Below are 72089 nucleotides of genomic sequence, written 5' to 3' on the forward strand. Positions count from 1 at the left end.
GGTAATTAAGATTATATTTAATCTCTTTAATATCGAAAGTCTCCCCTAAGCTAAATATAAGCGTCTTGAGATATCATTCACACACACACACACACACACACACACACACACACACACACACACACACACACACACACACACACACACACACACACGCTAAGTGCACCAAAATAGCTGTCATCAATACATTTCCTGTCACTTTCAAACTCTGTACTGTGAATATGGACGATAAGGGAGCAGGAGGTTCCGTAATACCTCTTCGTTAGCGATTTATTCTACATGTTACACCTTAGCATTCTTTTATATACTAATGATTTTAAGGTCGACGGAATTTGCATCAGTAAGGTTTATCTATCTATCTATCTTTCTATCCATCTATCGCCAGACGCCTTTGTCCTGTAAGGGATAGCCACAAGGAAATCGCCTCCACGTCGTCCTGCCCTCTGCCACTTGACTGCCTTCCCTCTAACTAACACACCCCCTCTCCCATATATCTCCATCCCATCCCTTCATTTCATTCATGGTCTTTCTCTCCTCCTCTCTTCTCTCGTCCACCTCATTCACATACACTCTCATTGTCGGTCTCGGTAACGCACAACAGGACGTTCAGGTATAATGTGCAAATTAAATCGCTAGGAAAGAGGCGTAACGAAATCCCCAAACCGTCTTAGAATACGACCCAAAGTCTGAATATGCATTGTGACAGAACTCGTTGTGTGTACTTTCATAGGCTTGGATCCCAATATTTAACTTTCCTACAGGCCACGTACCATGCAAAAGGTTTTTTAGCTTGGAATTCCACGTAATACAGGTAACAATGGGCTGACAAAGGGGAGGGCAGGCAGGCACAACGGGCGAAAGTGCAATGTGCTTGTAACGGAGGCCTCATCAGCACGAGTATATTATTCTGCTTAGGAGAGAGACGCGGTAGTGAAAGGCCAGAAATTAACTCCTTTTAACTACTTTACTACGAGGGCTGCATCTTAGTTGAAGAACATCATCTGGGACTAACAGGAGTAAAAAGGATAAAGACAGAGTAAAATGGATAAAGATATCATGGTAGCGAAGATGAGGAGTCAGGTGTGCTTACTCTGAGGGAGAATGTTATGCAGAAGCGGAGGAATGAACAAGGTCGGGTAAAATCACTGACGCAAACAAATTTTACTCCCTTCAGGAAAATGACGTCTTTTTTTATTTATTTTTAGTTTTTATTATTTTTCAAGCTGGGGGAGTGTTAAATAGGGCTTTCATGATCCCCTTTATTCGCAGGATCTCCCATGTTGAACAGAATCGTCTAGTAGTATCGAGAGTCTTATAAAGAAAAACATCACATCATTCAAAGAGTTATTGCGACAGGTAGACGGGAAGGATATAATAAAATACATCATTCTGTAGAGGGAGTGAGAAGGAAAAGACTGCATTTTATAATTATATCTGCTGAAAACAGAATCCTTCATTGTCCTACTCTGACTCGTACGTGTCTACATCTATAAGGACAACGACGTACGGTACTTAAAAGACAACTAAACGTGAACTCCAAACAACATATTACAGTACAAACAGATCCGATCATAAACACACACACACACACACACATACACACACACCTGCCATTCACTTGGTCTCACGGGAACCTCCACAATCTCTTGAACCAACCGAGCATCGCATTAATAAGAGAGAGATTTTAAAGAGAGAGCAGGTAAGCTTAGAGAGCGGCGAGAAGGCAGTTATAAAGTAGACAGTCAAGGGTAAAGTAGGGTGAGGTGAGGATGATGTACAGGAGAAGGGGTTGCTGTCGACTTACATGGGGAAAATGTTGGAGGAATAGGAGACAGGGTGATTAGATGGGAAAGCCAGATTTTGGATGCAGGAGGCAGGTGATGAGGGAATAAAAGACAGTACAGACAGGTGTAGAAGAGAATGGAAGACGGAAAGGAAAAGATGCTGGAAAGATGAGATGGTGGGAGCAGCAGGTTTGGGAGAGAAGGGGTAAGTAAGGAGGCACTGAACGATGGAAAGGACGAGTTAGAAGAAGCGAGGACAGGGAGAGACAGGTGACAGACGGGAAGGGAAAGTATTGGAGGGAATATGTTAATAGAGGACAACGAAAAATAGGATTCTGAAAGCAGTAGGCTTTGGCGGGAAGGAGATGATGAAGGGAATGGGAAAGGAGGGTACAGGGAATGAGGGAAAGAAGGGGCTTGGAGAGATGAAATTACAAGAGGACTAGGGAAAGTTGGATTCGGGATGCAGCAGGTTCGGGAGGGAAAATGATGGTGGTGGTGAAGGAAATGAGGAACGGGAGGTACAGGAGGAAGAGAGGAGGGGAAGAGCTTGAGAGAATAGAGAGGAAGAGGAGAACGGCTGGTGGGAGATACAAGAGTAAAAGAGAAGGGGAAGTGATGGACAGAAGGGAGAGGAAGAGGAGCATGGTCGGTACACACTGGGAGTCTGGAAGTAACAGGTTTTGGAGACAAAGGGCAGGTTTTAGTGTGAAGGGGTAAAGATGAAACAGTGGGAGACGTAGGTGTTCCAGAACTTGGCGAGAAGGAACCGTGGGAATTACTATCAAGGTATAAAAGGCAGACAATTCTTCCCTGCTGACTGTGACAATGTAAGATGTTACACGGCATGAAAGCTGTATAATATGGGATACCGATAGATTTTAATATAAAGAATACGAGAGTAAAGTATAAAGAAGGATACTCTCTGCTGTACGGGTAGAAATGAGAAATGTTCGTAATTCTGAAGCTGACAGAGTACTGTCGACGAATGTTTGTTCGTGTGCAAGTGCTGGAGGGAGGAGATACCAAGAGAGGAAAAATGTTTGTGAGATGGGATGCATGAATGAGATGGAAGAATGAAGTGAAGGGTAAAAAGCTGCATGAAAATCGTGAAGACAGCTGTGTATAATTAAGTGACAGTGGTAGGTGCTCGGACACACACACACACACACACACACACACACACATGAATGAAGCAGGGCGGGGCGGGGTGGGCAGAACGGGGCAGTAGGTCAAGAAAAGGCTACATACATCTTCCCCAGCCCTTCTCAACCCATCCCAACAAGTTTTTATGTGAGCGCGGGAAAGTGGTGATAGTTACGATCAGCGATGGGAGGGATTACACTCACCACACGTGTCTTACGTCGGGAGTTACAACACACACCGAGATCATCCAGCATTATTTAAGCTCGTGGAGAAATTTTTACATGTGAATTATTCAAATATTCATCTCGAAAACAAGTACAAATTAATTATCTTATTAACCAAAATCAACCAGACAGGTAGACAGATAGACATACAGACAGATAGATTGCACTTAAAGCCGGAAAATAGTCAGAACTTACACTAGTAAAAATCAATGTACTTGTGTAAAACTAATTTTACCTAGATAGAACCAGTTGCACCAAAGTATAGTGGGGAAAATCTGGTGTCAAAAAATAATAATAATAATAATTCACGTTTTAGGTGAACTTTTTAGCCAAAACTAGTTTCAAGATGACAAAATTAAATTTAGGGAATTGCCACAATGAATACAGGTAGGACACTGTATTAAACACTATAATGTTCGAATCATACCTCAAGCCTCGCGGAAAAAACATTTGACAAAAAATAAATAAATAAAACTATACATTAAACACCAACCTAATGTTTGAACACACTTCTGCCATGCACACACTCTTCCCGGTTCAGCAGGGTGATCAGGCGAATTGGAGGTGGATATTTTCTTATCACTGGGTTCTGGGTATAATATTATCCACTTAATAGTTCACCATCACCGAACAAAGGGAACAAGCCGCCTCACACATCACTTTTTCACTGATGTGTTTGGTGGGTAACTACCAGGAGCACCTATTTCTCACAAACAAGACAATTATTGAAGTTAGTTTTGACTGAAATCTTTAGCTAAAACTAAGTGTAAAAAAATTCAGTCTTGAAGCTCGAGTTTTCTCCAGCCTCTATTGGTGCTACTAGTTCTGCCTGGTTAATATTAATTGCAAGGTAAAACTGATGTAACTTCCAGTTTTAACTTCATCCTCTAACTCATTATATAGGTACTTAATCCAGTACAAAAAAAAAAATAAAAAAAAAATAAAAAAATAAAGGAAAATTACGGCATGTCGTATTGGGATTTTATATAAAACTACAGATGCAATACGTTTTATTACATTTAAATAACTAAATACTGGTTTTGACTTCCCTTAAAACATATGTATTCTTTTGCACATGATAATAACTGTATATGCAAACAGACTTCACTTGGGACAGGTACTTCACAGTATCGAATTACTGGTGCACCATCGATCCATATTACAATACGACTGCATGAAATTTGGCAAAAATATGTTTCCAATATTGCCGGAGCAACACAGTACTTAAGCTGGCGAATGGAGTAGTAACCAGACAACCTCCTTTCACAGTTAATGATCCTGGCGTTCATCAGCCTTGCAGCTGCTCAGTTCAGCCAAAGGCCTTACGGACAGGGACAGTTTAACCAAGGCCGATTCAACCAAAGGCAGAGCAGTCAGGTCCAGTTTACCCCAGGACGAAACCTACAAAGCCAATTCAGGCAAGACACATTCAACCAACGCCAGTTCAACCAAGACCAGCATAACCAAGGTCAATTCAGTCAAGATCAGTTCCGTCAAGATCAGTTCAATCAAGGCCAATTCAGTCAAGGAAGGTTCGGTCAAGGGCAGAGGATTCAGGGTCAGGTGAGGAGCCAGAGTCTCCTGCAGACGAGACAGCCGGTGGTGGAAATCCTGTACGACGAGCGAAATGCACCAGACGCCACAGGGGCATACAGCTTCAGGTATGGCAACCACAGTGTACTAATAAGCACATCAACACGAACAAAGACACAGGCAGACAGGGAAATAAATCGACAGAGATTAAAACTATCAACAACGACAGTTAATCCTTTAACTTCTACCGTACATGAAGTTATATTTGGACATTGCACGATACTGACCTCAGTATGTTAGCGATTTTTTGCGGAAGCAAAGTTCAGATAAATATGATATCGTACTAAGAAGTAGCTTAGATACAGTGTGTGGCCATACATTATTAAGAAGCAATCAACTTCATACTAGATATTTTTCAAATTATTCATGACCAAGTGTCTGAAACTTCGTGTATGTAAGAAGTAAACAATCACAAACCATTTCTGCTAAAACAGTTTCACATAACGTAACAAAAATGGACACTGACAAAAATTTTTATTTTATGCTTTAATAGAAAAAATACTGTTACTGACTCCTCAGTATCTACACTTCTTATGTAGGGTATGGCCACATGTCTTCTATACTGGCCTTTTTTTCGCATTTCACTCACAATTAACTGTGTTGTCGCAGGTTCGAATCCGCTGACGGCACCAGGCGGGAGGAATCAGCCACACCGACAGGCCCTGAAACATTCGAAGTTCGAGGCTCCTACACGTGAGTCGCCATTTGTTTGTGTGTGTGTGTGTTTGTTTTCTTAAGAGATATGAATACAGGAAGGAAAAACAAAGAAATTTAGAGAAAAAAAAAAATCAGTCCATTCACCTTAGCCTAGCGGAGATTCTCAAGTTTACTTCACGTAGCTCAGTGGTAGAATAAGAGCTGCAGCATACAAAATCTTACAGTCCTGCCCCGCCACCAGGTACACATCCCCCGACGGTACGCCAGTTGATGTGACGTACACGGCTGACGAGAACGGTTTCCGTGCCGAAAGTCCCATCCTGCCTCCCATCCCACCACACGCCCAAGCCCAAATCAGAGCCGCTGAGGAGGCCTTTGCAAGGTGAGACACAGATGGTAGATGTGTGTGTGTGTGTGTGTGTGTGTGTGATTTTGGTTTGAAGTTCTCGAGATCTTACTACGACGGTAGCGCTTAACCTCTTCACTACGATCTTACTTTTTTTTTTTTCTTTGCCACCAGACAATTTTCTCTGGCTTAGGCGAGTGCATCAGTAGTAAAGGAATAATGAAGGCCATATCTAACCATTACTGCTCGAGGAAATGCCCCAAAGTAACTAAAATCGCATAAACATGAAAACAAAAATCTACTATTATTTAAAAAGACATCGTCGGTTTCCAGGGATCTAAATATGAATACAATGAGAAAAAATATATACACGTCACCGAGGAATGAAATAGGTTCTAACACTCCATTATAATAACGTAAAATTTTCTTTTAAGACAGCAACGATATTTAAGTCGTTGGAGAGAATAATAATTTACCGTCATTGTCGCTGGTCTCTGCGACAGTTTAATAATTTTCCGTATTAGGTATTGGTCTTTGCGACAGTTTAATAAATTACTGTATATTTCAACAACAGGCAGAGACAGGGGCAGCTGCAACAGAGCTACCAGGGACAACAGAGATTCCAGCAACAACAGCAGGGTTTCCAGGGACAACAGCAGACCTTCCAGCGGCAGCAAACCTTCCAACCACAACAGAGTTTCCGTCAACAACAGAATTTCCAGAGACAACAGAGCTTCCAGAGACAACAGGGCTTCCAGGGACAACAGGGCTTCCAGGGACAACAGAGCCTCCAGAGACAACAGGACTTCCAGAGACAACAGAATTTCCGAGGACAACAGGGCTTCCAGGGTCAGTTCCAGCCTCAAAACTACCAAACTACAGGAAGGTTCTAGCAGCTGAACTTCGCCAAGGACAATCGCCACTACTAAACTTGTAATCTTTTGAAATTTATAAGTGCTCCTAATCAAACAACATACAAAACTGATGCGTACAAAACAATAACACTAACAAATAATGGTTTGTGAAGTAATTATTCATTTTTCCCCATAACAAAAGCTTAATTTTTATCAGTGTATCTTCTGCTTGCTTAAAGACATTATAGTAATAAGTTCTGCTATTTTTTTATCCTTATTTTTTTTTCTGCTGCTGGAACTGCCCATGGATGTCAAACTTGCCTAGAATAAACGTCAGTAAGTCGGTAGCTTATATATCTCAACCTGTCTAGTGTACTAGTTACTGACTACTTAGACTATACGAAATAAATAGTGTCTTCGCTTCATCGTTCGTGTTGCGCCGGTGCATGTTAGGGTACTTTATCATTAGCCTACATTCCTTGTCATACCGTTTTCAATTTAAGTGGACTTGCCTATTATTAACCTCTTGAGCCCACGGACGTCTTTCCAAAAATGAGTAAGTTTGGTGTTGGCCAGAGTAAAGTAAGAAATCCCATACATCGCTTCTTATAATTTCAATAGAAAATGTGCACTGATCGATTCATATAACAGACTATCTCGTTAGAAAAGACAGAGTTCTGAGATATGGGTTATGTCATGGTGCCTTTGTAGCTGTTCGAGAATGGTGCACTGAGGGAGCAACGTCACCTATCAAGTCTCTGAGCTTAAGGCGATCTAAAGACGTGCGCTGGTATGGTATCTACAATTAAGCCTTAAATCATACTCAATCTATCCTTATGACCAGATACAAGAATATATTATCACACTACAAGGACCGAGAATTAGAACGTGTAGTTAAAAATAATCAGGCTGGGCTTCAAATTTCTCTACCAACTACGAATTTATAAATACAGAAATGTTACAAAAAATATAAGCTACTGCCAGAAGAGTTGGTCATGATCGCCGCTAATCCCGAAAGTACACGACTAGCCTATCACGAATATCACGGAGAGGAACAGCAGGTCAAAATCCAAATGGTACGCTTCTCCAAGGTGGGATAATCTTAAAGAATTATAGATGGTAATAAAAATATAAAACACAGTAGGACTGACTGACTATCTCACCCACTAGCGCTCTCACTCTCCCCTCTAAACAAACACTTTCATACATACTCATACTGCCAACCAAACTTTATCCCTCTTCTCCATTATAGGCCTACTATCTATGTTCCCCACTTCCACAGCCTTCATTTCAGATTTCCCATTTCAGATTCTCTCTCTCTCTCTCTCTCTCTCTCTCTCTCTCTCTCTCTCTCTCTCTCTCTCTCTCTCTCTCTCGCCCAGATTTGCTCCTAAATGTCAGTCTTGTCAGTCCATATTAAACACACACACACACACACACACACACACACACACACATCAGTAACATTATTAAGGTGTCATATTAAAAAATCGCTACGAAAGAAGTGCTACATGTTTTACATGAAACGCTCTGAAAGAATAACTATGGTTTAGGGGGAACGACGCTGAATCCGCAAAAACTCTCCGTTCTCACTAACACTGAAATCATTCCCATTCTCTTTGGTATGAGCCAAATAGAGGGGGAACATACGGGGAATGAAAGGGAGAGCCCTGGGGAGTATATATAAATATTTCTAAGCTCAAGTTGTGAAAAAGATTGACTGTATATACATTTTTCTACATTTGTACTGCTTCTACACACTGCACAGCAAAATCAGAGTGAATAATACAGTGAAAAAATACGAAAAAGTTATGTGATCTGTGGTAATTGATAGGGAGACTTTTTTTCATGTAAGCTGGCCAGGATCCTGTATTTGCTACCCCTGAACATATCTAAGTGGGAAAGGAGAAGAATGGGAGGACACGAAAGACTATGAAGAGGAAGAAAATACACTGATATTAATAAACACGTGAAAAACTGAGAGCGAGAGCGAAAGACAGACAGACAGACAAACACAGAGAGAGAGAGAGAGAGAGAGAGAATACGCAAGGATGTGAGGGGAATAATATTGAGATTACTTAACACGTGAAGAGACTAGTAAAGAGAGAGAGAGAGAGAGAGAGAGAGAGAGAGAGAGAGAATACGAAAGGATGTAAGGAGAATACTATTGAGATTACTTAACACGTGAAGAGACTATGAGAGAGAGAGAGAGAGAGAGAGAGAGAGAGAGAGAGAGAGAGAGAGAGAGAATACGAAAGGATGTGAGAGGAATATATTGATATTACTTAACACGTGAAGAGAGAGAGAGAGAGAGAGAGAGAGAGAGAGATTTACGGTACATAGGCTAGATATGAACTGTTGCAGTACTGAACTGTGTAGAGAATCTCACGCCACAGCTAAATATAATCATTGCAACGGAAAATTTATCGTAAGGTATTTGTGACACAACTGTACGTAATGAAACTAGGAAAATATTACTCGTCAAAGTAGGTGAAATTATTGGTGCACATAATTACAAAGCTAGTATAAAGTGGTTACGCGAAGGCTACGTAATTTCCATTTGTGACAACCAATTTTTTTCTGTGTAGACTGCAATTATAAGTATTGAATAAGATTATTGTTCAGCCAGTCTTACTATAATGGGTGCTAGCAATGGAATATATGAACCTAAGCAAACACAGACCTACGCTATCAAAAAGTCGCGTCTTACCTTAGTAGGCTAATGTGCGTGATGAAGGGCGGCAACAGCTGGCAAGAAGCTGGCAAGTGCTCTCTTTCGTCAAGGTTTCAAATGAAAACTATTCTATTGCAGTTCTTTTGCGTCATTTCAGCTTCATTACACAAATTGTTCACTGTCCGATTGTTACAAATTCTTAGTTTTCTTAAATGTACCAATGTTTGCATTGTCAGGCAGTGTGGTACGGTAAGAACATTCTGGAACATTGAGTGCAGCGAAACATTTCATTGTCAATAAATTTCACTTTACGATTACACTTTTCACGTTCAGCTGTTTTATTAATTTAACTAGGCGACGAAAATGTCATTCAAGCCATTTCGGTCTTCTATAATACCGGATAGTCTCCAATAATATGTCCGAGAATACCACACTTTGACTCGGTAACTCCAAATTGGCGCCTTGCAAAACAATAGATGTCTAGAATCGTATTTATGTAGTACTGCAACTAGATAAATCGAAGCTCATTTCAGGATGTTTATACATGCAAGAAAGGATTCAGTACTGCTCAACGATGCGCTTTTGTTTATGAACGCGAAATGAGAACATTGATTCAATCGTCTATAATGTCTAGGTGTAATGTCATGGGAAATGTGGCGTAATTTATTCATACGTATAATTGGCCACAGCACTTTTGAAAGCCCAACTTAATGTTATTTCATTACGTGCTTTGTTTTATACCTTATAATATACCTAACCCTACTGTGTAGCCTAATATTGGATTGCTAAGAGAACCCAGCGGACAAGAACATTGCCTAATACTTTCTAGATAAAAATATTTCTAATATTACACCATATCTATAACAGGAATGGTTGGTTACCTCCTTCCGAGTGCACCTCTTCAATATAATTAATCGAAAGAATGGTCATAAAACCTGTGGCGCCGCTAAAATGTGAAAGTACCAAAACAACGACGCAGTGTCCTAACAAGCTGCACAAACAATAACGAACGATACTGCTGATCGCAAAGAAAGCATAAATCGTCTGAATATTACAGGTAACACATTAATTTTTCTTATTCAATAAATACACCACAATACTACAACGCCAACACTGTACTCACCGATCACAGGAGGGAAACTTTGCATCACGGAACACAAGCATCCGCGGCTGATCATCTCTCGTCAGCACACACACTTGTTTCAACACAGACTCCATTCCCAAGTTCTTCATCGAGTTCTGGGATAATTGTTTGACGAGGTATCACTCAGCAACGGTTACAGCAATACATTTGAGGGAGATTCGGGAAGATAACGAGCACATGCGCAAAAACACTTCAAACGCGTCGAGATCACGCTCAGGATGCTGTACTCTCAACTTCAGGACTGTCGCTCGCAACCCAGTTTCGTAATTTTCGAAGTGACTGTACTTGATTGATGTTCATTTCTTATTTCCAAACGAATCTACAGTAATGTATCATAGTATCTTGCCTATAATTGGTCCCATCTGAGGTTTGCGTTTCGGAAATTTCACGCTTATAGAAAATTAGGACAAATTATCCCATTTCCAAGATACTTTGCAGCAGCAGCCTGGTGACCGTAGCTCCCAGGTTCATCTGGAAGTGAACCCGGCTTCCGAAGCCTTGGAACCGATAGCATTTTCTCGTATTAACCCCGTAGGAAAATGATTAAATGACGAGGTCTAACTTAAACAAATTGAACACCGTCAAAACAAAATTTCCTAGTGTTGTGAGTTTACTAACAGGATGGAGTAGGAATGCTGGGGAAAGGGTAGGGATGCTGGGGGAGGGGTAAGCATGATGGAGAAGGGGTAGGAATGCTGGAGAAGGGGTAAAAATGATGGGCAAAGGGTAGGGATGATGGGAGAAGGGTAAGGATGGTGGAGGAGTAGATATGCTGGGGAAGAGGTAGAAATGCTGGGGAAGGGGTAGAGGGATGCTGGGGAAGGGGTAGGAATGCTGGAGAAGAAGTAAGAATGATGGGCAAGGGGTAGGGATGCTGGGAGAAGGATAGGGATGCTGAGGTAGGGGGTGGGTTGCTAGGAGAGAGATAGTGATGCTGGAGGCAGAGTAGAAAGCTGGGGGAGGTCAACGGATGCTACGGCTAATAGAGAAGTAGGGATTCTGAGAGAGGGAAGGGAACACATGTATTGGGGAAAGGGTTGGGATGCTTGGTGAGAGGTGGGGATGCTTGGGGAGAGGTAAGGATGCTGGGGAAGGGTTAAGGATGGTGTGAGCAGGGTATGGATGCTGGGGGAAGGTTGACGATAGTATGGGAGGGTATTGATGGTGTGAAAGGGGTAAGGATGCTGGGAGAAGGGTAGAGATGCTGGAAGACAATATTGTTCAATCTGAGAAAGGCTTCTTGTATTAAAAGGGTTAATGAGGGATTATTTAGAGGTGTCCATGGAAAGGTGTTGGGCTGTTCTCTGATTAATTTAACCCCTTCACCTGACCATTTGCTTATAATCCGATTATCTCTACTAAAACTTTATCTTCATTCTCTTAAGGATATTTATGATATGCACGATCAACAAAAAACACCCGATGATTATAATATAACGCTCATCCAGTCTTTTGGGACTGTGGAATTATACAAGAAGAAAGCTTTTCTTTCTATACCATTTATATAATGCAAAGAGCTAAGCTAAATACAGTAGTACCCCGATATACGATACCCTTAGATGCAATACCTCATTTTAGCAATGGGGGTACAAATACCACCATACCACGTTAGACGATGGCCGCACCCCAATTTAACAATGGGCCTTCCGACATCATGTCCACAGGCGATAGGCTGAAATTTTGAACCACGCTTGTTCCGACACCCAGCTGAGCCTGCCCGCCTCCCAGGATGCACAGAAACGCTTGCACAGGACCCACAGCCAACACTCACCCCATGCTCACCCATATTGTTCTTCTCGCACCAGCCATCTCAGAGAGAGGAACTCTCTTACACCCGCCCACCACACATCGTGTTGCATCACCAATGTTACACAAGCCGCTATCGTAGTGCATCATAACTGAGAAAAAAGCAGTGCCGTGAGTAGAGCAGTGATACAAATCGTGTGTGGAGTGCGATTTTGTGTTTTTTGGCCTAAATAAGTGTAATCATGTCTGGTAAGGGTGCTGCACGTGGTGGGGCTAGTGCTGGTGCTAGTGGAAGCCCTAGTCGGGGTAGTAAGCAGCCTGCTAGTGTTGGTGCTGGTGATGTTCCCATGAAGTGTGTGCGTAAAACTGTCTCTCTAGAAGTAAAGCTAGATATTCTTAAGCGTCATGAAAAAGGGGAAGGTGCATGTGCTATCACCTCAGTTCTCCACCTGACCCATCCACAGGGCCCTACACCTTAAATGGAACAATACAGAATAAGATTAGCCTTTTTTACAAAAGATGAAAGGAGGATGGAATAACAAATTAAGTGGAAAAAAAAAAACGTACACCGGGCTACAGATGTCCTCCATTCATAAAAAATCGGTAACAGTTGGACTTGAGTTGCTGTGGGTTGAAGTTTGAGGGAAAACTAATCCGGGAAAATGAGTTCCAAAGAGAAGCAGTTACAGTATTTTCAAATGATTTGTTGTGATTTGTTCTTACCTTCTACAAATTGAAGTTTAAGACCTAGGATAACTGTTCCTGTAATAAAAGCAACCTTGGATGCCAAACTAAAAGGAAAATTCAATATGAACCATGGCAGAAGGAATGAAAAGCAATTAACTTATTTGAAAATTGTAATTTTATATAAAAAGATTTGTACATTTCAATATTACAGTGAATCATAAATAGCACGAGGACAATATTATGCTACCATCACAAATACAGTAAAGTATCTACAAATTTATATCCTTACTAATGAAAAAGAAGGATGTCATTTACTAATATTTAGTGTACACTATGATTGTTGACCACTAAAAGAGTCAATAACTTAATCAATACAATCTCAGTTGACTAAATTTCTTTATGACTACATGGAAGATATGCTGCCAGATATTTTACTGTGAAATCTTTCAATTTCAAATATTAGTAAAACTGACTCTTTTTAATAAGTACAGTTGAATGTTAAAAAGAATTAAGCATATTACACAGACATTTTAAAAATAATTATTACAGTAAGCCCTTTTATTTCAGATTCCTAATATTCCATCCTTCATAATTGTAGCCTTTGGACACAATAAAAAATAACTATGAACTCTATGTTATAAGCATATACAGGTGCCCATACAGGCGGTCACTGTTATAAGTTGGAGACATGTTCCTTTATATCACAGCTTCTTCCAAATGGCTGGTATCATCATCATCATCATCATCATAATGTCATCCCACCTTTTTTTTTTTTTCCACCCATAGGTGGAGGAGGTTGGGGCCAGAAAGCAAGGACACAGGGGAAAAAAACATGACAGAGGGAGAATTAATACAACTGGAAGTACACTACAGTACAAATTCCCATACCTTAAAATTCAATTTTCAAAAACCTCCACTTTTCCAAATCTTTTTCGTGCTATGGAGGGAGGTTAACATCACGTGTCCTTACATATTCAATGCATATCTGAAGACAAAATTCTTTTGTAGGCATGTTTAAATATACAAATGATAAGTTACTAATGTATGATCATTCATTTAATTTACTATTCACTGTGTTCTAGACTGTTTATTACTGTATATGATTTTCTCATAGTTATTATTATGGTTCCACTTTCCAAAATATTCCACATTCCATAAAACCTTTGGAACTAAGCATTTCAGATTTGAGAGTCTGTAGTGTTTAATGTAAATTGGAGGAAACTTTCATATTAGCTCTAAGCTGCAGGGAACAATGGAATATTGTTTGGTAATTTTCTGTAAATTATTTGACAAAAAAAAAAAAAAGAAAAAAAAAAAAGATCTTCGATGATGACTTTCTGTACTGGCAAGGATTGTGATCAGAACTGTCTCTTAAACAATGGCAAGCTGAAGTAATAGCTCCTGGTGCTTGCTTGTTTCAGCCACATTTATCCATGTCGATTTTTTTTCTAAGCATGAAGGAGAATTTGATTTACATGCAATATTCATTCCTCTTCTTTTTGTGATAATCATAAGTAACTACCCACTCCTAATACAGGTCACCCATGTTAAAGGATCAGTCATTATACGAGTGTTCACTTTAATGAGCTTAACATTTTAGCACCTATTTGATATATGATCACCATTTTCTTACATACAATTTGCTACAATCCCCTACGAAGCACCATTTTTCAATATACAATTGCCAATTTTCCTTACATGATTGCAATGAACCCTATAATTGATACATGACTGATCATGATCCAATTGGTTTTCCATGAACATAACCCAATCACATAGTAAGACTGACCTGCATCTGGCAGTAGTTCCTTTGCTGATTATACAAAATAAAACTAAACAAAATATCTGCCTTTTATGCTCCCTGAAAGTCATTACTACACTTAAGAATAAGGCATTTTCTTTTTGACCTTTATTTGCACATAGTGGTTTATCAGTGTGAAATATCCCTCTTGGCACAGTTATAGGTCAAGGAGAGGAGTGATGCAACTCGAGTACCTTTGTAAAATTACTTCAAAACCTTCCCTAATGCTTGACTGTTGTGATGGCTTTGAACAAAGAGTCATATTCTAAGTGGCTCTAAGGATTTTGTAACATTTATTCTTTAGCAATTTTTTCTGGACATTTATCCTTCAATATCCCCTTGTATATTATTGATGCAAACTTCCATGCTAATTCTTAAAATGATGCTGTTGCTGCTGCAACCCAGGCTCATCTGAATGTAAATTTGGCAAACTGCAGTCTGGAGCTGCCTTCTCCTGCAGTATGACATCTCCCTTGCAGACAACAGGAAAGGAGATGAGGGACACTTGTCTAACTGGGAAGTAGAGCCACCCAGTAATATCAGTGTCACAATGGGATAATATACATCACCAGCATCATTAAAACAATATAAATAACATACAGAAGAATGCTAAATTGGAGTATGCAAAATATATCGCTGAAGAGGACAAGCTATGAAGTTTCCTACTCCATCTAGACATTAGCCTAACGTGGCAAGCAAGAAAAGAAAAGTACATTCATGAATTCATTCGTCTGTTGCCTCTTCTTTTACCATCAACATCCTATTCTTTTGCTGGTGGATGTACTGCAGATACAGCTGAAATAATGTTACATAGCTACTAGCTGCAGTGTGACAGGAATAGGTAGGGCTGCACTGGACAGAACAGCAGCACTGACTGACTGCAGTAGCACTGCACCAAGTTCCAGTGTACTCATATATTTATTCATTTATTCAGATACCACCTCAATTATTTCCTATTTACACCTGAAAAGTAGGCTCCATGATTGAGGTGTACTTTTTTTTCATGGGTATGGGCAGGATTTTTTAAAGAATGTTTCCTGACTCACTCTCACCGTTTTAGTGTGCAATGAAAGGGCAAATGGAAAAAAGATAAGTGATCTTTCTCCACCATGATGTAGGAATGTGCACATCTGGATTTGTAAAAGCCTGAATTCACTTGAAAACTTCAATGACATTAAGTACTGCATAAGCAATTGAAACCTAAAAACATACTATGTAAAATGAGCTATAAAATAACTGGACATGTATGAATGAAAAGATGCATACAGTGTACCTCAATGACAGTTACAGTATTAGTGTTTATTAGCATTTAAATTCAGTCATTCATTAGGGAACATTAACCCTCAGAGGTTTTATATGAGTTTCTTGCATATGAACAACTCCTTTCTTTGAGATTATTCATCCATCCATCCATCATCCAATCCTACGCTGCCCATGAGCAGCATAGGAGCCTGGGGCTAGGCAAGTTGGTCCTGACATTTAAGATGAGAGTGACCAGACTCACTCATCCCTGAGTGGCATTATGTGAGCAATAAACCCCAACTACCCCTTGGATATAAGCCTGCCCAGGCTTGATCTGACTGGAGCACCTTAATTACCCACTAAACCACCAGGAGCCATAATTTGGTTATATGGTTACCACCCATCATAGTAAATGGTTTCCTGGTGTACCGGAAACCATTTGGCTTGTCACTCAGTGTAGTCACCCATAAACAGAAGGAAGAGAAAAGACTGAAGAAAAGAAAGACCGAAGATGAAGGAAGGAAGAGAGGAAAGGGCAGTCACCTGAGAGCAGCACTACATTGAGTGAGTGGATGGTGAGTGCCCCCACCTACCACTAAATAAATAAAAACAAAGAAATATTAAAACATGAAATCCTTTCATATTCACTATGTTTTTTTGCACCCAGAAGAGCAGCACACTAATGGTCTGTGTGGAGGATGGTGGACAGAATGACAGGAGGATGCAGTGATGGAAGTAATGTTAAAAAAATATTCTGAAAGAGATAAGCAAAACCATCAGGTGCCCAGCCCTTGAATTCTGAAAGGATAATATCTGGACAAGTTTACATAGTTCCTTCCCAAACCAGAATGAAAAGTATGAGCAACATAAAGTACTCAAAATAAAAATTTTCATTAATACAGCAGAGTGAAGCAATAATGATATACTTTGTGTATTTTACTTAGTTTACATACAATTATTATAAATTTTTATAACTATGGTTTTATTATCTTATGTCCCATGCTGTTCATGGTGACAAGTTTACCTTATCAAATGAGAATTACAGTATCATAAACACATACAATACAGTGACGCAGCTTGTGGGCTTTAGTATACAGTACATACAAATACTATAAATTTTCAAAACTACAGTGTTATTATCTTCATATGTGCCATGCTGTTCAAGGTGACAAGTCTGTCCCATCAAATGAAAATCACAGTATCATAAACACATATTGTACTTTGTACACTATGATCCCATCAGTTTTATACTTTTTTATAATAATTAATAATTATTCACACAAGATTTTTCCTCATCAGGTATCATGTAAATAAACGTACCACTCCATGCCTGCATGTAATTTTCTTCTAAGCAGTCAAATATTCACCATTCTTTGTATTTCATCAACAGTACAGCACTTCACGCTTTACTGGTCAACGTCAAAAATGGAAACATTGGCTGTCTAGGGGATGCAATTTTCTCCTGAATACCAAACTGAAAATGATTCTACTATTCCAGTAATTCCAGTCCATTAATGACCTACCATCCTCATCAGAAATAAAATAAAAGGGCTTACAGTATAAGAATTTTAAGAGTTAGCTTCAGTGCCATACAATATTAGTTCTTGAGATCAAAGAACCAAAGGCCATACCTTTGAAACTCAGTGTGGGACATTTGCCAACCCTGAATCCATTAGTATCTGAGAAGTCTGCTGCTTCTTGCCTCCATTTAGCAGGCTCCAGATCCAAAAAGTAACAGTTTTATTCCAGTGTTTTGGGGTCAGTTCATTGTGAGGTTATGTACACAGTGATATCCTACATAATATAGCTTGTGATGTTTCAAGTTTTCTCTTTTATCATTCGGATGTACATATGAAAACAATAATGACAAGGAAAAGACAAGCGAGCAATGTACTGTATTCTCATTAATGCAGGTTTCCCAGCATGGGGGTAGAATCATAGCGCATTTTACAAGAACTTCTGTCTGAAGTCATACTGTTTTATAAGACAAGTACACTAACACTTTTTAAATAAACGTATAGTACTTTAAGCTGGGTTTAAAAAGTATGGACCCCAAGTCTTGCTCCAAGATTGCTGTGGGTGTGATCACATACAACAATTTTACAAGTGCTGTCTGAGAACCAAGCTGTCTCCTCCCCCTTCGTTGATACAATTACCAGCTTATCTTTAACATTCCTTTTTTACCATATCGATTTGTGATCTGCTCTCCTTTTCCTCCACTTGTATATCACCTACTCTCACTCTGATCTTCCAGCCCATCTCATTTTCTTACCTCTGTTGCTTCCCTGTCCTTCTATGTAACAATTATCGGTCTCTCTTTTATTTTACCATCTGTCTCTCATATGCCTACCTACTTTCTTTATCTTTCCATTTTTCTACATCATCAGAGCTTATTGTCACCATCTCTCCTAACCAGTTCTTCAATTTACGCTCTCATTCCTGTGACTCTCCTCTAGATGTAACTCATTTCTTTGCTTTTCGCACTTCCTATCTCACTGTTTCCTGTGTCATCATCTCTTTCCATCACTCCTTGCCATTTTATCAGTACATGCACCTACCTATCTGTCCTTTACTTTGTTTTCCTTCTTACTATTTCTTTTCCTACTTCATTCCCCTCTATCACCATCTCTCTTTACATCCCTCCTTACCAGTTCATCAATAAGTGTGCCTGCCTACCTGTCTTTAATTGCCTTCCCACCTGCCCATAGGTATGCCTGCCTGTCTAGCCTGGAGGTGCTTGCTGGTGTCATGAGGATTTATGAAGGTGGCTGGCAACCATAAGTATGAGGAAGGAGGAGAGGACGAAGAGGCTGGGTGGTACTGAGGAGAGTAACCTGTGCTCCTGGTCTGAAAGCAAGAGGCACAAAATTAGTCAACAGTAAGCAATAAATAATGAATTAGCAAATACAGTATACATTACAGATATACTAGCACAAAGCGATGTACTGTATTTGAATTTCCCTACTGCTTTCATGTTCTTAAACCCTTCAAGCCTACTGGTCACTCCTAAGATGAATATAATTACTTGGTGGATACAAGAACAAAATACTTGTGACAATCAGTATGAAAAAGTTAATGCTACTATAGTACAGTAGTTTTATCACCGGAAGCAGATAGATCCCTTTTACACCAAATAAAAAATTTGTCAGTAGCCAGAATTATGTTCCTAGGTGAAAACTGGCCTTAGACTTAAAGGGAGCCACTGTTCTCCCCTTCATTGTAGGTATTAACTCTCTGGAGGAAGCCTCAGCTAAATGTCTGGTATTAGTGAAAATAATATAATTTACCTCTTCAGTAGAAATGACCTCAATAATTTGTTCTTGCTATGGTTAGAATAAGTTTTTCACCTTCAGAGAGATCTGCCAAATAAGAGACATTAAAAATTATCTGAAATAACCCACTTAGTACAGGGCAAAATTTTTAATCCCTCAATGTGATGACATCTTGTAAAGTTTGGTTTTGCAGTCTCCAGATGATTGTATTCAGCTAAGGAGAGGCTTTTTTATTACAGCCTCCACCAACTCTTTTACCACTAGGGTGTTCTCCTAAGCTAAATAAAGTAATCTGGTAGCAGCAAGAATGACTTACTAATCACATTCTCAGATTGAAGGGGTTAATGTTCTTGTTAGTGTTTAGAAGTGGCTTAATTCAGCATACAGCTCATTTAAAGTGGGGGAACTAAGTAATACACGACATCGAAACAATTTTATGCAGCACTGTTGTTAAAGATATCCTATTGCAATGCTTAAGCATTAAGAGCTTTGTAGTTTATTTCAGCTGTCAGACAATTAAATACTGCTTTGAGAAACCCATTATAACAGAGAGACAATACTACCTCTGTTAGCACCGTGGCAGAGAAATGTGACGCTTGTATTTTACTCTAGTTAGCTCCCTACGTATCACGTGGGTTGGTGGAGGATTAGTGCCCCTCCCTGTAAAACAAATAGCTCTAAGTCCTTGGCCACCCCGGTTGGGATTATGGCATCTGGCCATGAATGAAAAAAAACTCCAATATCATTCTGCTGACAAAAAAATAATCACAGCCAAGAAGAGATTAAGATACTCCTAGTAGGAAGGACTATGGTGTTACAATATGTTCATATAAATTTTCCAAATTTTACACAAGAGGTTTCCTATTACAGCTTTATCCATGCTTTGTAATATCTAAACTGTTCCCTGTGCTGTTATACTGTAGATGCTTTGTACTAAGATCAGCAGTTATAATAATTAGTGTAATCACAAATACATTACAGACACTGTCATCATTCTAACCTTAATTTAGGGTAGGTAAAATCCAGAAAGAGGAAATGAAGAATCCGAAAGCAGAACTATCAAAAAAATATTCAGTGAAAGTACACCAAACATTTCCTGCACTGTTATGGCATGAAATATTTTTATATACTGTACAAACATGTGTCACATAAATCTTAATGTTTTGGAAGCCTGATCATTTAGTAATTTCTGCTGGAGCTTTGCATCCATATTCATTTAAAAACTAAAGTCGTTCTAAAAGGTCGACAAAATCACATGATGGTAGCCACAGTAAAATGATTAAGTTAGCTTTAGATCAGCTTGTAATGAAATTTGTTTAACCTACTAAGACTTAGATGTGTCCCTAAAGTAGGAAAAAAATAATAATGTAGGGGTAGCTAGAATAAAGTAAATAAAATACACAAACTTAAGTTGGCTGCATGTCTGAATAGGTTATACTTGTTATTTTTATCCTATTTATATCTGCATACTTACAGAATCCATATCTGTTGGCAACTCGTACTTCTACACACACATTATCAGTCGTATTTTCATTGGTTTCAGAATCTTTATCATCATTTCTTCCTCAGCTGCCTGTTGGATGATGTAATTGGCAAAAACAGTTTGTTACAGAAATGATAATGCAGTCTCCAGTGCCAATGAGAATAAGACCCTCTGCCACTCCAATTGCCCGTCTCAGCAATAAGAATAAGCCTGCCTTCAATTCAATGTGCCACGGATCATACTTTTTTTTATTTATCCCTTAGAATTGAGCAGATAGTACTGTATGCTACATGTAACTTATGCATTTTAAAAGAAAATGTACAGGGACAGAGGAGCAAAAACAGAAATTGTTCTCTCACTGTATTAGCACAGAATGGGGTAACCCACAATCATTCATCAGGTTTGCTCATCCAGACTGGGATTCACTTACAACAACTTAACACTTATGTTGCAAGTTGGCCCATAGTTCTAACAATTCAGAAGGAAAGGTAAATCTGTACAGCAGTAGTTGTTTTCCCAACTCATATCCCAAATAATAATGCACCTCAACCTCTCCCTCTCTCAGCTGTATAATTGTGTACTTGGGATACTGGATCAAAATGTTAATGATGATCTACTTATATTAGAGAATTTAGTTCTCTGCCCTTTATCCACTGTCATTCTATCCATCATTATGTTGATCTGCACTTCCAGTACTGAGCCTAGAAAGTTTTGCTATGCATAACCGACAGAAGGTGGATTATGGAAACCAACTATAATTAATCTACTTCCTTATAAGGAGGAATGTGCACAGGTATAATGTATAATCATAAAGCATATCATATTCAAAGTAAACTGAATAAGAAATACAGAACACATTGGCCAAAGCAACAAGCTATGGCAAGAAGAGATTTGGTAAGGTATTGAGTTGTGACAGAAGCACACAGGGGATATGGACTGAGTAAGTAACGTTAACCCCTCGAATTCAAGTGACTTCCCTTTCAGTTTGTTCTTGCTGCTATCAGGCAATTTTATTCAACTTAAGAAAGACCTCTCGATCAGAGGGAATTTATTAAAGCTGTATCTAACCTCTCTAGTTAGAAAAGTCTACCCAATGAACCAGATAACTTAATCTGAGAGGGGATGGCCATGAACACATCAATGTCACCCTGTTCTCTGTCTGTCATTAGCTGAATAAAATCATCAAGATATGGCAAGAACACAATGGAAAAAGATGTCCTTGGGCTGAATGGGTTTTGAGGTAAGTGGCACAAGAAGCTGACATACAACACATACATAACTCAAGAACTGGCAATCTATATATCTTCTAATTACAAATACAGTAGTGTAGCAAACTAAGGGGAAGATATTGCACTACACCTCTAATAAATGGCAAATTCAAACTTAGGAAAAATAAAGAAAAAAACAATCTGGTAGCTTTATTACTACACTGAACATGCCATCTCATCAAAGCAACAAGACATGCAACTACTGCAGTCTGAGGTGGTATGAAATTAATCAGTGTAATATAAGGCAAAACACACTAATTGCACTCATAAATCTGAGGCTACTAACTAAATCACACCAACTGCCTAGTACAAAGACCCAGCGATTATCAAGATATCGATTACATCACTAACACTTCCAGCCTCATGAACACATCTCAGTGTGAAGTTTTTATCTGCATTAAGGGTGAAAATCTCTATATTTGAAGCTGTTTCAAGGTTTGTTTGTGATGATAATACTACTAAGCTAGGCAAGTACAAAACCTGAAGTGTGTGCTAAGAGTATCTGATAACAATCCCTGAACCTCCTTGGTAGAGTCCGCTGTAGAATTTTTATCCTTAAGAGAATACAATGGATACAGCCAGCCAAAGCAGAAAGTGTTAAGCGTCAGGACTCAAACTATTAGGAAACAATGAGCAGTACAAATACCATAAACACTAGCAAACTGTGCATAATTTTTTAAAAATAATGATGTATACCACAATCTGATGATATGAATGTACTTTAATAAGACAAAAACAAAATGTTTACAGTAACTTGTCAATCATACTGAATTCAGATATAATTCATTCATTCATTCATTGCCAGACGCCATGTATCCCAGACAGGGTGGCCAAGGGCTTAGAGTTTATTGTTTTACAGGGAGGGGCACTAATCCTCCACCAACCCCACTTGACGTAGGGATGCCAACAGCATCATGGTGAACCTCTACACTGGTCTTTGTACTGATGAATCATCAAAGCATGAAAAACAAAAGTTTACCATCCAAATATTCTTAACTTTTACACCGCTGGATAAAAACCTCAATTTACGTAAATAAGGCAATATATTATAGGAAACACGGAACACCTGTTGTAAGAGACTTCCTTATCAGGGCATAATTTTGCCCCACAATATCAATAAGAATTACTGTACAAACTACAACAAATTTATCAGTATATAACACATCCGTTTTTTGGCAACAGCTTATTGTACTCAATGACCCTTACAATCATAACACTATAGCACTCCAGAAACATTTTCAAGCAATTTACCGGTAATTCAAATATTTTCAGATCAGGGTGCACTCTTGTTAATGACTCTCCAGTACAGTATGCCAGTACTTGTTAAGCACAAGATCAACATGAATCCTAGTTGAATGTAATGGATATATATATATATATACACTATATATATGAGTTATTTCAGAGGAGCCTGTGGAGTCACATGGAGAGATAGGCTGACGAATGAGGATATAAAGGAACGTTGTGGTGTTGATGTGGATGTGACAGGGAGCGTTATGAGGAACACACTGACGTGGTTTGGCCACGTGGAGAGGATGGAGGGTGAAAGACTGACGAAGAGAGTGTATGTGAGTGAGGTGGAGGGGGGAAAAGGGAGGGGGAGGCCGAGGATGAGATGGAGGGATGGGGTGGAGAGGTATATGAGAGAGGGGGGTGTGAGTTGGGAGCAGGGCAGTGAAATGGCGGGGGACAGGGCGACTTGGAGGCGATTTGTTTGTGGCCACCCCAAACGGGATTGAGGAGTCTGGCAATAGATAGATAGACTATATATATACATTACACTATTATGCTACGGTTGAATACATGGGCTAGAAATCCCCTTTCATTTATCATAAACAAGAGTACATCCATAATTCTTTAAAACTGCCATTACCGTACAGTAAAAGCTTGATATAACGGAATAATTCAGCCAACCCCTATTCCGTTTTATCAAATATTCCGCTTTTTCAAGCTTCCATTCCAAAACCAGAGATGGAACGGAATTTTCTGGAAATTTGCTATTTTTCCGATATTTCTTCCCTAACTCGTGACCTGAAGCCTATACACAGTTGCCACTAACTAGCTTCTTTTGTTACAAACAGATATGCTGCCTATACTAGTCATAATTATACACACGGAGCAGTCACAACCCACAATAATAATAATAATACAATAATAATAACAAATAAAACAGTAAAAAACTCACCTCCAAATGGAGGGGATATGACTTGTGCATCACAATTTGTCCACAGCCACGGACAAACCGGCTTGTTTCCGTTACGGAAACACGACGCCTCGTGACAGAATGGAAAACTTCCAGTATGTTGCGAGTACCTTACAGAAAAAAGTTGTTCCGTTTTCTCAAGCTTCCGTTTTATCCCGTGTTTGTTATATCAAGCTTTTACTGTACTTTACGTAATCATGAACTGGAGGTAACAGCGATAGTTTTTAATTTCCTGTGTTTGTCTGAAAAATGCCATTCTAATGACTTGTAATTTTCAGTATCTAATGTAACACATGCAATTAATTTTTCTGGAAAAAAAAAAAAAGTCATTATGACATGTTAGGTAAAATGAGGCAATAATTCTGTGGAGCATTAACTCTTTAGTCTAATGACATAAGGACATCTTTTTCTACTTTATTCCGGATGATGCCAAATAATTTTATTCAGTTCTGATAAAGCATAGGGTGAATGGATCAAAATCCATCTCAACTCCTTAAGCCCAAGGACCAGATAACGTTATTCAAGTTCATGTCAAATGGTGTTACTGAGCTTGGAAAAGATGTATTCACTCTGAAGGGGTCAATAAATTTTCCCTTAAAAGACTGCAGAATCTCCATGAAAATTTTCATTTCTTATGAATAATATGGTTGCAAAGTATAATGCACTCAACAACATTTGCTGGTACTGATTTGTGTATTCATTAAGTTCATAATGCTATAATAAAAACAATAATTATATCAGTGGTTATCACTGACACTACAGTACAATACTCTGTTAACCTAAAATACTTATAATTGTCCTACATAGTACATTATAAAAAACAGCCATTTACCAAACAGCAAAAACACTATTATACTGTTAGTACCTGGTACCTAAATCTAAGCTCTTCAGATATAACAGACAAATACACTGTACTATCTGGTTTAAGTGTTAGATTTGCTCATACAGATTAAATATATCCACATACTGACACATAATTTCATTCCTGTATAATGGAGATAATTCATACAGAAGGCAAGCCAAGTACAAACAACTGAATCTGTAGAGTTACCATGACAAGGCATATCATAAACAAGCAGATAACATCTTCAGGAATATGACAAGCCAAGTTAATTTCAACAATGAAAGTTATTGATAATACAGTATACCCTAGCTACAACTCCACAACAGTATATCTAAAACAAGATTATACTTTGATACACAGTGTAATAAATCTGTGGCAGAAAAAAAGCTTATTTCAAAACATTAAATTTCATAGCAACACTCTCAATACCATTCACAGTCCACTATAACCCATTACAGCTTTTATTACACGGACTATGCGCTATAAGTGGTGGCAGTTTAATACGACATGGTTATAAAGAATTTTTTATTCATTATCTATATAGATAACTTATTATCTTCAAAGCTATCTTCCATGCAGAACCTTGTTCATTTACACCATCCTGCAATGCATCATAGGAAATGTAAAATACTGTAGTTAGTTCTAGGGGATTCCATATTCATTTCAGTGGAATAGCAAATACTTAGGAAGCCAAAAATCCTACCATTTGTAATCTTACAATGCATAACAAAACATTCACGCATGCATCATTCTGTATGCCCCCCAGATTTTCAGACATGAGGGTCTACTAACCACCCTGACATCAGATTGATCCCATCATGAAATCGACATTTAAGAGGGTTCAGAATATGTCCATGTTCTGACATGTTAACACCTTCCTGAAGTTTCCTCAATGACATAAACAGATTCTTACTCACTAATATTGCCACACTAACAAAGTAAATTTCACCTTCCACACCTATACCCATGTGCATATCATAGGGTGGGAGTGGGTCACTTGCCTAGACAGAAAATGGCGTTCTCAGCCCTATGGATCAGTTGCCCTTCAAGACCCCCAAACAATAACTTGAACAAGTATAGCAGAGCTGCACATCCATGTCATGCATAAATAAGCTGGCCTAAACTATTCATTCATTCACTATACTACTGGCCATGACATCAGTAATGGTAATTCAAAATGCGTGAAGGAATGACAGGGGACTCCCTAAATACTATAATGTTGAACCTATGAGCCCAGATTTTATCTATGACAACAATGTAACATGAAATCTACGCAGATGGGTAAATTTCCAGATAAATTTGTTCAAAACAGGTATTTCCAATACTACTACTGACTGACAGCTGTTGGACTACTCTTCCATTTACCGAGCATATTTTGTTTGTTGATGGCCCCAGCAACATTTAAGTTCTCATTTCTATAATTATTCAGGAAAGTTACCTTTCTACTGAACCCAGCACTTGTCAAATTCTCCTATACTTAATCTCCATTTCCAACCGAAATTATATTCTGGCCACTTGGCTACCACTTACAGTATAAACTTCATGAAAAGCACTACTGGAACATATGACAGGTATGTGCTTATAAAATATATCATCATCATCATCATCATCATCATCTTCATCATCTAATACTGTGTTGCCCCACAAGGAATGTAAGAACCCAGGGCTAGGCAAGTTGGTCCTGTTACGAGAAATGTAAGAGCCTGGGGCTAGGCAAGTTGGTCCTGACATTTAAGATGATAGTGACCAGCCTCACTCATCCCTGAGTGGCATTACGTGAGCCATAAACCCTAACCACTCCTTGGATATGAACCTGCACAGGCTCAATCCAATTGAAGTGCCTTAATTACCCACTAAACCACCAGATGCCATAATTTGTTTATATGGTTACCACCCAGTGTAGTAAATGGTTTCCTGATGTACAGGAAACCATTTGGCTTGTCACTCAGTGTAGAGTCACTCATAGGCAAAAGGAAAAGGAAAGAATGAAGGAAACAAAGACAGAAGAGGGAGTGTAGAGTCACCTGTAAGCATAAAGAAGAGGAAAGAATGAAGCAAAAACGACAGAAGAGGATGGAAGGAAAGAAAGAAGGAAGAGAGGAAAGGGAAGTCAGCCAAGAGCAGCGCTACATCGACTGAGTGCATGGTGAGTGCCCCCACCAGTCAAATAAATAAGGCTAACATTAAATACTCTCAATACAATGATGGGAGCCATATATATGGCTCTCTTTGAAGAAAGCAGTCAGTGATGCATAAGAATAAGGACGGAAATGAATCACCATTTAATCTGAATAAGAAATCACAGATCTATGGAATGTTGGGTCATATACAACCAATGCAAACAAAAATATTGCAACAATGTTCAGTATTTTATAACCAGTATAACACCAAACAGACAGGCAGAGAGAGAAAGCATCAAAGGCACACACTACAACAACTATTAATAAGATTTACATCAAATATAATACTCCCTGTACATCCACATATAAACTATAATTAAGATAAAGTACTAGATATTGCATCACATGAATCAGCACCATAATAATAAACCAGCACTATGATAAAGCATACTGCATTTTGCAATGCAGTTTAACTTTACTGGAAAGCCTTGTAAAATTGAACAAAATAGCACCGCTCTGGTACATATAGAGAATAAGTGTATTTGACCTAGTATTGTAATATGATATATATTCATCACTGATACATATAAAATTCTAGTCAAGTAAGTACAGTACCTTATTTTTTATTTTTATTTTTTTTTAATAACAGAACAGAGGAAGGAAAAACAAACGAATCACAACAAATAATCAATACACCAGATTACTGGCATTCTCCATTCATTAAAAATCTGTAACAGTTGGAATTGAACAGCTTTAGGTTGATGTTTGCAGGGAAACAACTCCAGGTAAGTGAGTTCCAGAGGGATGCAGTTCAGGAAATGAAAGAATCCTGATAGGAAAAAGTTCTGCAATATGGCTGTGTGACATTCCAGTCATGAGCGCTACCAGATGCCTTTGTAGCATGAGGGAAGACATGGAGAGGTGGCACATTGGTCACAACTTCATCTGAGCATTTGCCATAAAAGTATCTGTAACATAATGCAAGGGAGGCAAGATTCCTTCTTACTTATAGGGGAGGTACTTTACTTCTGACAGCAGGGTTATTAATAATTCCAACAGCTTTGCTCTGAATTTTGTCTAGTTGTTTTAGTGCAACCTCTCCACCTCTATTCCAGGAGGGTGACCAATACTCTAGCTGAGAGCGCACAAGACTTATAAATCACAGCTAACTGCTATAAATGAAGAAAATCTGTCAGCATTCCGTTTGATAACTGAAATGTTTGTTTTAATAGTCTATATAACAGCAAGTCTATATAACAGCAAGCAAAGCATAACCATTAAGGAAAATGGTGAGGCACTAACTGCTGCACAGGAACATCAGTTCACAGCATGGAACGAACTTGCAGGGCCAGTTGCTTGCCTGCGGTTCATGGATCTGCTCAACCAAACAGACCAGGGTCACTCAACATCAATAACAACTCTATGTATTTAGCTGTAATGTATTTTCCTTTTATCATAAGATCAAGTGCAACAGCATTAACTGATGTCATGTACAATCTCAATTAGCAATAATAATAACATATCTGTATATATATACAAAGACAAACATGCTATATATCATATGGTACAGTATCATAACACTGGTGATGCTGAACAATCAACAGTTTTACAAGTTTCCATGAATTCTGTTACCACAAGTACAAATGTATAATCAACTAATCAATCGATATGTATTTACAGTTAACCCAGTTAAATTTCCATGCTTGTCTAAAGGATATTGCTCACAACCCCTGACCTGGATTAACATTTGAGCTCTCATTTTTTTATTAAATTATTTTCTTGCTTTCCAACGGTACCAATAGCTGTAGGGCAATATTGTATCTCTATTAAAGTATTCAATGAAAAGCAACAGGAAAAAGGCACTTTCTTCAATATGACATGCGCACACACGAGTGCACTCGTCCTCTCTCTCTCTCTCTCTATCTCTCTCTCTTACTCACATCCAAAACCACAAAACTACATATACATGTATATTAAGTACTACATCTTGGTAAATATACTGAGGTGCAGCTAAACAGGTGCTACACACCTGCCATAATGATGTAGGTATGCAAGCACAGGGTTAAAAAAAGCAGTGACTACCATGAAAGCAACAGTTATTTAACCCCTGCTAGGCTGGTTCTTTGTAAGGTACTTTACCTCCCTTGCATCACTGTTTTATAACCAATGTACAGGTACCTTTCAATTTACACGAGTTTAAATTACAGGTTTTTTAAATAACACAACATAAAAAAATCTGTCTTTTTGTTGACAATACACATTTTTCTATTTAAAAAAAAAAAAAAAAAAAAAAAAAAAAAAAAAAAAAAATTAAGAAAAACGAAACTCGCGGCATGGGGAATTTCATTTTGCGTCCACCAGAGGTCTCACACTGTCTTCCCGCGCTGGAGGATGAAAAATGCTGCCAAACACACATTCACTGTTGTCCTAGCTTCATGTCAACATCACTGTGCAGCCTCAACAGTGTTTTACACCATTTTTTGTTGTGATATGAGCTGCCTGTGCCTCTCCTCTCTATCTGTACAGTGTGTACATAATTCATGTGTAATTAAAGGTTGGAAATTACAGTATACAGTAAAAGTCCAATTCTTCGGCATCCAATTCCCCGGCAAATCTGACATTTCGGCAGTTTTGAGAAATAGTCCCATTTACGAAAATCTCTGATCGTTCGGCAGATTTTCCGATTTTTTTCGTCAGTCTTGAAATTCTCCATGAGGACCCTCTACTGCTGGGGACTTCTTCCAGCAGTAGCAGAGTCCAATCAACCCCTTCTATTGTACATATGTAATTAAGGAACCTACTATAAGATTAGGTAAGTGCATGTGAACTTGTGGGCCTACTGTACCATTACATTTATATACAGTATGTTCACTAATTTCTTTATTTTTCATATTCATGTATAGTACTGTATTCATTACAGTATTGTACAGTATCAAACAGTATACAGTACTCTCTCCAAACACATTTGTAATGATATGAGTGGTGATGATAGTGTTCACCGAAACATACAAGGTATTGAGTGGGTAGGGTTTTTGATAATTCGGCAATTTTGATTTTTCGGCACTAGCCTGGTCCCATAGATGCCGAAAAATAGGACTTCTACTGTACTTGTATTTTTTGGCCATATAGTATAGTACGTTATAAAGTTTCCTGAACCTAAATCGTTCACTTAACATGTAAAGTATTCTCATGGGAAAGTTATATTTAAATTACACAAAATTCAAATTACATGACTTCTTCTGGGACACAATAACGTACTTGCGTATCTTGAGAGGTTCAGTACCTGTAAATTGTACCTTACGAGGTTTGGCCTGTGCAGACCTTCATTGAACCCCATAAGAGGTCTGCAGCTCAGCAAGGGTTAAAGATATTATATCAAATCAGGGATGCTGGGGTCCAGGGCTAGGCTACTTAATCCAGATACTAAAGGCAAGATAGACTAGTTACTTGCTCCTGAGCAGTATTATGTATACATAATGAAAATATAAAAAGCTGATCCTAAATTTATAAACACTCACCTTACTGTCAGTCTTGTCAGAATACAAGGCTCTGTGATGGTAAGTTTTAGCAAATATGATATTACGAAAAAATCATTTTTAACCCCTTGGTTGCAACATACCTTGCAGTGGTTACATGGATTTCTGGTAGGATGTTACATATCACTTGGAATCCAGCCCTGTTATATAAATTTTGTCAACGATAAATAACTCCTTATGCATGACGAGAGGACAGATTGTTCAAGATCTTTGCCTCTTGCTCAATGATAACCACACTCACTGTTATCCTCTTGCAGTTACTGATCATGTATCTCATAATCAATCCTTGCACTCCTCCACTTCCTGTGGCATCCAAATGGCCTACATGATCCCAAAGAGATAAAGTATTCACTAAGTAGTCTTGATGCTGCCCACTAATAGTGAACTGAGCGTGTGGCACAGAGGGTTCGAAAAATGTGAAGCATTACCAAAGCATAAGATGACCACACCTCCTATGCATGCATCCCCATACAACCAAAGCTACATAGCCATCAAGTCTACTCTCTCCCTTACTCTATTCAAGTAAAGCAAAATACTGTTCCTCAGTGATTCTCATAATGAAGTGGAAGAAATTGTTGCCGAGTCATGATAATGAAGATGATGATGATGAAGGTTATAGCAAGGTGTGATCAGAAAGTTCTGACAATCATATTGTATCGTTTATAAATGCTCCAACATGCTTGCATGCATCGGCCTTGGTCACCTAAGGGCAGCTCTTCACACTGCTCGATCTCTGGCTGCCTCCCTGTTCAGTCCCGTCCCTGAGGTCATGCTCTATGACCTCATCCCAGGTCTTTTTCAATCTGCCACTATGTAGATTGACTGACTTCCTCTGCATACATTTAATGGAAATTATGCATCAGTAAACCATCCACTTTTCTGAACTTGTGGGCATCCTGAAATCACTACTGACAGGTATGAGGTAGTCTTAGTGTTCAATCAAGAACTGTTTCCTGTACTGGGGTTACGTGAGGCTTTGAACCCCCAATATTAATTAAAAAAAAAAAAACTTAAAAATTACGCATTCATGAAACCAGGTATGTAACTGTTACCTCTTGAATTTCTAAAAACAAGGTGCTTACTTAGATCTGTCTGATATCATATTGTACAATTCTGCTCATCACTGGGAAACGTCCTACGGATGAAGGGTAAAGAAACTAACTAATGACCCATACACTTTGGCTGCTGACTATTTTAGTCTGACTAACACCAAACAATGATAACCATCAATGAGAAATCTTAGACCAAAGGGTTAAGTCAAGGCACAACAATGCATTACTAGTCCATTAAATTGCTGATCTACTGTTCAGCAATAAAAACATGATTTATAAAAAAATATCTCATCCAGTCTTTTACTGCCCACTTGGAACACAGAGGTCTGGGGCTAGGTAATAAGCAACATAATCCATAACCATCCATCCATCATCTAAACCTGTGTTGCCCCCCCACAAGGAGCGTAGCAGCCCAGGGCAGGGCAAGTTGGTCCTGACATTTAAGATGAGAGTGACCAGCCTCACTCATCCCAGAGTGACACTACGTGAGCAATAAACCCCATCCACCCCTTGGATATGAACCGACACAGGCTCAATCTGGTTGGAGCACCTTAATTACCCACTAAGCCACCAGGGGCTATAGTTTGGTTATATGGTTACCACCCACCACAGAAAATGGTTTCCTGGTAAACAGGAAACCATTTGGCTTGTCACTCAGTGTAGAGTCACCCGTAGACTGAAGGAAGAGGAAAGGATGAAGGAAAGAATGACATAAGAGGAGGGAAAGAAAGAAAGAAGGAAGAGAGGAAAGGGCAGCCACCTAAGAGCAGCACTACATCGAGTGAGTGGATAGTGTGCATCCTCCTTTAAAATACAAGTGGATTCACCTCAAATTCACCAAAATATTTACGAATCGTCATCATCATCCTAACCCAAATTCCCACACAATGAAAGTATACAAGTAAAAGGTGTACATGACTTCAAGGTATGTACAGTTACTGAATCTGATCCACTAAATCATCATTCTGGCCCTCCCAGTAGTCTGGTATTTTGTACAGTATTCTAATCTTCCTGTAACTTCACAATAAACAAAATTTCAGTATGTGGACATAATGTCTTCCCATACCAGCCACATATATGCTATATTGTAAAGTGGTTGGAGTGGCAGCCAAACATACTGATGAGGTAATCCTATTGCTCAGCAACTGTTTCATGCAGCTTGTACTATACTATCACAATCAAAAGTTGCTGATAATCCCCTGCCTGCTGACTGTTTACAAACATTTAGTTACCAGAACATAAAAATAATTATACTTCCTTCTCATATTTTTTTTTTTGTGTACTTCATACTACTATCTACCAAACATACAAGTTTTTCATACAAAACCATGCACTGCCATAGCCATCAGGGTACTATCAGTAAAATTTTGATTGTGGTAACATCTATGGACATGAAGCAGGAAGTGTAACTCAGTGTTTTCTGTTTCTTCTCTTCTGTGCTCACAAAGAGTTAGAAAAAGTCTTGCTTTGGATCACACCATCCCATCTTAAAGTGGGAAGATGAGTTGGGCTGCTGTTGCTGCTGCTGCTGATAGTGGTTGTTAACTGTTTTCTTTCTTGGCAGTTAAACACTTCACATTAAACTTACAACACCTTAATTAATTTTTTTTTTTTTTTTCTTTTTTTTTAACAGAACAGAGGAAGGAAAAACAAATGAAAAAAAAAAAAAAAAAAAAAAAAAAAAAAAAATCCATGCACCAGATTACTGGTGTCCTCTGTTCATAAAATATCTGTAACAGTTAGACTTGAACAGCTGTAGGTTGAAGTTTGGAGGGAAACAACTCTGGGGAAGTGAGTTCCAGAGAGATGCAGTTCGGGGAATGAAAGAATTCTGATAGGCAGAAGTTCTGCAGAATGGCTGAGTGACATTCCAGTCATGAGGAGCGCTACCAGATGCCCATGTAGCACGAGGGAAGGCATGGAGAGGTGGCACCATGGACGCAACTTCGTCTGAGCATTTGCTATAAAAATATCTGTAAAATAATGCAAGGGAGGCAACATTCCTTCTTACTTGTAGGGGAGGTAGTTTGTTAGTAATAGCAGGGTTATTAATAATTCTAACAGCTTTGTTCTGAATTTTGTCTAGTCATTTTAATGCAACTTCTCCACATCCATTCCACAAGGGTGAGCAGTACTCAAGCTGAGAGTGCACATGACTCTTATAAATTATAGCTAAGTGCTCATCAGTGAAGAAGTTACAGATTCTGTAATAAAGAAACACACTGTATACAAAATAAATCAAGAAACCAACAAGAAATTAGGAACAAACTTAGATGTCAACAGCTTAAACACTGACCTATACGTGAAAAGAAAGTCTAGGATTCTTTTATAATCAGTTCAAACTGGAATCAGATTCATGAAGCACATGACTGCAGAAACATCTCTTGCAGATAACAGCTTGGTCATGAAGCACATGACTGCAGAAACACCTCTTACAAATAACAGCTTGGAAGACAAACAAGCTTTACAATTAAGCAGCTGAAGCCAGAATAAATACAGTGGTCGTGAAAAATGGGCAAACTTCTTGTGGACGGATAATTAACCTGACTACTTCCTGCATGTGTTTCTTCAAAAATTACTCAGCTTACTCAATAACTTATAAAGTGCTTTAAGTACTGAACTTTCAAGCCTCCAACTTCAACTGCCTTTCAGGATACAAATTAAAATGGTTAGCTTTGTACTGGCATTATCTGGTAAAAATTTTAAGTTCAGGACAGTCTGATGGAGGAATTACATCAATTTGATATATCAGAGTTATGAATAACAAGTCATCTTTCTAATTAATGAATGCCACTGTATCAAATTACTACCATATGCATGTATGGTCGACTAGTCTTAATACTCTTCAGTCTGAACTAGACTCAATATTCCAACAAATTGCCCTGATAACAGGCAAGATATCAAACTCCTTCATACATTCTGCATAGCCCTTATTGAAAACAACAGCTCATCACCTCAACCATACAACATAAACATACAGCTACAGCAAGAGCCATGGAAATATCTTACAGTATATGAGGAATTCAGTCAAATAACAACAAACGTGCCAAATCAATGTTTTGAGATAAAGTGTTAAAAATTTGTTTTGCTGTAACCCATTAACCAGTGGCCCAATTTTAGTAAACAATGTCTCAAAAAGCAGAGCTGGTAAAATACTTAAAGACACATAAGAATAAAGTACTAAATATATGTTATATCAGGTTATACTGCTGTTCAGTTATTAACCCCATACCATAGTACTTCTACGAAAAAAAAGCATAATTTAAAAATAACCACAAAAACAAACAGGACAATCACCAACCCATGTACAGTAGCGCTGCAGGTATTTAAGTACTGTGGGGGGGGGTGAGGATTAATAGTGGTCCAGTATATCATCAATCTAGTGCTTACCGTTCATCACTAACTTGTTGCAGATTAGGACCAGTGCCTCACTTGTCAGTATCCACTGATCCAGTTACAGTCACTTTGTCAAATAAAGAACAAACTCTACGCTCAGCTAAAACATGAATGCTAAGGAATGATGATCGACAAACATAAGTCACTTTAGCATACTCAATACAATAACTAATCGTATGTGACTTGCGTGACTACAGCCCTCGACGCGAGGCTGCTTCATAGCAACACTCTTCAGATGACTGGCAATGTAACTGTTCTGTCTGTTACAATCACTCACGGCCCAAAAAGCTGTAAATAGATCACTCACTTTATCATTGGCCAAGTGGTTGAAGCAGCCACACTTACACGGAGAAATGATTTTCCTAGCTGGCACTTCCTTCTTTGTGCTATGACTCATGTATGCTTCCCAAGCATTTCGTTTTTGTTTGACAACTGCATGATTCCAAGATGGATCACATTTTCGCTTCAATGTATGCTCAGGGACCTCCTGGTCATCATCATTATGTGACTCACTCGTGTTGCGATGTATATCACTGTAAATCTGAGGCAAAAATAACGTAATAAACCAAAAGCATGTCTGTATAATTATTCCCTTGTACAAAGGACAAGGGGAAAAAGAAGTGTGTGGTAATCATTGGGGCATTTGTCTTCTTAGTATAATAGGAAAAGTGTATGGAAGGATACTTATTGACAGTTAGAGAAAGAACAGAGGAATTAGTTGAAGAACAGGGAGGCTTTAGGAAGGGAAGAGGTTGTGTAGATCAGATATTCATTCCTAGATTTTTAGTGGAAAAGTTTCTAGAGAAGGGAAAGAAGTTGTATGCGGCTTTCATGGATTTGGAGAAAGCATATGACAGGGTGGACAGACAAGGATTGTGGAAAGTATTAAGAATATATGGAGTAGATGGGAAGTTGTTGAATGCTGTGAAGAGTATGTGTGATGGTGCTAAGGCTGCAGTGCGTGTGGATGATGAACCGAGTGAATTTTTCTCTTTGAAGGTTGGGTTGAAACAGGGATGTGTCATGTCTCCATGGTTGTTCAATCTGTACATGGATGGGGTAATAAAAGAGGTACAAGGTAGGGTTGTGGATGTTGGAGTGGCCCTGGTGAGTGAGGGTAGTGTTTGGAAACTTCCTGTACTGTTGTTTGCAGATGATACTGTGTTGTTGAGTGAAGATGAAGGGGAGCTGCAGGGCTTGGTGGATGAGTCTGAGAGAGTGTGTAACAAACGGAATCTAAAGGTGAATGCAGGGAAGAGTAAAGTGATGGTCTTTGAGAGAGGTGAAGTCAGTGAATGTACAGCAAGGTTGGATGGTGAGGAATTGGAAAATGTGAGTACATTTAAGTACTTGGGTAGTGTGATGAGTAAGGATGGGGATTTGGAGGGTGAAGTGCTTGAAAGGGTACAGTAGGGAAGAAACTTTGCTAGTTCCTTGAAAGCAGTGATAAGAAACAGGTAAGTGAGCATGGAAGTGAAAAAGTTACTACATGACAGAATTGTGATACCAACTCTAACGTATGGAAGTGAAGCTGTGACGTTGTTGGAAGGACACAAGTCAAGAGTGAGAGCAGTGGAAATGAGTTAAGAGGAGCCTGTGGAGTCACATGGAGAGACAGGCTGACAAATGAAGATATAAAGGAGCGTTGTGGTGTGGATGTGGATGTGATAGGAAGCGTTAGGAGGAATACACTGAGGTGGTTTGGCCATGTGGAGAGGATGGAGGGTGAAAGACTGACAAAGAGAGTGTACGTGAGCGAGGTGGAGGGGGAGAAAGGGAGGGGGAGACCGAGGATGAGATGGAGGGATGGGGTGGAGAAGTATATGAGAGAGGGGGGTGTGAGTTGGGAGCAGGGCAGTGAAATGGCAATGGACAGGGCAACGTGGAGGTGATTTGTTTGTGGCCACCCCGAATGAGACTGAGGCATCTGGCAATAGATAGATAGACAGATGTCTGTGTGGCTTACAACGTAAACAGAACTGGGAAAAGGCAGGATCTGGCCACACCCACCAGCCAACACACCCACAAAACATGGCCACTGATTGGATGAGAGTGTGATGTCATCATGAGACCCACCACTCACTGGCAGTCTGGAGGAGTGCTTGCTGGCATGTTCATCTTTCTTCCAGTACAACTTTCCTCGGGAGAAACACAGGCCACGTGTACCAATCTGCAGCATGTTAGGACAAGAATCTACCTTGTTGTATAAGACTTTCCACCATGATGTCAAGACGAACACACCATGAAAACAATTCCACTGGACAGAAAAACGACAGACGAGTGTGTTGCAACCTAAATCTCAATTTTAGATATTTGGCACGTTCATCGTTATTTGACTGAATGCCTCATATGATATGATACTAGAAGTTCTACCATTTGAAGCTTAGTAAATACACATACAAGAGTCCTATACTTAAGCGGTTATGTTTAGTGCACAAAGTATCAAACGGTGCTATATTACTTTACTTAAGGTGTAGTAACGCCATGGGTAGGCTTCACAACAGTTACAAGTAGGTGACTGAACCATGCTCTTAGCTGCATTACTTAAACTATTAGGCGTCTCTAAATATGGAAGGCTTGTGAACTTCAGCATGATACGTGGCTTTTTTGTTTTATTTTTACTACTGTACCACCAATTAATTTACTTTTAACTTAGAGATATTTCACAAAGTAAAGGGATTAGACATCATTTCCATTAATCCTTTCACTACTGTTTGTTTCATTATATTCTTACTGCCACCATACAATTTCATTCAGCTCAAGAAGGAACCACTTATCATAAAGGGATGAAGGTGTAATAACTGGAAGACTTGAATTTCAAAGCTATCTGAGATAAAAGGCATGCTATATAACAAGATTTGAATTCTTGTTATCCAAAACATTATCCACAAAGCTCTTCATGCATCAAATCAATGCAAAACCTAACTATCTCTGTGATTCTGCAGACTTTTGTGTATTTTGAATTCCACTGTTTCAGCAAACACTTAAAACTAAACATTAACACAATATTGCAGTCTTTCCTACATAAGCAATGCTAAAACAAACAGGCAGTGTTTGATTAATCTGGAACTGGGTGGCACTACAGGCCTCAAGAACACAGTTACAACTTACGAATAGAAAAATTTTTTACACTAGATGAAAAGGAAGACTTTGGGGGTTTATAAGACTTACTTAATTATTCATCTAAAGAAATATATCTAGTCAGGTCTGGTGAAATACTGTAGTATGCTTGCTTAGATTTGGTATACCATCGTTCATTAAGTACATAGTTAAATCATATTCAATGTATAACAACATCTGCCTACTCCTACTGTGAGATTTTCATCAAATCATAAAATATTCAGAGAAAACAACTGGCAAACAATTCCTAACTCTGAAAATATTCAGGTAAATCCCCCCAAATTAAGCCATTACATCTCCACTTTTACTTGGCTGAAGCAGAAAGTATACTGCATACACTGGGGGTTAACATAATCCCTAATAACGGTCAAAATAAAATACAGTATTCAAAACCATCAAACACGTATGCTGCGTTTCCACTAATTTTTGCTTTGTCTAGAAACTACTCAAGAAATAAGGAAAATCATACAGGTCTCTAGGATGCCATCACCAAAATCTTATAGATATTAGCCAACAAATGCATCTGAACTCCATCACTAAGATGGCATATTTTACATTTTATTCTTGCTGTCCCCAGATATTTTTATTCATCTTGGGACAGACTTCTTGTACTGAAGTAGTTTACATAAGGCTATAGTATCTAAACCCTACAGTTTACAAAGTCTCTCCAGAGATGAATAAAGCTGCCTGGTAAGAGCAAGAATAAAACTAAAATCACACTACATAGGTGATGGGATTAAACACAAGTATTGCACTACTACTACTACAGCATAAGGCTTGCCTCCACTTAGAAGCTAAAGAACACAGAAAAACACAATTTAGTTGAGCAGGGTACCTGGTCCAGGCTGTTTATCCCTAGGAAGCTCCCAGTCCATGCACCGACTGACTGCCATGCACCATCGTTCAAATCGCTCCTCTCGTTCTGTAGAAATTCAAGTTAAAGAAATCTATGTTAGATTAGCTCAAAGTTAAATGTATGAAAACTAATATGGATACAAAATAAAAGGCAACTATTGCCCTGATGTATCATTAGTCAGTCACAAGCTAACATACTTCAACAGAAAGTTTTTACACATAGCTTTCATTGTAAGGGCTGATAACCTTCTCTCTTATTATGACTGTATTATGTAGCATCACCATTAATGTCCATATTCATTATATGTGATTGAAGAAGGATTGGAAGTGTTTACAGTATTTAGAATTAGAGTGAAAAGTAATACACACATTATTTTCATTGTCCTTCTGTTGCCTGCAGCCTACCTGGTGACAGAACAAGTGAACATGAAATCAACAACACTAGGGAAAGGCCACCATACTCTGAGACATCTTACTGATGACAAGATGTTACACACACTATCCTTAGCTCCTGAGAGTGTACCGATTACACTTGCCACCTATTTAAACATCTGGTCAGTGACATAAGATGGCTGAATGTCTCTTCCTCAGACTGCCTTCAAATTCATTTGTTATAGGTGAAGAAGGAGAATTTGGTCTTGTAAGACCTATTTTTTCCCATTCCACAGCATCTGTGAGGAATGGAATAAGACATACCCTTTCTCCAAGTGGAACTGGGGGAGAGGAGGAGGATATACAAGAAATTGTTATCTAGCAACCCATAGTGTCCTGTTAGAAAAGTGTTTTGGCTTTAGCACTAACTATACTATTGTTACAGACATCTCTTGATGGCTACCTATGGTATTATAAGCACCTGATGTGAACTTTTAGATTGCACAGTCACTTGCAATGGAGTGAAACTGCAGAGTTTATATTTGTTTGCTTGGACTTGGACCTAGGAAGACCTGATGTTAGGGCACTGTAGTTCAGATCATTTAAGGCTAGGAAACCATCCTAAATCATGGCACATTATACAAGATAGAAAAACCTCTTGGAACCTCTAACATTTAAATCCCCGTGTGTAAATGCATGGCTGTTTCACTTGAGACATCTATCACCACACCATCATGTGCCTGTAGTAAAACTCTATCTATCCATGGCCTGATGCCATAGTCCCATCAGGGGTGGCCATCAGACTTTGAGTTCAACCCACTTGCTGACACGTAGGGAACATGTATGTGTTGGTTATGTGGTTACCACCCAGCATTGTAAATGGCTTCCTAACTTAAAGGAAACCATCTGGCATGTCACTAAATGTAAAGCCATCTGAAAAGGAAAGAAGAGTAAGAAAATGTGACAAGAAAATCAAAAGACATAGGAAGAGAAGAGGGCAGACACAGAAAAAGAATGATAAAGGTGAAGAAAGAAGTAGGCAGCACTACATCAAGTGAGTGAATGATGGTTGCCACCACTTATCACCACCAATAATCCCCTTATTCAGGGGGTATCTTCTCCACTTTGTTCTGTCTAATTCAAAATATATATTACCCCCTGACACTAAGCTCCCTGCACCCTATCCCCTTCCTAAAACTGCACTTATTTTCATAATCTGGATTTTCCAAAAAATAGTTAATTTTCTTCCAAATCAATTATAAATAATACAAAAAAAAAAATCATGTACTTACCCCAGTGTATATATATATATATATATATATATATATATATATATATATATATATATATATATATATATATATATATATATATATATATATATATATATATATATTAATATATATATAATATATATATATATATATATATATATATATATATATATACAGTACAATCCCAGCTATCCGGTATCCAGACAAACGGAATACTCAGAACAATGGGAAAATTCAAGGGCTGGTAAAAATGTCAGTAAGTTATAACTGTGCGCCAATTTGAATGGACCGCCAAACCGCCGTTTGATTGTGTCACGTGAGGCTGGGGGAAGTCAGACAAAGCGAGGTGAAGGCATTTCCGGCTGATGTAAATCCCTAGCAAATCCTCTTAACCACCCCTCCTCTCCCCCTCTTTCCCCTACTTGAGTTCAGTCATCCTCCACACCCTCCAAAAATCACCAGTCTGCGTTTTGCCACCAGACAGTAAACAAGGTCTTTTGCTGTTGTGTTCCTCTGATAGACGGTAATTTGTACACTCCAAAACGCCTGAAGAGCAAACTAAACGTAAGCGTATCGTGCTTACCTTGAAACAGAAGCTGGACATATGCAACAGACTTGAAAAAGGCGAACATTATAAAACACTAATGGCTGAATATAAATGTTAATAGGAATGAAAGTTTACTTTGTTGGAAGAAAAATAAATAATATGCCTCCATTTCATACGTACATCATTTATTTTATTTTCTGCAAAACAGCTGAGTGGCGGGTGAGGGGTGGAGTGATGGAGGTCAGGTAGGGAAGAAGAAGAAGTCGGAAACGTAAACAAACTCACGTGAGGGCACAAGTGTTGTGATAATTCTACAGTGCAGTCTTAACACATCATCAGTTCACTAATAAATGTTCAAGCTTTTATTTCTTTATTTTATTTTTCAATTTTTATGAGTACAGTACATATAATGAATACAGTAATTCGGTAAACAATGGACTGGTGTAATTTGCAGTACTGTAAGTTGCTAGACATTGCACACGTGCGTTATGACCATGGTGTGTGTTTACAAGGCAGTTTTTCAGGCGGAATCTCTTAGTGTAACCCCTAATGTGAATGGTGAGTACCTGAACTGTATTTACTGCTGTGATAGCCTTTGTATAGATTTGACTTGAAAATCAGAAATACGGGAAAAATCTGTAACCGGGAAGGTAAATTCCCCAAGCCACCCGGTTAACTGGGATTGTACTGTATATATATATATATATATATATATATTCCTTCTGCCTACGGGTAACTTTACACTCCCTCTTCTGTCTCTCTCTCCTTCATTCTTTCCTCTTCCTTCTGCCTGTGGATGACTCTACACTGAGTGACAAGCCAAATGGTTTCCTGTCCACCACGAAACCATTTACTATGCTGGGTGGTAACCATATAACCAAATTTTGGCACCTGGTGGTGCAGTGGGTAACTATGGCACTCCAATCGGATTGAGTCGGTGAAGGTTTATACACGTAATCAAGGAGTGGTTGGGGTTTATTGCTCATGTAGTGCCATTCAGGATATGAGTGAGGCTGGTCACGCTCATCTTAAATGTCAGGACCAACTTGCCTAGCCCCGGTCTCCTATGCTTCTCATCAGGCAACGTAGGATTGGATAATGAATGAATGAAATATATATACCGTATATATATACTACATATATATATACTACGTCAACTGGCTCATGTACATCTCTACTAGTGTGTGAGTGGCTGTCTGCCATCAGTACACGTGTACTCTGCCCCTCCAGGTGCCTCTCCTCCACCTTACTCTGTCCCTGCCTGCCTCTCCCCCACCCTCCTCAGTCACCCCAGGAGGGCCTCTCAACCACCCTCCCCCTCCCCACCTCTGTCCCAGCTAGCCTCTCCCCGCACCCTCATACGCATGAGAGAGCCTGCTACACCACTCTCAGTGAGCTGGGTGCGCTTTTAAGTTTAAACATGCCTGGGAAATATTAAAACGTCCTCAGATGTGAACCGGCGCTTGACAATCACACGTCCTCAGATGTGAACTGGCATCAGAGAGTTAATTTAGCTTAGAAGTGGGCTCTCCAGAGATAAGGATTACTTCCCTCATATAGAATTCTTCACTCCAGCAAATCTGAACTTGAAATCATAAATAATTTTTCTAACTTTTTATTTTTTATATTCTTTCCCACAAATTTACAAGCCAATATGACTAATGACCAAACTCAATCTTCATCTCTAGGCACTTCTAGTATCATCATAATCAATATCCTAGCATTGTATTTGTTCAGTTTAGCTAGAAACAAACATCTATCAAACCAGATGTAATATATCGACACAAAATTAGTGTGCTTTCATTTCTACCACATGTAACCCAATATGATTTTAAATGATTTGAGCTGCGTCATACTATGTAATACAGTACGTTATATATTACAAGTGCTTTCACGAAGAAAATTCTTTGTCTCACCCTCAGGCATAATAGTAGGTGTGAAGTCATCTGTAGTCAGTGGCTTAAGCTTCGTGAGGTCCCACACACCAATTCCTTCAGCTGCTCCTGCGGCCATTGCTGCACCCAGGGCCGTTGTCTCCGTCATACTTGGACGAACTACAAGAGCAGGAAGAAACTGTAAAAATCTGAGGAAGCTGTCGGGTCTTACAGAACCTGCTTATGTATTAACTTGAATCAGATAACAAGAGTTTACAAAAATTATAACAAAATGACTAATATGTTTAGACTCCCTCAATAAGATATAAGCTTTTTCATCATATTTCTCTTACATTAAATAATGGTGGACCCTCTTAAAGTAGACTTCCATTAAGGCAGACAAGTAAAGTAAGACACATTTTCAAAGTGAGTAAACAAAGCTCTAAGCAAGACACCCAGCAAAGACTCAAAACCTCATCACTGTTTCTTTAGCTGTCATTTCTGCTGATCCATCCATCCATCCATCATCCAAACCTACAATGCCCCCTGAGAAACACACCCCTTGGATATAAACCTACACAAGCTCAATCCAACTGGAGCGCCTTAATTACCCACTAAACCACCTCGTGCCATAATTTAGTTATATGGTTACCACCCTGCATAGTAAATGGTTTCTTGGTGGTCAGGATACCATTTGGCTTGTCACTCAGTGAACAGTCATCATTAGGCAGAAGGAAGAGGAAAGAATGAAGGAAAGAAAGACAGAAAAGGGAGTGTAAAGTCACACACAGGCAGAAGGAAGAGGAAAGAATGAAGGAAAAAGAGACAGACAATGAGGGAAGGAAGAAAGGAAAGGGCAGACACCCAAAGCAGCTCTACATCGTGTGAGTGGATGATGAGCGTCCCCACCTACACATATCCCATCTGATGCTGTGTAAACTTTTTGAATGTTGAAAAATTAAATGTGAAGAAGGTAAACTGATGAATTCTGGTATCATATTATAAATATGCTTTACAGCAAACAACCTGTTATGATAAACTCCCTTCCCTGGCAATTAGTCTGCCTTAAAGGGGTTTTACTGTACAGTATTTCCAGATGATATTATTCACCTTAGAAGCGACTTTTCAAACTAGAATCAGTACATTGAGCCTTCACTTATCTCTTCACTACACGATTCCCCTCCTGAGCTGAGTATAACTATCTAGTAGCTATAAGAATAAAAGTTATATGGCCTCCAAGGGCTGAAGGATATATATATGGACACACCCACTGTCATACCATAAAAAGGATTTTCTGTACTATATTTTCAGGAAAACATACATGCTGTAATGACAATTTACAACCATAATGTAATTCCAAGTACCATAAGTGTCTCTTGATATTAAAAAACTGGGTTAAAACTGTTTCATATTCCTAATAAACAGCTTTTACTTTAACTTGGCCTAAAACTGTAATCTTTCCAACTTGAATGGTGAGCTGCAACAATAGGATAACACCAAAATATAATCCTAGTTATGCAGAGGTGTTGTGGAAACAATGCAGAGCCATGACTGCCTTTTTCTGCCATGCATCTATGTGAAGTAAGCTGAATAGGAACAAAAATCTGGGCCAAGTTAAGGTAAAATGGATACAGTAGTAGTAGTGGTAGCAGCAGTACTTGCAACCTCAGACACATCTGAACATGAGCCCAGCAGACTGTAAGTCAAGTGTCTCATAATTGAGAGTTTTTTCCTAATGTGGATGTAATTCTTCAACTCCCGTAGCACAGTGGTAGATGCAATTCCAGGCTCATCCAGATTTAAACCCAGTGGATTACAGGCCAAAGTTGCCTATCTCCTGCAGTCCACCATCCTCCTTTTAGGAAATAAGCAGGGAACTAGGGGATGCTTGTATAACTGGGCACTAGAGTCACAGTTATATCAGTGTCAACACATGAAGACATCCCTCACCTGCACCTTCCACTTTAATCAAACACCAAATACAGAAATCAGGTATTGTTCACTTACCTACAGGAACACCTGCAAGGTCTGCTTGCAACTGCATCAAGGTATTATTGACTGTCATACCACCATCAACTTGCAGTTTGTTGAGAGCAATTCCAGAATCTTTTTGCATAGAATCCAATATTTCTCGAGTCTGGAAGCACACAGCCTCCAGCACCGCCCTGGCTAAGTGAGCTCCAGTGCTGCCCTGAGTCAAACCACATATTGTCCTGTTGGCCAAAATGAATACAGGAAGTCCTTGTTATAATCATTATGCATGTTTTTTTTTCCCCAATCCCTTTATTGTAATTAAGCCTACACTAAAGAACAAGACTGCCAATTAATTACACTGCTACCTATTAAGATATATGAATTTTGAAAATCTAAAGTATAGTACCTGTTGTACGAATAAAGTTCCAGTATTAAGGAGCTCATCCATGTCACATAACATGGATTTACAGTAAACAGGCCCTTGCTTGGAGAAGCATTTTCATGTTAATTTTTGCTGTTTAAATCAAATTATACAAATTTTAATGATGCCTTATTTTCTCTTATGGAATTCCCATTCTGAGGTCAGGCATAGTACAACTGATGCACTTACATGAATGCTAAATGTGGAACTATGAATGTTGAATTCTTACTACAGTCACAGTTTTCACCTCTGATAAGAGACTTACAAAAAAAAAAAAAAAAAAAAAAAAAAAAAAAGGACGTGTGTATACAGTACTGTTACTATTTACTAGGAAGCAGGGCATGCAAATCATATTAAAAAGGAGGTACTGTATAACTGCTGAGTCTAAGGCAGATCTTTGTATGTGTTATGGTAGGAGTGTAATGCTATATGGTGGTGAGACGTGGGCTGTAAAGGAAGAGGATACTCGCAGGCTCAAATGTATAGGAATGACAAAAAGCAATTGGATGTGCAGTGTGTCCTTGAGTGTGAGGCCTTAGGGGCTACGTTTACGATGGAAGCGTTAAGAGGTAGGATAGGACTGGAGTGTATTGGTGCTGTGATGAGGAGAGGTACACTGGGATGGTTTGAGCATGTGGAGAGGATGGGGGATGACATTTGGGTGCAGAAAGTGAGAAGTGTTAACATTAGGGTAGGGTTGCGAGAGATAGACCGAAAAAGACCCGGGACAAGGTCATTTAGTGTGACCTCAAGGATAAGGGACTGAACAGGGAGGCTGCCAGATTTAGAGCAGCATGGACACCCATCATTAGGTGACCAAGGCCAATGCATGCACGCATGTTGGAGCCTTTAAAAACGAAACGAAAATGAAGGCAGAGTCATCACTCTTGGTCTGATGACTGGAACAGATATTTTCTAGAAGGCTTAATCCCACAGCTGCATATAGCACTCCGGAAATGCCGATCGGTAGACTGCATCGTACACTCCGGAGGAGAAGCATGAAATATTGTGAACTTCTCAGTCATTTTTTGTACCTACTGCATGCTTATGCTTGATGAGTGAGTTGCAAATCATCAGGGTGGAGTATAAACTTTGTCTAACTAAAATGTTACCATGTTTAGTTAGGTATAAGTGGGTAAAAAAAAACATGATGAAAACAGGATTTTTTTAGCTGATTTTCCCACATCATGGACATGGGAAATGTTTACGGCCGCTGCAGCCTAGGGGTCAAAGAACTACCCTACTCAAATATTAATCATGTTCTTAACTTCTAGTGTGGTACAGATGGTAAATACACCACAAATGTAGTTATAAATAATACATAAGAAAAAGGAACGCAGTGTTCATGACTAGTCTGTGTCAAAGAAGTGACACTATACTGTACCTTCATTTTTAGAGCATCTTCAGTTTTTGTACATAATAAGTAATATTCATACAGGTAATAGATGGAGGGTTACCATTAACCCTGGTAGGTACTACCATTAGTGTGAAGTGTAGCTATGACCATCATAGCCTGTCACATAATCATCACTCTTAGGCAGGAAACTCAGCCACATGTATACAGAGTTGAAGTCCAAGCTGAGAACTGGACACTGTTATACCGTAATTTATTACACATCTTTAGATTTCTTTTTCTCCCAAATGGCTTGTAGTAACTGTTGGAAGGTAATATGCTGGTTCTGGCATTTGGTTTAGTTTCCAGTCCAAAGAACACGGTAGCTATACCACAGCCAACCTCGAAATGTATGTAATAATATTTTTCAGTAGGTTATAAAATCATCTAAATGTCTATTTGGAAGAGTTAATAATATAACTATAATCTGTTACAAAAAATTATTTGGGGTAGCTGAACCCTTTAATACTAGTTATAACATTCCAGTCACAGCACTACTGACTGATACTTCATATTCGTTAAAATCAAAGCACACGACCTAAGAACTAATGAACATAAAATAGGTTCTGTTTACTAATCATTTCCAATCTAGAAGCAACATAGTTCAATGCAAATCACATCAAGCTATCTTAAATAACAGTTTTAGTGTTAACAAACACAGGTTACTGATATCTTAAAATGAATTAACTTACCCACGAGCATCAGTGCGCCAGTATGGAGCATATAAACCCGAGAAGGCAGGAACAAAGTAGACACCCCCTGAGTCCTTCACAGTCTTGGCAAGTGGCTCAATGTCTGCAGAGGTCTTGATAATGTTAAAGTTGTCCCGAAGCCAGCGTACAGCTGCTCCCGCAATGGCAACTGAACCTTCAAGTGCATATATAGTTGGGGCCTTCTTGCCCAGCTTATATCCAACTGTGGTGAGAAGACCATGCTCACTCATGACAATCTGTTCTCAGAAAGAAATTATAACACAGTTAATTACCTGTCAATATCAATGACACTTTGTTCCCTCTCAGAAATTCCCTTACACAAGGTGGCCATGACAAAAACTTTCTCTAAACCATTCTATCCTACACATTTTTCTTACTTTCTTAACCAATTTTTTTCTCTTGTCAACTCATTAACCTACAGTATAAACTGTGTAATTCTTTTATCCCATAAAATTATAAGTCTTCTTGTGCAATATCACCAATTTCCATGCTATTTAACAATTATACCTATATACCTTCCCCATGCCTTGCTGTGCACAGAGAAGTGGTGTATCAAAAGGGGAACATTGGTTCATTACCAGGATAACCCTGCAGGGACAATCGCTTGCCTGAAATTGATGGGTCCACCAAGCAGTCACACTTAGCTAATCAATTGGCCAAGTGACACAGCATTTCAAAAATGCCTGTCTTGTAAATATGAAAAATTCTATTTTTTTTCTTGAGTACTTGACAACATAATCTTTACCACACTTCAAACTAAAAATAAACATAAGACTTCTTTCAAGAGGAGATTACTGTAATTCATAATGCCGAAATTTAAAAAACATCTTGATATCAAATGTCAAGCTTCAGATACATGGAGGTGGGCAAAACAGCTACGGTGGTATAGTACTCCTCACTCTCAAATACTAATATGAAGTAATAACAGAACAAACAATGTGGGCATTTATTTATATTTACTTAACAAAAGTCTGATTCATGAGTCTGCAAGGGGTGGCCTCAACAAAAATACCACTGTATATTTGTACTGTCACTCAATAATGACATCTCCTTTCATGGCACACACAACATTCACACACAAGCTCCATAACTCTGCCCTTCCACTTCATTCTTTGTTTTTCTCCTTTCAGCCACCTTAAACAAACTCTCCCAATCAGAGAGCCTTTAATTCCTTCAATCCAATGACATATTTTACTATTTATTCTTGCTATGATCAACTCATTTTATACTGGCGAGATGTCTCACAGATCAGCGATAGAGGGAGGCTATATCTAACCCCTGCAATTAAAAAAGTCACTCCAGATGAATGCAAAATTGTCTGAAGGTTGCAAGAACACACTTAAAAAAAAAGAAATGTCAGACTGAGAGGGTTAATGCTTCCAGTAGTGTCCCTCCAACCAAAAAAAAAAGCGTACTGATGACACTCACTACAAGGTTTCCCTATCAATCGTATCATAACCCTTCTTTAGACTCATGAGGAGAACATACAACTTCCTTCTCTGCACTGAAAGGAATTTACCACACATTATCAATTTAATATCAGAAATCTAGAACTCTCTTAAATTTTGGACATGAATACTGATCCACATTTTAGATGAACAACAATGAAACTCTTAGGCAATATTCTGAGAAGTCTGTTGTGCTCCAAAGATCACATTACTAAGTTCTGAAAGTTTTTCTTTATTGTCTTGTTATATTCTGTCAAGGAGTGAACTGATAGTTAGCTATGACCTAAACTGTACAGGCAATATATTTAGTATTACAGTACAATACCTGAGTGCCAGTGTTGTACAGCAAGAAACATCCAGTACCATAGGTGTTCTTGGCTTGGCCACGAGACATACACATCTGCCCTACAAGAGCTGCCTGCTGGTCTCCAAGTACCTTCAAAATGTCAAAATAAGTTAAGATCAGTATACTTGAATCATTAACCATTCAATATGATGACTTTTAAGGTTTTATTCTGGTTACTGCCAATTATCAGCCTTTGAGAGACCCTTTGTAATGGACAGAATAAGACATGGGAGTTTCTGACCCTTTCAGTATGAGGCATCATTCCTTTCCTGAAAAAATCATCATACTGGTAAGATTACGAAAAATAATATTAAAAACTAGGTCATGTAGCTACACATTATTGTCCCATACAAAAAATTATACAATTCAGGTCAAGCAGAAAGAGATAACTACCTAAATCAACACCATCATCATCATCATCTCTGATGCCTTGCTCCCTCCTGGGAACATCCTGACAACAGATAACCATGACAGAACTGCCTCCAAGCTACTTTACCCTCACGTACCTCTCACTGTCTCACACACTCCTCCTTCTAACTGTAGTCTTGCACAGCTAACACTGCAAATACGACTAAAATGATGGCACTCGTAAATAACTTTTGTTCATACTGTACAGCAATCCCACGATTATCCACGTAACAGAGCCAAAGGTTTCGGAAAGTGGATCCGTCCAGATCTGGCACAACCAATGTTTTATATTTTATTCTTTTTATATTTATACAACACAGTAGTCCAAAATCAGATATCTGACCTTAACCTGTCCCTCAGAACCAAATTGTATTAGGTCTATCGTTATAGTTTACCAACATGTTGTGACACATTTGGACTTCTCCCCTGGCCTCCTGTACATAACCTATCTTTGAAAGCCATTGTAAAAGGCAACTACAGTACATCATACAACACTTGTTCCTGTTGTTTAACACTACTCAATCTGGTCAAGCAGATCTTTAAACCACAACTCAGCAATTACCATGGTCAAGCAGACCCATCAACCACAGACAAGCAATCACCACTGCAGGGCTATACCCTGCAGTGGCATGAAAAAAAAAACATGAAAAAAATGGCCCAGCTAGACAAAAATGTTCACGTGGCCAAAAGTTCCACCCGGATGCAAGCATCTGGCCCAGATCAAATAGAAAAATGTACAAATAATGGTTTTGAACAGCCAGATCACAGCATCAGGGTAATGGATTGTTCGGATAATGGACATCCGGATAATCGGGGGATAACTGCATAAGTTTGTTAATATCACTTACACCTGAGATTGGCACTCCCAATAATGGTCCTTGTGTAATGTATCCATAAACTTCAGAGCTACTGCGAATTTCTGGCAGCACAGACATTGGGATCTTGAAGAATCTGAAGAGAGAGATACTTACTTGCTGATAAAGTAATACACAATGCAACCACATACAGATTACCATCTATGCATATCTCTTTATACAGGAACTTCTTTGTCATAAGTACATGTGTACCAGTAACACTACAGCAGACCCTCAAAATTTAGATATACTGTACTGCAAATAACCAATCCCATATTACATGTTCTATGGGTCACAAAAGTATCAGCGCACAATATGCATGAAACATTTTGGACCACAGAACGATGGTCACTGAAATATTAGTGTACCTACCACATGCTGGTAGCCCTGATGTCAGGAGGTGTCATGTATCGCCAACTAGCAATATCCTCATGCAAACACAGAGCAAATGTTATGTTTATATAAACACTGTTCATAAACAATGAGACGTTGGTAATGTCAGCTGTTGATCGAATGTTTTCAGCAGGCATAGGACCCCCTGTGCATCGATACGTTTGTAACCCACAGTACCTCCTTGGAAGTATGGAACCTAAGGTCTAGCTAATGTAGTCCAGAAAATCAATACTGTGTGTTATAACCCTTGAATCAGGTGATGCCCATTTTAAATTTACTCTAGCTGTTTCTGGATGATTTTATTCACATTAAGAATGGTCTCTTGTAATGAAGGGGTAGCTGTGTGCTATATCTGTTCCTTCCAGTTTGAAAAAAGTCTCTCATAAACTGAATAACTTGTATAACTATCTGCTGAATAAAAAAAAAAAAAAAGACACCTCTAGGAGTTTTGAATCCATTAGTGCCTTCTAGCCATCAGACCACCAGGTATGCACTGCAGAAATATTTTGTTCTATTCCACAATACTAGCTACTGTACAAGCTTGGTCATTAGCTGCACAATCACCATTCTTCATCATCATCATCATTCACACCTCCTTTTCTACCTTAACCCTTTAACCGCGGGTGTCATTCCAGAATGACGTTGCAAAAACTGGACCAAACCGCGGGTGTCATTCTCGAATGTTTGTGAATATTTTGAATACCCCGCGTTTTTTCCGTGCGCCAATTGTTTCAAGGGAGAGTAGCTATTAAGTTCTTTCACTCCAGCCGACCCCCACCTCCCTCTTCCCCCCCCTGGGGCCCCACCTCCCACCCCCTGGGCCCCCCACCCCACCCCTGACCAAGCGCGCATCAGTATCTGTCCAGCTGTGTGAGTGACAACACATGTTGATGTGGCAGTGAAGTGCAGGCAATTACAGTGCCTTTTACCTGTCTCAGTGAACACAGAGTGGGTGTTTATCGTATGTGCAGTGTTCATATATGTTTATAGTATTATTATCAGAATGTGATTGGCATTTGGTAATGGTGTGTGAGCGAAAAATAGTGATTACAACACCGCCGATGTGGCAGTGAAGTGCAGGCAATTACAGTGCCTTTTACCTGCCTCAGTGAACACAGAGTGGGTGTTTATCGTATGTGCAGTGTTCATATATGTTTATAGTATTATTATCAGAATGAGGTTGGCATTTGGTAATGGTGTGTGAGCGAAAAATAGTGATTACAACACCGCTGATGTGGCAGTGAAGTGCAGGTAATTACAGTGCCTTTTACCTGCCTCAGTGAACGCAGAGTGGGTGTTTATCGTATGTGCAGTGTTCATATATGTTTATAGTATTATTATCAGAATGAGGTTGGCATTTGGTAATGGTGTATGAGCGAAGGTAATGATGTGTGAGCGAAAAATAGTGATTTTACACCCCTCACTTCTAACGGCACTGCCCGTCCTGTGAAAGTCAACGAAGTCATGAAACCTACATCAATGGAAAGCTGAAGGTTAGTACTTTCTAATGGTACCTTATTTTTTTCTCTAGCTTTATTCTGTGCAGAGTTATTAAGGTTAAAAGGTTTGTTTACATTTGGCTGAAATCCCCGCGGGAGAGGACAGTCAGACCAAAACAATACCCGCGGTTAAAGGGTTAAGGAGAAGTGAGGTAGGGCCCAAAGAGGCAGAATAAAAATAAGATAAAATGCAATTAAGCAAATTTTGCCCTGCTGAATAAGCCACACTCCCACTTACTTACCATTCAAGCTCCCAGAATCCGGAATCCATCTTACAGGTTCATCATATTTACATTAAGGTATGTTTATGTTCTCTCTGTATCATGCAGCATATATGATTGTTTTCATGGTGCAAACTGAATGATATATAACACAGTAGTCCAAAACCAGATATCTGACCTTAACCTGTCCCTCAAAACCAAATTGTATTAGGCTTATCGTTATAGTTTACCAACATTTGTCGTGTCAAAGAATAGTGTTTTAAAGAGGCTAGTAAGGAGGAAGACGACAAAGGTAAATGATTAAACTCGAAGATGATGACAGTACACAGTGAACCTACTACCACATAGTTGTCTTAGACTGAGGGTCTACTGTACAAACATTAATATTATTCAATGGTGTGAGGGGGTTATTACTTGCATAAATTTGCATCCCACTGTAGTGTCTTGATGTTCATAAGCATGGTGCGGGAGGCATTGGTCACATCAGTGACATGCAAACCTCCATCAAGGCCTCCTGTCAGATTCTGCAGAAACAGAACCATGCTAATTAGATGGCATTAAAAGATTAGTGTACCATATTTACAGGATTTCCATAAGGATATTGTACTTATACTGCCTCAAATATTAACATTATTCACTAGCTATATGGACAAAAGTTGCAGCTAGTTGGTAAATAAATGCTTCTATAACAAGCAATTACATAACAGACTTCCCATTTACTGACTTTGCAACCTTCTTGGTTAATAAATATTCCAGTGACCAAATCTAGATCCACTGCCGGTACCTAACAACGTACCCAAAGGAGCCAGGTATCAACTGTGCCAAAGAGGAGGTTGCCTTTTTTTGCAACCTCCTGCACCTCCTTCACATTATCCAGCAGCCACCGCAGCTTAACAGCCGAGAAGTAGGTAGTGATGGGCAGGCCACAAAGGTCCTTCACATAGTCCTTATTTTGTCCTGGTGTTTCTTTCAGTATGTTCTCAACTGTGCTGGCTGTCCTTGCATCAAGCCAAACTGAGGAGCAAGGGAGTTAATATTACGTTCAATCCACAGCTAGAATAAGTGTTAACTTGTGCAAATGAGAACAAAATGAAAAGATAATGGGGTCTTACTATAGATGACGTAAATGCTAAAGGTACACATATGTAAAAACTGTTAACCTTCTTGGGAACATGACATTTTTAAGGGATCAACTGTTCACCAGTAGCTATCCCTAAAAGGCAAAATGATGGCAACAGTATGAAAATGAGTCATACTGAGAAAAAATGTGCCTGAAACTTACTAACCAACTTGTCAAATTTCAATCTGAATGTCATGTAGCAACCATGAATCTTCCACAGTAAATTCCCAGGTGTTCCAGGGAAGCATGTCAGACTACAGAAATATATCCTGCCAGTGTTATGTGCCATTCCTTCACATCTTTCATAGCCCAAATACACTATACCTGATTATTTACACCATAGTCTCACATCCTCATCTTAACATTGGAACTAACACTCCTTCCTCTAAGCCTCAAGCAGCTGCGGCACTCAAACCTCTGTTTCTTATCAAAGCCTTCATAGTACCAGCTACATTCCTTTCCTGTGTCACTCTACTTCTCACTTCTTTTGCACATTAGAAAAGAGAGCAAAATGTGCAAAAGAAGTGGAAAGTAGAGTAACACAAGGAAGGAAAGTAGCTGGTGGTATGAAGGCCTTGATAAGAAACAGAGGCTTCCGTGTTGCAGCTGCACGAGGCTTACATGAAGGAGTGTTAGTGCCAACTTTAACATATGGATGTGAGACTACGGTGTGGCATGAAAATGAAAAGTCAAACGTACGACCAGTGGAGATGGGACTGCTGAGGAATGTATGTGGAGTACTGATAGTGGATAGGATACGAAATAATGTGATTCGTGAAAATGTGGAGTGAGCAAGTCTGTGGACATCAGAATCGAAGAGAGTGTACTGAGATGGTATGGACATATGGAGAGAAGAGATGACATCAGAATGGTGAAAAAGGTATATCTGAGCGAATTTGAAGGAGGGAGGAGGCACAGTAGGCCAAGAAGAAGGTGGTGGGATATGGTGGATAAGCATGTGAGGAAGAGGGGTATGGAAGTTGGTGAGGCTAAGGGACTGTCAAGAGATCGAGCTGGCTGGATGAATTTTGTGCAAAGTGCATGACCTGGGATTCAGCACTCCTTTTTATATGTGACAGCATTCGAACTGGCTCTATCAGATAGGTACAGTATATGTGAAGCTACAGAATGTGGTGAATGTTTTTTGGCCTATCTGATGGAGCCAGGATTTCGAGGGCTTGAACTGGGCAAGCTGTGGCTGTCTGGACGTTGCTAATCCTCACCCTGCCCAAGGGTGGGAAAGGAGGTCCAGATGATGATAATGATGATGAATTCACGATACTGTGTCAAATCTATTATATCTTGCTGGAGAAATATTAGATGCATTAAAAATTTATGTATTTTCAGGACATAACATATCATGATAAAACCCAGTTACTACCCTTGGAACTAAGGTCTAGAACACTGCTTTTGTATCTAAATATGAAGTCATAAAAATGTGTAATAATATTAAACATCAGCTAGGAAATAAGGGAAAATACTATGCATTTTCAGTATATCTTGAAGCCACTGAAACCACTAAATGACAATATTAATGTATTTTGAAATTTCTGGTGGGAAAATCTACGGCATCATTTCAGGTGATAAGCACTGCAATTCTTAGACAGGTTGGGGGGGGGGGGATAACTTCATGCAGTGGCATCACTGCCTGGTTATATGCATATCTCTTGACTCCTGTCCTGTAGTACTCAACAGAAGGGCAAACTCATCCTGCAATCTACTGGGTTCACATTCAGAAAGGTCTGGGGCGACTACAAGCACAACCAGAACAACATGATTGGGGTTGCTGTCATTCCATACAGAATTAATGCTTTATGGATTAAATCTTCCACTCTTTCCATATGAAACTGCAATTAATCTCAAGGTAGGTAACACTCATCACCTTACTTATGATTGGCAATCTTTCACTCAAGCTCATGCTATTAGTCCAAATTATCAGTACAGCACTGGTACTCTGCAGTATATTCATACTTACACATCTATCAATAATCGATTACAGGTATTTCATTACTGGATATTTCACTTTCTTAACTTGTTGCACATATTCATTTACACACCATTCTAACTTAGTAGTTAATACACTGCCAAATTACTCATATGATCTCAGTCTGCAAGGCTACTTTAGTACACATCTGTTTTAAATACTAACCTACTGCATTATATAATGGTTTGCCAGTTGTCTTGTCCCAAACTATTGTTGTTTCTCTCTGGTTTGTGATGCCAACAGCCTTGATATCACCAGGATCAATTTCTAAATTTCTGGAAAGAAAGGTCAAAGACTTGTAGATACACTCATGCACGATATAAGCTTTTCATATACAAATACAAAATACAGTGCTGTAGGGATTCAGCTAAACCAGAGTGAATCCATATTTTGTCCTACAGATTATTTATTTCTCACACATCATTTTTGTTATCAATCTCTCTAAACAGACTTCTGATTAATATTGGTCCTATCACTGCCCACTATATTTACAGTAACCATGACTTAAGATAATGTAATGTGCATTCCTTCAAACAGAAGTACACAGTAACTTCACCCATAATATGGCCTTTCATTAAACTGAATGCCTTCAACACAGTAGGCTGTTGGTCAGTTTCTAAACTCTACCATAACACAGGCAGAACCACCACAGTGCAGGACGAGAGCCCCAACATTCTTCTTTTTCTTCTTAATGGAAAGAAGAGCCAAAGGCTAAAAGTCCACATGTTGTTCTTTCTAAGAAAGACAGAAAACTAAATACATGATCCATGCATTTCAAGATCTCTGAATACATTTTGTTTAAAATACTGGGGGTCAGAGGCAGAGGGAAATAAAGAGTAAGGAAGACAGTTCCAGAGTTGACCTCCTGCATTCACGAATGATGGAGAGTATTGGTTAATTCTGACATTAGAAAGTTGGACAAAGAGGAGGTGAGAGTGTACCGCCTAAGTAGATAGTAAAGAGATAAAGATACAACACTGAAGTGAAGAGAAAGAAGTCGATGGGAGTCAGTGAGAAGAGGGGAGTTGATGAGATGAAAATCCTTTGACACCACCCAGTTTAAAAAAAAAGAACAGTATGTGGGGATGCTGCTGTGCAAAAGTAAAGAATACATGGGGATGGCTTAAAACAAATGATCTCTACAAACCGGATTTTGCAAGTATGACATATCCAGCCACTGCACAGACATTTAACCCACAGCACAGGGCTCATGACTGCTCAGAGCCTCACTGCGAGCCCATCATACCAGTGACATCCTCTCCAGCACCCCCAGCTCGCTTGCCTGGTCTTGCCAGAATGCCTACAGCTTGTGTAACATGCCACGCTCCCTGAAGCTTCAGTGCGATGTGAGCATTGTATTGGCTTTGCTTGCCATCATGGCTCCTCCTAAACAATTAAGGAAGAAACAAAAGTCCCTCATCCAAGGGCAGAAATTTCAAGTTATCTGCCGGATCAAGGTGAAGAGAAAAAATGTGACTGTCAAAGACTTAGATGTCAATGGGTCAACCATCCCTGCAAAGAGAAGATCCTAGCAACTTTTAAGACCTTTGGCACCTCAATGCTTGACAGGTAAGCAGGGGTGTTTGGTGCAGCCCTAGTTACAGCTGAGTACTACCTAACTTTCCATACTGCTATAAAGGCAAAGGAAGGTGTGCTCAATGACTCTATGCATGTTTGGCAGCAGCCTCTGATCCACCCTCACATAATGCTACCTCTACACTACACGTTAGTTATTGTGCAGTGTGTTTCTAGGCTAATTGAGTTTAACAATGGTACATTTTAGGCCAGTCTGAGGAGGTTAGGGGAGGTTCGGGAGGTCATTTGGGGTGACACTGAGTAGTGTCAATCATAAGCCACTCTTCCTATAGACTGACTTCCATAACACAGTTTTTCATAACGATATTCCCACTGCCGACCAATTAGCCATGTCATAACCGTGCTTCATCCATCCATCCATCATCCAATCCTACATTGCCCCATGGGAAGCGTAGGAACTGTGCTTACTGTACATATAACAGTGGTCATCTTTAGCCTTTTACATTTGCCTGTTTGGTAACTAATTTATTAATAATCTAAAAGCATTGTTTCACAGTTTAAGAAGTATTTAAACATTTAGCTTCACGGACACAGTTATCAGTCTGCAAATTTTACAATACAAATATCATCATTATCATTTTTAAAACAATATAAATTTAGATACAAGTACAGCACTGTACAATAATCAAATCCCTGAACACCGTTTCCTCAAAAATATATGTCCAACAATATGAATGATTAACTACAATTAGAAATAAGAAAAAATTACCAGCTAGCATTATCATAAACCTGAGGGACTCTCACCTTAAGTTCTCTACAGTTTTTTCAATGCAGGTTAAGACAGACTTGAGGAGTGCATTTGCATCTTGTTCAACCCAGCCCTCCTCTGGGTATAGCTGAGCAACTTCCTCTTGATGGTATGTCAGCACCTCTCCAGTCCCAGCAGCGAATACCTGCCAGTATGTTCAGGGTTTGATGTTAAATCATTCACTTTCCTAATCCTAATGTTCATTACACTGCAGTGGCATGTGAGAATACAGTTACTTTAAGTTTTTGTTTTGTCCTAACCAATCACTACAACTGGCTAAAATTTCATTTAATCGTAGTCTTCTACGTAAATTTATCTTTATATGAGCGAATGAATGCAACAATTTTACTTTGGTAAGTGCTCAACTACAGTATTTTAATGATATGTGTATACAGTACTATGTAAAGCAGATGAGACAAGTAAGAGATGCCTTGATATATCAAGAATAAACCCCAGTTTAATGCAGCTTATGGTACTGGTATCAGGATATCATATTAATGGACTACTGCTGAAGCATAACTAAATAAATAAGCATTTGAAATATATTAACACTGCTTTGAATCCAATCCTCTTCAGTCCATATGAGCTCAGCCATTGCTACCTATGTTTAGGTAAGTGACAAAAGTTGAGTTATACTGTTAGCTGTGAAGATATTACAGTATTTTAACATCAGTTTCAATTGATACACCCAAAAAACAGTACATAATTACAAAACACAGCAATGTTATTATGTAAAAATTTCATCTAGACCATCTTTGCATAGAAATGTATATAAAGTATTTAAACAGAAAACAAAGATGGTCACACATCTAAATACAGTAATGTCTTATTGTTTCCAAAAATTTAATACAAGACTTCCTCAACTATATTAGTTATAATTTACTTGCTGCTTCATGACAGTTCAGAGGAATTAACACCAACTTTCATTTAAGTCTGCAGATCAATCATGTTTTCATTCAGTAAGATAGCAAATTAAAAATACTACAGATAATAGGTAATTAATCCTGACAAATATAATACTACAGCACATCAAGAATGATAGGTGGCTGCAAGCTTGGTTATTATTAACACAATCTTCCTTCTTTGGCAGCAAACTCAGCAAGCAAGTAGTCAACTTCAAGCTGAGACCCTCACAACAGTATGGTTCTTATTTTGGCCACATACATACAGTATTAGCTTTCATTTCTTTCTTTACAGCAATCATGTAATATGGTCCAAGAAAATGTCTGAATCCTGCCTCAGTGCTGTCTAGCTGTGGGTCATCTTGGATGGCCGTGCAGCTTAAGTGCAGCCATGAAATGAACAAGGCTGACCCACGTAAGCTTAAGTATTGCCACACCTTCCGGACATCAGACAAATTTTGGTAACATAAAGAATTATCTCACACTGAGGAGGTGAAGTTACAGCAACTAGATGAAAAACATTAAATGCAGGTTTGAAACATATATACCAGTATATATATATATATATATATATATATATATATATATATATACAGTATATATATATATATATATATATATATATACATATATATATATATATATATATATATATATATATATATATATATATATATAACTATATATATATATATATATATATATATATATATATATACAGTATATATATATATATATATATATATATATATACTGTATATATATATATATATATATATATAGAGAGAGAGAGAGAGAGAGAGAGATAGATTGATAGATAGATAGATAGATAGATAGGTAGGTAGATGGATAGATAGATTCATTCATTCATTCATTCATTGCCAGACGCCATGTATCCCAAACGGGGTGGTCAAGGGCTTAGATATATATATACTGTATAGATAGATAGATAGATAGATATACTGTATATATATATATATATATATATATATATATATATATATATATATATATACGGTATATATATATATATATATACCGGTACCGTATATATATATATATATATATATATATATATATATATATATATATATATATATATATAACATAGCTACTAGAAGTCAAGTATGGGTATAGCAACTTAATCCATTTTCTACATATTAATTTAATAGAGAAATATTTAAATAACAAATATAAAACAAAACACTTGACGACTAACCAGGAAACGAGTGGAGGATGTCCCTTGGTCAACAGCCCCAACAAGCGGTCCATGTTTGCCACTCACAGGACCATTGGCTGTTGACCACATCTTGGCTTGGAATGCTTTTGTTCTGATAATACTGATATTGTAGTCCCTCTTTTGCCTTTCCTTCTCACTTCACTAATTGCACTACCAAATTTCCTTACACACACACCATGCTGACATCAAAATATTTTAAATGCGAAATAATTACTGTACTTGTTTACTAGTAAACCATAAATGGAATGTAACTAAATTACATGAAACATTACAAGTAATGAGCAATTATGTGAACACAACTGAGAATTAAGTAAATAAATCCAGTATTTATCACAGGACAGCTGCATGAGATTCTTGTTGGGTGTTCTTTAAGTAGTTATTTTATTCACACTTTCAATAGTTACATAGCCAATATCTTCCCTTTCCTTAAGTCCCAGCCATCAATGCTGAAATGAAAGATGTAGCTAATTAACACCAACATACTTTCATATTATAATTTGTGTCAAACAGTGAAATGCATTACAGTACTGTACTAAAAAGGTGTTGGCAAAAACATTCTCTGATTTAATGCACAGAATATCTATCTACATACTGTAACATACAAGATGCTTACCAAATTAACTTATGGACCTAATATTAAAGTGTACAACAAAAGGTAACTACATTATTTTCACTAACAAATATAAAGAATAACATTTCCCCTCTGTTGATTTAACATTTGAGTTTATACTTGCTACTGCTAAATGATATTACTCAATTTGGAAAAGAACTATAATAATGGAGGTGTTAATGAGAGCGAAATCTAACCCCTCCTACTCTAAATAATCTATCCAAAGCACCATTCCCTGTAAAACTGTCTGGAAAAAGTTTTAGTAAACTATCGTATGTGAAACATAATAGTGTTACAGTACTGCATTTAAGGCAAAGGAAGGCACATCCCAGGTAAAGGAAGAAACTACTCAAAGTGGAATGATTCTAGGGAGTAGGCCTAGTTCTGGTGGGATGCTTAAAATTCAGAGAATGCCAGAAAATGAGTATCAACAAAAGAATGTTGCATCCTGTGAGGATAATGCCTCAATTTAACAAATGTTTAATATGAAAAATGTACAGAGTGGGAGTGCCTAGCCCACTGCAAGATATTAGCTACGGTACTCAACTACCATAGGTCATTATGTATCAATTACTTACAAATATTCATCATCAAAATAGTTGGACTTCCCATAGCAAAACCCGCTGAAACCAGTGTTATTCTTTATTTTCTTAGCTTACTGTCGGTAGTTTCAAGAACCTAAACCTGATGGGTTAGACATATATTGTAGTAGCTTCCATTACCTGTACCCTCTTCCCTACAAGGTGTCTTCCCTAACATTAATAAATATCAGGTACCAGCAATAACAGCAATAGAAAAGATATCACTGGGCTGAAGGGATTAACAGCTATGGTACTTAACATCTGCTTCTCGTCCTCTGTTATTGGTGGAATCTTTAAGACAAACCTTAAATCGTTCAAAATCACTGTGTTTATGGTATTACTATACATACAATTTTCATCTGGGCAACAGGTTTACAAGCAGTTTTTTTTCATCCAAAATCACCATGTTCATGGTACAGTATATGATTTTCACTGGGCAACAGGTTTATAAAAAAAATTTCTGCAACTACCAGTATAGATTTTCACCACTTCCTGTCCTCCTCAAAAGGTTAATATCCATATACAGAAGGCAAGTTTAGGTCTTGGACAAACCAAACAGAAAGGCAAAAGGCATGAAGTTCATGGGATATTTTGTGGTAAACACCTAACTTACATTAATCTAATGACCCTAATCTTGGACATCAGCAAGATTTGGCCTCTCTATGATGATAATGTACCATACAAAAAAACATTCAGCAAAGCAAAATATATGAGAAATCTGTAAGTTGCTTTCTTTCCTGAAATCTAATTACTTGTTTATATACAGTACCTGGATGATAATGATCTTCATATGAAGGAGGTGAATAATGCAATATATTTCAACTCTGTATTGATAGTCATTCACAACCAATGATGATTAATTTACATTCACCTTAGCAATGGACAACTCTTATACCTGTGCTTAATTTCTTGCTACACAGCAAACTTTGGCAATCATAAAATGCTTTATATGAGGTACTGCAAGAAAATAAATTAGCTATCAACCACACATTTTTTTTATCTTGAATTTATGCCATACAATCTCCCATCAGGCATTTTACTCCAAATCTTCCCTCCTCTTCATGTCTCATCCACGTTTTAGTATTGTCACTGGGAAAAAAGATAATGGGATGAAATAGAAAAATAAAAATTTAATTTGCAAATTACACTTTCAGCCACAAAACCTTCATTATATTCTCAGTAAAAATCCATGAAAAAAAATGGGCCTGAATTATAAGCTCTGACCACAGGGACCATACGGTAAAACAGTACCTTCAAATTTACCAATAGTTACCTCTGTGGAGGCATGCAAGATTACAGTGACCATGCAACATGGCTATATTGCCAGTGCAAATATTAATTACTCCTTATATTGATTACAGTGACCATGCAACACTGTTGTTGCCAGTGCAAACTTTTATTACTCCTTACAGGCTATAGTAAAGATACCAGAAAAATAAATTTGCACAAATAACAGTGAATGACGCAGTTTTCAATTTCAAACCCAACTCCTAAAACTGCTTTGGGCATTATTGTATTTACAGAAGGGTACAGACAGGGACTTTAGTTAATGACAACTTGCACTTAATTACAACTAATATTTCTATCGGTAAGAGAAGCACAACGAACGTCAATGGCAATTACTCTGAAATATAACCTAACCAATGTTAAAATGGCTGACATATAAAACAGAAACAGTCATAATTAAGAGACTACTCACAACATCTCACTCTTCGCCGTCAGCTGGCCGGCGACGTAAACATCATTAACTAAAAATCTTCACCACTGAGCTGCGCTTGAACAAAAATTTTCGGTGTTTGTATTTATCAGGTTAAGAGCTATTGATCTTAATAATTTGTTTTTCTTAAAAGGATTTTGTAAGTACTGTAAGCAAGAGAACAACTAATATTTGGAGTCTCGTGATGGTACTACGCTAGTTGAAGACTGCCTAACTTTGCACCCCAGACACAACCCACGTATTCTGCAATGTGAATGGTCCACTGGGGCGCATTCAACCACTCATCTCATTAAACGAGAATTTGTATTTTATCATTGACTATGAATATATTTTAGAAAATTGACAGATAAACCTACTTGATATAATATTACTTACAACAAAAAATATCTTTACTTATAATTATGGAAAAGCATATAATTAATGATACGCAGGCAAATGACAGCCGACTTTCGACCTTGATAAGGCTAATCTTTTTTTTTTTTTTTTCCAGAAAGCGATTTCAGGAAGCTTATTTGGATCTGACAGCAAACACAAAACTGAACAACTCGTATTCATTAACTTTCCATTTATTTGAATATAATGTAAATAAAAAAAATTATCTAAGTAAAATGATCAGTTGTACAACGGCGCAGATAAATATGCCAGACGTAGCCCGATGGTAATACAGTATGTTGTAGTCACTAGTGTCACGTAGTTCATTAATGTTTGTGTCACGTAGTTCATTACTGTTTGATCAGGGAGAGCACCTGGTTAGAAATTAAGCAATTTAACAAGAATAACTGAAAACACGGTACGTTTCAACTTCAGTGGAGTATACATTACTGCAAGTACTGCCATTTAGCACCAACAGCAGTATAACACAGCATTTTTACACAAATGGAATCACTGTTGAGAGTGTCAGATGATGGTCCACCAGCAGACCTAGCTGATAAATGCGCAGTGGATCTGTCGAATGTCTCAAGATTGTGCAGGCAACTGATCTACACCCAGATAATGCATGAGAGGGCAGGGACTGTGAATGTCTATCTATCTATCTATTGCCAGACGCCTCAATCCCGTTTGGGGTGGCCACAAACAAATCGCCTCCAAGTCGCCCTGTCCCCCGCCATTTCACTACCCTGCTCCCAACTCACACCCCCCTCTCTCATATACCTCTCCACCCCATCCCTCCATCTCATCCTCGGTCTCCCCCTCCCTCTTCCACCCTCCACCTCACTCACATACACTCTCTTCGTCAGTCTTTCACCCTCCATCCTCTCCACATGGCCAAACCACCTCAGTGTGTTCCTCACAACGCTTCCTATCACATCCACATCAACACCACAACGCTCCTTTATATCCTCATTCGTCAGCCTGTCTCTCCACGTGACTCCACAAGCTCCTCTTAAATAACTCATTTCCACTGCTCTCACTCTTGACTTGTGTCCTTCCAACAACGTCCAAGCTCAAGAGTGAGAGCAGTGGAAATGAGTTATTTAAGAGGAATGTGCTGTGGTGATAATGCACAACCGGTGGGTTAATGGGTACTTGCCACCTTTACTATGAGAGGTTTGTGGCAGATAAGTGGCGACCATCATCTCACCTGACGCAGTGCTGCGTACCTCTTGCTTCAGTGTCATTCCTTTTTCTTCTGTCTGCCCTCCTGTCCTCGGATGTCGTCCATCCATGTCAATTTTTTTTTCCACTTCAGGTGGCTCTGCACTGAACGACAAGCCAAATGGTGTCCTGTAACCTAGTAAGCCATTCACAATGCTAAGTGGTAATTTCATAGCCAAAAAAAAAGGTGATGGGAAGTCGATGGTGCCCCTGTTGACTGGGTGGAGAGACGCAAATGCTGCGTCCGTCCGAGAACCAAACCTCCACACTCTTCCCAGCGCCTCACTGTGGCGAGGCGCAGGGGAACATTGGTTCGCTGGGTTAGATGGCCCTGCCGGGCCGGAGACTTGCCTGCGGTTGATGGTCTGCTCAGAGGTTTTTCCCAAGCTGAGTAAAATCGTCTCGGGAAGCTAAGATAAGGCAGAATGGACGCCATCGTAGCGGATGGAATATATACACACGAAGACCAGCTGATAAAGCTTGAGAGAGAGAGAGAGAAGAAGAAGAAGAAGAAGAAGAAATGAAAGTTTATGTCGAAACCCCACATTCTGTCAAAATTAATCATCGAGGTCCTTTCATTCTACTCGGGCTAAAGACGGGAAGACTAGCTGGTGAACCCATGTGGAACTGATCCCACACTCTTATTTATTTTTTTATTTACTAAGTGTAATCTTTGGCCAGTGGCATAAAGAGTGGTACAGCTGTCGCTTGCAATTCTTCATGATAAAGAAAACGAAGAAGATAATGATGATGATGATGTTGATAATGATGATGACGGTAGAAAGAATGAGAGGAAGACAGGGCACTCACCGGTGACACTGCTGTCTTGATTTGTGAACCATATCCTTCCCAGTAGTTCCTTCTGCCCCTACCTCATATCGAAGGAGTCGTGTCTACTTTCACTCACCGCGATCTGAGTCTGCTACATGTCCGTGGTTCTGTTTATATGTGGAGTTGAGAGTCAAGTACGTTTGATCCGCAGAATAGTTATCTCTTTTTGATAGGTAAATAACGAGAGAGAGAGAGAGAGAGAGAGAGAGGGGCTAGAAGTGCTCAGAGAAGATGGTGATGACTAGCGAGACAATTTTTCTGTGGCAAAAAGAATTACCGTTATCTAGACCGGTTACCAAGAAACACTACTTCAGTTTGATATGATAAAGAAAAAAAGCATTACTGGTACTCGTGACGTAACTCATTTTGGCACACACACACACACACACATGCGAAATATCTGTACATAGGAAATACAGTAGATATAGCGATTATTTCTCAACTGGTCAAGGTAACACACACACACACACACACACACACACACATCTTGCACATAAGAAAACAGTGTATATAGTGACTTTCTTTTCTACTGCTCAAGGTAACAGTAAAAATGGGGGTTTCTTTATTTCAATATGCTCTTTATTTCCAGCGTACAGGTTATGTGAAATGAGACGAACAGCACTGAAATATAAGGAGCACTGGCAAGGGGTGAGCAGAATGGGATAAAAAGATCTATGTGTGTGTGTGTGTGTGTGAGAGAGAGAGAGAGAGAGAGAGAGAGAGAGATCTGGACTCCAAAAATCGTACTAGAGATTTCAAGAGACACTGGACACTTTCTCGTTATATAGCCTAATGAAGTGGATCGTTATTTATGTCCTCACGAGTTCAGAAGAGCATAGAAATAAGTTTGAAGTGAAGATAAATTCGAAAATTCTTATCGATATCCCAGTCCCGTTCGTCTCTCTTCATTTATGTTCGTCCATAATAAGGTAGTAAAAATATGGAATTGATTGGAAAGTAAGGTTATCCTGAAAAAGACAAAATATGGATGGCATTACATGATACTGGCAGGAAAGTGTTCTCTGATGATACTCGACATTCACTTGCTGATCAAATTTTAATCTACATCTGATGTACGTAAGGGTAGATTATTGTAGATTAGGTAAAGAATGGCCAAGTACAAATTTTATTCTAAGGTAGATAAGATAAATTAGACTGGGTAAAGAAAGTTAGATGTGAGAACTGCTTTCAATTTGAACTAGAAATGAGGGTAACTGATAAACTTGTTAATTTTTTCTATTCATGAAAATTATATTGTATAATGACAACCGTACTCTGCCTTTTTTGCATATCTACCAAAAGTAAAATGAATGATAGAAGCTGGAAAATCATGGTGCAGCAAATAATTAACCCCTTCAACCAGAAGACGTCTTATTGCTATTTATTCTTGCTGCCTGTACTGGAGAGGAACGCCTTCACGTGGTGGCACAAGCATAACCAAGGGTCTCCGCTGCCCGGTAGATTATAAAACGACAGCTTCAGCCTGCAGTTCACCGGATTCACACCCAAGTGACCATGAGACCACAACAACAGCAACACCTCTCAAGTTACTAAATAATTTTAATAATTTTATCAATTTAAGATGGACTTTTCACTACTACAAAGCTTCTTCATCTAAATAAGATGGTCCAGTAGCAGCAAGAATAAACCACTGTAACAATGGACGGCATCAGGCAATCAAGAAGGGGTTAACGTATCAGACTTAGTAGCTCTGTGCCCCGGAGTCCACAGCAGTGGGTTGGAAGGCAGCCAGAGACTGTTTGGACTCAGAGCTCTTTGGGACCTCCTCAGAGTCGGACTGCACGCTGGTGAACACGCTGAGGGAGGAGGGGTCGTTGCGTCTCTTGGTTCGTGTGAGGGTTAGGTCAAACGGCTGAGCGAGGCCTTGGAACTCTGGCAGTGGGGGTCTGTAGGCCGGGGGCACTGGGATGCGCTCAGGACGGGGGACGTTGCTGGGCCTGCAGTGTAGGGACAGGGTTAGAATTAACTCTATTCTGTGTACATTAAACTGGTCTAAAATTGCCCTCTCTTCTTGAATACCAAGGTGTAATTATTGGGCCTGGAAAGAATCCTGGAATTTTCGACACTCTCTCCGCTTTAAGCTGGCCTAAAATTGCCTTCTATCCATCTTGAACACTGAGCAATTACAAATGGGTCTGCAACAAGGGAGTAAAGAGTGCTGGAATTACCTATACCATGTCTACTCTAATTGGCTTAAAACTGCTATCTTCCCATCTTGGATACTGAACCATAAAAATTGGATTTGTAGTATGCCAAGTGTTGGATTTAACTATATTCTGTTCACTTTAACCTGGCTTAAAATTGCCCACTTCCCATCTTGAATGTTGAGCTATAACAACTGGGCCTGCAGTATATCGAGAAAGGGTGCTTGATATAACTATATTCTGTTCGCTTTAACCTGGCTTTGAATTGCCATCTCTTCGTCTTGAATGCTTGTCTATAACGGAGGATTAAGAGAGGAATATATTGACAGTCACGAAGAAGTGTTATTGTACAGCCGTAGCATCTTCTTCTGGCACTGAGCTAGGGAAATAACCAGAAAAACGTAAATTTTCAGCTTAATGTGAGAGATCGATAGTCTGTGATTGCAAAGACATAACAGCCTCACAGACATTTTGACTGACCCTTTCACTCCGATGATGTAGTTTGTCCCTTTTACCTCAAGACGATTTTATTCAGCTAACGAAATACCTCTTGTAGTAAAGGCTTTAATGAAGGTTGTATCTAACCCGTCCAGTTCGAAAAGTCTCTCCATAGCTGAATATAATCATCTGGTGACAACAAGATAAAACAGAAAAAAATGTTATAAGATTGGGTTAAGTTCATTCATTATACATCCTTTCCGTAAGATGACGTCTTCTATACTGTATTTGTTCTAATTATAGACGATTCTGTTTAACCTACGAAAAACTACTCATACTGAATAAGCCAAAGAAGGTCGTCTCAAACCCCCTCCAATTCAAAGTCTTTCCTGTGTTACGTAATCTTATTTACTGATGAATAAAATACTAAAAAGTCGTCACTGTAGTATGGCGTGTGAATAAGTAAAATAACAGCGAACTCATCAGTGACATCCTAAAATAATAATTGGTCTCCTAGTAAAGTGCAGTCAACCAAAACTTAACCTAATCTAACTTAATCTAACTCAGAGCCGTATCCTGCAGTTTTGAAAAATGGGGAAGCTGGTAATTCGTAGCGGACGTACCACAAGTTTTGAATTATCGTGTCTCATTACCAAACTCCTCAAAATTTGTTACTACATCTCTATTATCATCTAAATTATTCTGTGATAATGTCTATATTTGATATTTATTGGGTATGTTTTGGTAAATAACGAATTTCTTTTATTACAAATGATCACCGGTCTGTCGAAAATAAGGGAGAGGGGCGTACGGTTCCCACGTCCCTTCCCCTCCCCCCAGTACGTACCTGCTAACCTAAATGTAATGATGTACACTACCTGTCTGGGCGCACAGGGAAGGCTCTGTACCCGTTCTCGTCAGCGATATACTCCATGATGATCAGTTCTCCATTGGGCGCCGTGTACCTGCAAGGAGCCGTGAAAGAGGTATACTTAGGCGCCGTTTTTTAGGAACTTGATCTCTTCAGCCTGATGGGTCTTTCCTAAGTTTAATTAAATCGTCTGGCAGTATCCGGTAAAAATATATATAAGAGATCCTCGAGTTTAATGGGTCAATATTCTTTCTACACGTGTAAGTGGGATATGATTTAAACAACTAAAATAGACCTGCAAAAAATGACACGGAAATTTAGGAGGTTCATTATAAGGTTCATTAGAATGCAAATAAAAAAATCATCACATGCATCATTAGGCAGTCCGATGATGTCTGTTTCTTTTTAATTGTGATATCACCTTATTCAATCCAAGAAGGATTTGTAAGGGTGAAAGAGAAAGAAGAGCTACATTGAAGTCCTCTGCTTCGAAAACTCACTCGTTTACTGAATAAAGTCATCTGGAAATACCAAAAATAAACTAAAAATATGTGGGGAGAAGGAATCGAGTTTTGAACAATGATGGATACGTGACTTACGAGTATGATCCGGTAACCTCGTGTGTGTAGGGGCTGGTGAGTCGAGCACCCTCCTCTCGCACGATGCCGTTCCCTGTGGTGTACCTAAAAGAGCAGCAGAATAAAAAGCGGTTGAGTTGGTTGACATGTTGTTAGACAGCGTAATTATAGTGCGGATAAGGACACACACACACACACACACACACACTATTAAGTAAGAACCAGAGAAGGACAAGTGTGACCAACATTGCGCCCCTCACTTGAAGTAGTAGGTGCCGTCTTGGAATGGTCCGTCACGCTCATCCTCAATAATCGGGATGTAGGGTCCCTGCTGTCCAGTCCTCAGTGCCTGTTGAAGCAGCGCCTGATTCTGAGCTATTTCGGCCTGAGTCAGCAGCAGGTTTGAGGCATTAATCGGCAGGCCCAGTAATTGACCCTGGCCCCGACGAAGTGCCTCCTGCTGAAGCCGTAAGAGTCGGAGGCGTGTACGCTCCTGCTGACGTCTCTGCTCCGCTCGTCGTCTCGCTTCCTGCCTCGCCTGCAATAATTCGAGCATGTATCTCAGTGTTAGTGATAGTTCTGGTGCTGGAGAGGGCTGCCTTCACGTGGTGTCATCGATATGACTGGACAGCACCACTGACTGGTTATACAAACGTCTCTCAACTCCGTCCCTATCCCCCCAAAGGAGGGTGGTGGACAGCAGGAGGGCAATTTCAGCCTGCACTCCACTGGGGTCTTGCTCAGTTGAGCCTGGGACTACAACAACGACTGCAGCGATAAGATGTGCCTGCCTTTGTGTCTCATCGTCCTGTAACACCACCACTTTGTCCAGAGGCGTCTTATGATGCCTACAGTACAGGTCATTAAGCTTCAACTTCCTCCCCAACTCTCTCTCTCTCTCTCTCTCTCTCTCTCTCTCTCTCTCTCTCTCTCTCTCTCTCTCTCTCTCTCAGACACACACACACACACACACACACACACACACACACACACACACACACACACACACACACACACCTGGAGAGCCTGTTGCTGGCGTTGGAGTGTGCGTAGTTGCTGCTCCAGACGCGCCGCTTCTGCCCTTACGCTGGGTTGTAGTGTGAGTCGGTCGTTGAGCAAGAGCGCGTCCTCCTGCCTCAGTAGCTCCTCCTGCTGGGCCAGTTCCTGCAGCTGCTGTGCTAGAGTCAGGGGCTGAAGGAGGCGCTGCTGAGCCAAGAGTAACTGGCGATCTCGCTCCTGCTGAGTGAGTGAACGCTGTGCCGCTGTCTGCTGCAAACAGACGGCTGCTGCCAGGATCGCATAAAGAACCTGAAACGAATGAGGGTCAGACGAAGAAGTAGATTCAGGAGCAGGGTCTTAAATGAGTAAATTTAGACAAGTTGGCCACCGAACTACCAGAATCATAGAATAAGTAGTCTGCTGGGTATTTTTGTAGCTAGAATGTTAACGTATTTTCTGAAGTTATACGGTATCGCTGGTTCCCACTCTCATTGTGAACACGATCTAAGAAGACTGTGGCAGCAGCAGCAGCAAAAGGAAAAACAAGGGACATTAATAACCATAAACTCATAAGCAAGTTATCTTTATCTCTGCTGTATTATAAGATAGGTCTTGTACTGTTTTGGCGGTACATCAGACTATACTCTCTTCACTTTAACTTGACCCAGATATTCGTCGTTTTGCTGCCCATTTCACGTAATGCAGTAACAGAAGACAACACATAGGTTCTGTATCCTTTCTATAACATTTCTTCGTGACTAGTATCATATCCTAGTGCTAATTTATTGTTACTGCTCAGCATTCAGCAAGGAGAGATGACAGTTTTAGGCCAAGTTAGAGTGAAAAGGGACTTACAGTAAGGAAAATGTCGAAGTCCATCATCATTTCTGGTAATATCGGAACGGAGTGTCGCCGATTTCAAACGTAATCCCTATCCACTACACGAGAGTCAGCACGGTAGACAATCAGTTTTTTCTTCTAAATTTCCTCCCCTGCAGAATACAGCAAGCAACGGTCGAATGTACAATCCAGGTCCCTATTTTAGATCTAATGTTGAGATATTTCCTAGAACTCAATATTCCCTTGGTCGAAGGGCGTGCAGCGTCCCACCCATATCTCGTCTCCCGCCAATCCTACCCATTATTTGAAACGGGTCGATACGGGGGCCATGAGAGTAATTTTGGTCTTATGATCTGTAATACATCATGGCACAACTTTGAGAGTTCGAGAAAAGGTGTTTTTAGTGGGAAATAGGATTATGATGGTGATGATGACGATAACGATGATGATGATGATACAATTAATGAATAATGAGTTCCTGGGGATAGA

General features: G+C 39.1%; 2 protein-coding genes across 2 annotated transcripts; one reads left to right on the forward strand and one right to left on the reverse strand.

The window, feature by feature from the left end:
* The first annotated feature begins 4426 nt into the window (after positions 1 to 4426).
* Positions 4427 to 7413, forward strand: LOC145400440 (uncharacterized). The gene is made up of 5 exons (XM_080272955.1): positions 4427 to 4815; positions 5357 to 5440; positions 5646 to 5786; positions 6325 to 6599; positions 7316 to 7413. The coding sequence occupies exons 1-5, from the start codon at positions 4427 to 4429 to the stop codon at positions 7411 to 7413; spliced, it is 987 nt and encodes a 328-aa protein (XP_080129081.1).
* Positions 7414 to 18518: 11105 nt separating this feature from the next.
* LOC145400382 (glycerol kinase-like) lies at positions 18519 to 60443 on the reverse strand. The gene is made up of 12 exons (XM_080272897.1): positions 60354 to 60443; positions 58229 to 58377; positions 56054 to 56163; positions 53581 to 53798; positions 53199 to 53308; positions 50666 to 50768; positions 49389 to 49499; positions 47595 to 47851; positions 45122 to 45327; positions 43157 to 43294; positions 39028 to 39114; positions 18519 to 18745 (listed from the first exon to the last, which is right to left on the reverse strand). The coding sequence occupies exons 1-12, from the start codon at positions 60441 to 60443 to the stop codon at positions 18645 to 18647; spliced, it is 1680 nt and encodes a 559-aa protein (XP_080129023.1). The 3' UTR covers positions 18519 to 18644.
* Between the last annotated feature and the right edge of the window lie 11646 nt (positions 60444 to 72089).

This window comes from Coenobita brevimanus, chromosome 52 (genome assembly GCF_032717465.1).
Source record: "Coenobita brevimanus isolate Jiangsu-jjx chromosome 52, ASM3271746v2, whole genome shotgun sequence".
Lineage (NCBI taxonomy): Eukaryota > Metazoa > Arthropoda > Malacostraca > Decapoda > Coenobitidae > Coenobita > Coenobita brevimanus.

What these genes read in the sequence shown, in the direction of transcription:
- LOC145400382 (XM_080272897.1), bottom strand. Translation starts at nt 60,443, where the DNA reads ATGTGGTCAACAGCCAATGGTCCTGTGAGTGGCAAACATGGACCGCTT. An exon ending in TGTACAACACTGGCACTCAG is followed by an intron (nt 47,852 to 49,388) that starts GTATTGTACTGT and finishes TTCTGAGAACAG; the next exon opens with ATTGTCATGAGTGAGCATGG. An exon ending in GGATAAACAGCCTGGACCAG is followed by an intron (nt 18,746 to 39,027) that starts GTACCCTGCTCA and finishes TCTTGCTTTCAG; the next exon opens with ACCAGGAGCACAGGTTACTC.
- LOC145400440 (XM_080272955.1), top strand. Translation starts at nt 4,427, where the DNA reads ATGATCCTGGCGTTCATCAGCCTTGCAGCTGCTCAGTTCAGCCAAAGG. An exon ending in GAAGTTCGAGGCTCCTACAC is followed by an intron (nt 5,441 to 5,645) that starts GTGAGTCGCCAT and finishes CCCCGCCACCAG; the next exon opens with GTACACATCCCCCGACGGTA. An exon ending in GCTGAGGAGGCCTTTGCAAG is followed by an intron (nt 5,787 to 6,324) that starts GTGAGACACAGA and finishes TTTCAACAACAG; the next exon opens with GCAGAGACAGGGGCAGCTGC.